Source organism: Marmota monax, unplaced genomic scaffold (assembly GCF_021218885.2).
Source record: "Marmota monax isolate L192 unplaced genomic scaffold, Marmota_monax_Labrador192_F-V1.1 WCK01_AAM20220418_F8-fsc00134, whole genome shotgun sequence".
In the NCBI taxonomy this organism is placed as follows: domain Eukaryota; kingdom Metazoa; phylum Chordata; class Mammalia; order Rodentia; family Sciuridae; genus Marmota; species Marmota monax.
The window spans coordinates 1,400,179-1,472,267 of NW_026692281.1; positions in this window are offsets into that span (position 1 = coordinate 1,400,179).

Here is a 72,089-nt window from a genome sequence, read left to right on the forward strand (position 1 = left end):
ACAATATTTTTCAAATGCTATTAAATTCAGTTTGTTAGTATTTTGCTTAGGAATTACAAATCAATATTCATAACAGATATTGGCTTATATTTAATTTTTCTTCTAGAATCTTTGTCTGATTTTGATATCAGAATAATGTTGTCCTTGAAAGAAAGTTTAGAAGAGTTCACTTCTGTTCAAATTTTTGGAATAATTTTAAAATAATTGTTTTTAATTATTCATTAAATACTTGGTAGAAGTCACCAGTGTAACCATCCGGTTTCATGTGTTTTTTGGGAGAAGGAGCAAAGATTTATTAGTGATTAACCTCCGAATAAATTATAAACCAGTTATGCTTATAGGTCACTTTCAATTTTCAACTTTGTCATGACTCATTATTGGTAGGTTGTGTACTTTTATGAATTTGACTATTTTCACCAGGTTGTCCATTTTGTGGATGTATAATCTTTCATAGCATTTTCTTATTATCCATTTTTGTTTGTGTAATATCGGTGGTAATGTCCCAGTTTCATTTCTAATTTTGGTAATATGAAGATTTTCTCTTTCCTTACCTAACTAAAGATTTGTCTATTTTGTTGAGATATTCAAACAAACAATATTTGGTCTCATTGATTTTTCTCTGTTGTTTTCTATTTTCAATTATCTCTGTTCCAATATTAATTTTTTTTTCTTTCCATCTACTAGCTTTGATTTAAATTTACTTGTCTTTCTTTAGTTCTTAAGGGTCTTAAATTAGATATTCAATTGAGTTATTACAACTTTTTAATTGTGTTTACAAATATGATTTCCCTCTTAGAACTGCTTTTGCTGCATCTTTTAATTTTTATGTTATTTTTTTTAATATTTAGTTTTTAGTTATAGGTGGACACAATATCTTTATTTTATTTTTATGTGGTGCTGAGAATCAAACTCAGTTCCCCACACATGGCAAGTGAGCACTCTACCCTCTGAGCCATAACCCCAGCCCTAGTGCATTATGATTTCATTTTTTTTCCTGAAGGCATTTTATTATTTATCTTATATTTTCTTTTTTAAATCTACTGATTATTTAAATATGCATTGTTTGCTTTCTATGTATTTATGTATTTTCTTATATTAATGTTTCATTGCTTTATTTCATTTTGATCAGGGAAGAATAGCTTGTATAATTTCACTATTTTTGAATTAAGACTTGCTTTTGGCCTACCTTGGAGAATGTTCCATGTGCACTTGAGAAAAATGTGTCTGCTATTGTTGAATGAAGTGTTGTGTATATCCACTAGGGCTTATTATTTTATGGTATAGTTCACATCCTCCATATTCCTATTGAACTTCTGTTTTTTTCTATCATTAAATATCATTTATTAAATTCTTCTATTATTGTTGCAGAACTGTTTCTCTATATCTTTTATTCTTTCAGATACCTTCATACATTTTGGAATACTCACTCTGATGCATATATGTTCTAATGGTCATATATTCTTAACAAATTAAACTTGATATTAATCCTTAGTATTTGTTTGTTATTGTGTTTTGTAACAGTTTTTACTTGAAGCCTATTTTATCTGGTATCAGAATAACCAATCCCTCTCTGTTTTGGATATTATGTACATTGAACATCTCTTTCCTTTTATTAGCAACCTATGCATTATTCCACCTAAAGTGAGACTCTTCTATGCAACATTTAGATCATATTTTAAATCCTTCCTGTCAATCTATGTCTTTTGATTGGAAATCTAATCTATATATATTTAAAACACTTACTGTTAAGAATTTTCTTCTCTCATTTTGATGTTTTATTTCTATAAATTTTATAGCTATTTTCTCCCTTATTTTCCCCATTACTCCATTCTTTTGGGTTTAATTTTTTATGGCAAAAAGTTTTATTTCTTTTCTAATATACTCTTGTATAATGTGTAGATTATTTTTGTGTCTATCACATTTTATCTACTTTATTTCTAAAGTTATATGTATGTAATTTGATTTGACACCAAGTTAACTACATTCATATACAAACTTTATTCCTATAAATGTGCACCCTTTTGTTATTGATGTCACAAGTTACATCTATATGCAATTTATGCCAAATTTTATAGATTTAGAATTATTTTGTGTATTTGCCTTTTAAATTCTTTAGAAAATAAAGAGCAGTTACAATATAATATTAGAATTATATTGGACTTTATATTTACTCTTGTATTTATCTTTAATGTGCACTTTATACATTCATGTGATTTCAAGCTACTACTCTCTATCGTCCTTTCATTTCAGCCTGAAACACTGCCTTTAGCATTTTTATGGGGAAAATTTAGTGGTCATGAGCTCCCTTAGTTTTGCCTATCTGGGAATGTCTTATTCTCTCTTTAAAATTGTGATAAAATATACACAACACAAATTTACCATTTTGCCATACATACATATGTATATATCTGTAACTATCTATCAGTCAAGTAATATATAGATATTTTCTTTCTGATTACCTTAGAGACTACATATTACATCGAAAAAGTGTATGAAATCGAAAGAAAATTTTGCCAGATACCCAAATCTCATTTAAATGTCTTTTTATTCATTTAAGCAGTTAAAATACATCATTCTTCTGACTCTGGTTTGCATGTTTTCTGATGAATAACATGCTGCCAACCTTATTGAGGATTCATTGTATGTAATGAGTCAATTATTTCTTGCTGCTTTAAAGATCCTTTCTTTGTCTCTGGATATCAACAGTTTTTTTTAATGATATATTTTTTTAATATGGACACAATACCTTTAATTAATTTATTTATTTTTACATGGTGTTGAGGATCAAACCCAGTGCCTCACATGTGCAAGGCAAACAGTCTGTGCTGAGCTATAACCCCAGCCCCAGTATTTTTTTTAATAAGGTTTTTGAGGTACTCTCTTTGAATTTATATTACTTGGCATTTGTTGAGTTTCATGGACATTCAGATTTGTATCTTTCCTAACATTTGGAAATTTTGCACCATTATTTCTTGAAATAATCTAACCATTTCTCTTCTCGGAATTCTCCTTATGGGAATGTTTTTTCATTTGATGGGGACCCTCAAGGCCTTCAAGTCCCTTAGACTCTGCTCATTTTTTTTTCATTAATTTTTCTCTGCTTCTCTAACTTCTCATTTCAATTGTCCTTTTTGTAAGTTCATTGATTTATTTGTCTATTTAAATTTTCTTTCTTTTTTCTTTTTGGTACTGGGGATAGATCTCAGGTGCACTTAACCACAGAGCCACATCCCTAGCCCTTTTTATATTCTATTTAGAGACAGGGTCTTGCTGAGTTGCTTAGGGCTTTGCTAAATTGCTGAGGCTGGCTTTGAACTTGTGATCCTCCTGCCTCAGCATCCGGAGCCTCTGGGATTACAGTCATTTGCCACCGCACCTGTTTTTTTCAATTTTTTTTAAAATTGAACTCCTCTAGTGAATTTTTCATTTCATTTGTGAAAATTTTCAGCATAAGAAATTCTGTTTGGTTCTTTCTAATATTTTCTCTTCATAGATATTCTCATTTTTTCAAATATTGTTTTATGAATTAATGTTAGTTATTTGTCTGTTTTCCTATAGGTTTTGAATACTTTTAAGATAATTTTTGGAATTCCTTTGTAGTCTAACATCAGGACTTCCTTGAGGGTTGTTTCTATTTGTTTTGTATGTATTATAATTTTGTTGAAAATTTACAATTGAAAATCAGATTCCTTTTCTATTCTTTGTTTTTTTCCCCTATTGGTAAAGGCCATGCTTGTGCCTTTCTTGAGAGCTTTTCAAACTATTTTTATAAAAACAATTATTTTTCAGGAGTGTACAGTGACTTTGTTTTTGGCATGTATTTAGATAGTATTTTGACTGAGATTTCCTTGAATACAAGAAGCTGAAAGAAAAAAAAAACACTCCATAATTTCAACCAATAAACAGAGAACATCCAAGTCTCCCCAGTCTTTACAGACTATCTCTGTTCTGAGGGAGTCAATCACCAATTAGATACACTTACTGTGAACAAATGGCTGAGCCTAAAGTAAAAGCTAAGGTCTTTTTTTATCTTTTCTGAACATGTGTCTTATCTGGGTATTCTTGTGGCATTATAAATTCCTATATGTACATGACTACTTGTGAATGTTTTAAATTATCAGAGTCTCATCTCACATCAGTTTTTTTCTACAGGATTTAGATTATCTATTGTATGTCTCCACCAGTACTTTCCCTGTAATTTTTTTGAAATTTTATTTTACTTATTTATTTATTTTTATGTGGTGCTGAGGCTCAAACCCAGCACCTTGCACATGCTAGATGAGCGCTCTACCGCTGAGCCACAACCCCAGCCCCAGGTATCTGTAATTTTATAGTCCTCTTATAGCTTTCACAACCAATGCCTGCCTGTGTTTACCACCTGTGTTATATGTTTTGTGAAATGAAGACTAACAATTTAGTACTTCATGTAGCCTCAGACAGGTTATAAAAGGTTTGCACAATCATTTCCAAATGAAGATTGCTTTGTCTCCCTGGTTTGAGGGGAAAAATATTAGGAACTGGTGTGTTGATGCTCAAGACCAAGAAAACTGCCATTTGGGGCAGGAATGAGACATATCTAATTAAAAAAGAAAAACAACAACAACTTTCTTCAGTGTTATTCATGATTTTTTTTGGTTTTCCCTATTTATTTATGTTTGTTTTTTTTTGGGGGGGGGCGGGATTACTTACTGTTTTGAAAATGGCCTTTTCTTCATTAGCCATTTGCTTTGTTGTGTTAAACCTTTTTATTGCTTTCCAGTTGGCTCAGATGCCTTCTGTTTTTTTTTTTTTTTTTTTTTTTTTTAATATCTCTCTCTTCACTGGGATGTTTCTGTGGAAATAGAACTCGGAGCTTCCTCATTCTACATTGTACTGATGTCACTCTCTGTGGCACTTTTTTGACCTCAAAATTTGCATCATAGGGCTGGGGTTGTGGCTCAGTGGCAGAGTGCTTGCCCAGCACATGTGAGACACTTGGTTCAATCCTCAGCATGACATAAATATATAATAAAGGCATTCTGTCCCTCTACAAGTACAAAAAATAAATTATAAAAATAATAAATTTTTTTCCATTGTAGTTGTGATAGACTACAATGGGTATGTCAAGCTCAGTTAAAAACAGCATATATCTTAAGAACAAATATGTAACTTGTGTTTAAATTGTGATTCAGATAACTATTGTATTATTTCCTACAATTTTCACCTCTCAACTGGATCAATCTTTTCAATGAGAATTTGCATACCATAGCAATTATTAGGGAGATGGGAGAAGTAAGCCAGTTGATCTGTGAAATATTTGCTCTCAACTCCAAGGTATTGATTTTTGGAGATCTCATTTGTTTTTATGGGTTCTCAGCATCTTCTGGAATACACCATTTTGGTACAAGTGATGATAAAGCTCCTGAAAGATCAGAATTTTTGTGGTTTGGCAGCAGCAGTGTCACTGAACACCTTGCTGAGTCATCCTCAGCATTTTATGTGATTTAGGTGTTCAGCAAATATTTGTAGAATTGATAAAAATTAATATCCAACTATGCATCTCCTATACAAATAACCAGAAGAAATGGTGCTTTCCAGAACTAATGTGAAACTTAAACTTAATCTCTTTCATAATGATTTGTTTATTCCCTAAATAAAACTTGATTTACCCCCTCTAAATTCTTTAAGAAATTTAAACTATTTAAATATTCAAATAACACCTAAAAGTATCTTACCAAGAAAAAAAATATATATATACACACACTTGAATATAGGTATAGATATATTTATAGGTAAATGTATCAAGTATAATGTAGACATTTAGAAAAATCATACTGATGTCTCTATGTATGGACCCAATAACAGTTTCTAGTCATTAGGTTCAGTAATCAGGGTAGCAGGGATTCAAGATGAAAAGATTACAGCATATGAGTAGCCAACACCATTAGAGGTTCTTGAGTCCAGTCTCCTCACTGAGGTATAAAGAAAGAAGTATACAAATAAATTGCCAAGATATCATGCCATCTTCTGGGCTTCTAACACAAACTTCATTTTCCTTTCCATTCCTTGCCTGCTACATTCTGCAGTATTTAAATAGATGAGAGAATAGCTTGGGATGGGGCAGAGGAAGTTTGATTGGGAAATATATTATGGCTCGACTGTGATTTGTCCCCCAAGGATTTGTGTGTTTGAGGCTTGGCCCTTGTGTAGCAATATGAGAAGTGGTGGGAACTCTAAGAACTTTAAATGGGAGATCTTTAAGTTTGTGGAAGAGCCTTAGTCTGAAGGGTTTAAGATACTTTCAGGACTACTGAGCTCTTGCAAGAGTGAGTTGTTATAAGAGCAAGCCCTAACCCTGAATTATTTTCTGGCTTCCTGTATGGAATAACATCTTTTTCTCCACCAGGCACTCCCGCAGTGAGACCCATGTACACATCTAGCCACTTACAAGATGCCAAATTGAGAGGGCAACCCAATCTTGGGTTTTCTACCACCCAAATTGTGAGCTTAGTAAAACTCTTTTCTTTATAAAGTTAACTTGTTTCAGATGTTTTGTTATAGTAATTAAAAACAGGCAGGTCTAAGGGAAGATTTTCTTGTTTGTGCACTCTAGAACTCCTCCTACTGTCACTAGCATGAAACAAACTGAGTTTTAAGTTTCCAGCAGTGGGGACAAACTGTAGTGACTTAATCTCACACTCCAATCAGTTCATTTTATGGCTAACTCTTCCATAGGCTGGCTTGACTGCCAGGCATGTTCAGTCATAAAATTGGGGTGGGGGAACTGATGAGTAAATGGGCTAATAAGTGAGAAAACTCACCATTGTGGCTTCATTGAAATCAATGCTTAAGCAATCAAAATATTTCCTCATCCATGACCCTTTCTTTTGTTTAAATCTATTGTCAGAACAAGTTGATGTCAGCAGTACTGGTTTCAATTTAGTTTCTTTTTTTACAAACAATATGGCCTCAGGCAAGCTACCTAATCTCTTCACATTGGGATCACAATGAATATATTAAAAGTTTTTTTTCTGAGAAGTAAATAATATAAGCAAATACTTGGTACATTACCAGATACTTTGTAAACATTCCCTAAATGAAGGTTATTAATAATCATAATATTACTATTAATATTTGGGGCTGAGCAACAAAGTTCAGCTTTAGAGTAAACTCTCATGTTTGGTTGTAATTCAGGAGATATCTCTTAACTTTTCATTAAAGTCAGGGTTAGGGCTTGCTCTTATAACAATTCACTCTTGTAAGAGCTCAGTCAAGTCCTGAAAGTACCTTAAACTCTTTAGAAGAAGGCTCTTCCATGAACTTAAAGATCTCCCATTTAAAGTTCTTAGAGTTCCCACCACTTCTCATATTGCCATACAAGGGCCAAGCCTCAAACACACAAATCCTTGGGGGACAAATCACACTAAAGGGCAATAAATAGGTGCAACTAGCTTTCCCCATCATAACAATCCCATTATATTGGAAGCTTGTTACAAAGTCTCTCATATTCTTTTCTTCCCTAATCTGAACCTTAAGCAATTCTAAGTCCCATTTTCTGTTTCACTAAACTTCCTTATAGGTGACAGATACCACAAAGGCATGTGGTACCTTTATTAGTAAGCCTTTTTGAATTATTAGGTATGTGTTTCTTTCTGTATCAACAGGCAGTCCTGTTGTGAACTGAATAGAGTCAGAGCAGTTTCAGATCTAAAGCCACCAGTTAGTTCTCCAAGAAATGCTGGATTTTTATTTTTAACATAGGGTTTTGTGCTTCACAAAGATGTACCTGTGTGAATTTGGGCCAAGTACTTCATCTCTTAAGCCTCAGAGTTTCAAAAAGATTTATAATATTGAGGGTGCACAAAACAGATGGTTCACTCAAACTGAGTTTTTGAGAAATTAATGAAAGGCCTATTTGCAAAGCTGTGGGCAAAAAAATAACCAACAAGGTATGGTCAAATTCTTTGGGCTAAAAACAACTAGACGTTTTTTACTAGCCCTTAACAGAAGAGGATAGAGCAGTTATAACAAAATGAGACAAACACACACATGTGTGCACAGGGAAGCAGGAGGGGGAGAGAGAGAAGCTGTAGGAGAGAACCTTCCTACCAGAGTCATGGACTTTTTAGAGAAATGTAGCATGGAATGTAGGTAAGTGGAGGAGTAAAGACCTTGATATCTTGCCAGGTGTGTTGGTGCATGCCTGAAATCCATTACTTGGGAACTTGGGAGACTGAGGCAGGAGGATAGTGAGTTCAAGGCCAGCAGCCTCAGCAATTTAGTGAGACCCTGTCTCAAAATAAAAAAAATAAAAAGGGCTAGGGATGTAGCTCAGTGGCAAAGTCCCCCTGGGTTCAATCTCCAATACTAAAAGAGGTGGCAGGGAAGCAAAGAAAAAAAAAGACCTTGGTCTTTCTCTTCCCAAATTTCTACTATTGCCTTACATGAATGAATCTCCCAAAAGTCAAAAGTCAAGACAGTTCAGTCGACCTAGTGTGCATGGGTGTTACACAGGGCAAGAGGTATATGGAGAAGAGTTGGTAGTCTTGAAAGGAAAACAGAATTAACAGCATGAGTCAGATACAGTGGCACATGCCTGTAATCCCTGCTGCTTGGGAGGCTGAGGCAGGAGGAGGATGAGATCAAAGGGAGTCTCAGCAATCAGCAAGACCCTAAGCAACTTAGCAAGATCCTGCCTCTAAATAAAATATTAAAAATGGCTGCGATGTGGCTCAGTGTTTAAGCAACCCTGGGTTCAATCCCTGGTAGGGGAAAAAAAAAGATACAGCATGAGAGCTAGAATTTCATGAGTGGCTATTTTGGGTCTAGAACTGCAGTAGGTCCTGTTATGTCCATCATCTCACTGGCTCCTTATAGCAGTGTTGGAATTTTGTGATTACTGTCCTTATTTCATACAGGAGAAAACTGAGTCTCAGAAATGTCCCACACTGAAAAATTGCATAGATTCAATGAGATAACCTATCAAAAGTATAAAAGACCTCTGGTGTTTAGATTCATATATGCATTCACTAATTCAACATTCTCGGAAATAAATAAGGTGTGGAGTAAGTATCTGCCCTCTGGAAACCCACAAAACCAGCCATTGAATAGAGGAAGTGTGGCATATAAAGATTACAATGAAGAATATTTTTCTAGGTAATATTTTGGGAAGGGTCCATTTAACTCATTTTCTAGTGTAATAAATTGACACCTGTACTATACATTACCTTGTGCACACACATTGTACCCTTGTACTTAACTTCACAACAACTTTGTAAAATATATATTATGATGCAGTCTCCATTTTGCTTGTGAGAAAACTGAGAGATCGTTTTGCTTTCAGTCTCAAAGCAACTAAGGGGCGGGGCCTGACCAGAAATCCAGGTTTCCCACCACAACTTGAACATCTCAGTTCTAACTTTACAGGTGCATGGTGCTAAATATATTGTCACAGTTTTAGTACTGCATCATACCTGAAATTTTAAACATATTTCTAAACATCTTCATTCCTGAGAGTTATGGATTGAATATGAGTTCTCCACAATTCCTGTAGTATTGAAGGAATGTATACAAGTGAAATGATTATACTGTGAGAGCTGTAACTTAATCTGTGGATTAATTAATTTGATAGTTTAATAATTATTAGTCATAATTGGGTGGTAACTGTGGGAAGGCGGGGGTGTGGCTGGAGGAGGTGGGTTATTGGGGTCATGCTCTTGGGGATTATATCTCTTCTCCCTCTTTACTTCTGCTCTCTCTGCTTCCTGACATCACTGGGTTAAGCAGCTTTACTTAGCCATGTCCTTCTGCTATGAGGCTCTTCCTGATCTAAGGCCAAGAGCAATGAAATCAGCCAACCATAGAATGAGACTTCTGGACTATGAGCCCAAATATACTTTTCTTCCTCTGAATTATTATTGTCAGGTATTTTGGTCATGGCACTGAAAAGCTGACTAATACACTAGGGTATAATCATTCTAGTTTCCAGACAAAGAGTTTCAAAGGTGTTATAGGCCAGATGATTTAACAACCCAGAAAATTTAAAAGTTGCTTCTATGAAACCTTGTAATATACAAATATACACTCAACAATCACAGACACACCTCATTGTCACATTCACCAAGACCTGGAATCAACTTCATTCTGGTTCAAATTGATTATCAGTGGTTAAAAGGGACTTAGCTGAAGGAATGAAGTAACAGAGTCCCATATAATAAAAATTCAGTGAAAAATGGGATGTTTGTTCTTCACAGAATGCCAAGGTTGGAAGGTAAAGATTCAGTTGAGGCCTGACGCTCTTCTACTGTTTCATCTCCAGGTGATTAACTATCCTGGTTCTCCTGTCACTTAGTCTTTTAATCTATTTATTTTAAATCGACAAACAGCAATTTTGTGTATTCATGGAGTACACTGTGATACTCTGACCTAAAAATATATTGAAGGAACATTCAAATATACATATCACTTCAGCAATTTATCCTTTTGTGGTGAAAACATTTGAAATATTTTATTTTAACAATTAAAAATACACAATACATTATTAACAACTGTGGTCACCATGAAGTACAATAAGAGATTATGCCAACTTATTGCTTCAGCCTAATTAAACTTTTTACTCTTTGATAAAATTCTTCCCTGCCCCCACTGTTCCCTAAATTCTCCAACCTCTGGAAAACACCTTTCTACTCTCTAGGTCTATGAGGTTGTCGTTTTAGACTCCACATATGACAATGTGGTATATTTCTTTCTGTGTATGACTTATTTCACTTAACCAATGTCCTCCATAGGACATGAGTTATTTCACTTAACCTATGTCCTACATGTTTTACAATTGGCAGAATTTCCTTCTTTTTGAGACTATATAGTATTCTATTTTATCACTTTTTCTTGAAGTGAATTTTGCATTATTAAAAGATATGAATTTTTAGAATGTCTCTCTGGTGTTGGCAAAATTTGTCTTCCTTTGGCTTTCCCCTGCTAATCCCAGCTCTACCTGCTAAGATGACATAGGTTTTGAATTCTTCCCTGCTTTGTGATGGTACTTCAGAGGTCTGAAGATATAGATTAAGTACTACTTTAGTCTTCTCCAGCTTGCAGTAATACCCTTATAAAAAATGGAAGACAGCAAAGAAAGGAGTTCACTCTATTTTTCCATCCAGATTTAGGCCCAAGTCCAGATCCCCATTTCACCTATGTAGTCTAAGCATTTTCATCAGATATTTCCTGGTGTCTCAACTATTCCATCAGAATCGTGATCCTCAGTTGTATGAAGTATTGGTCAAAGAAATTTCAGAGCTAGTCAGACTAGGGTTGGAATCCTAGCTTTATTACTTACTAGTCAGGAGACCTTAGACAAATTGTCTCAACACTCTGAGTTTCAGTTTGCATTGTCTTTAAAAACAAATAAATATTATTCACCTGTAGTAGAGACTGTTAATTGTACCCTTTTGTTTCTTTGACTACATGGTAGTAGAGGGTTTTTTATTTATTTTTTGTCAGTATTTGGCTACTCAGCTAAATTATAGATTTTCTATCCTCCCTTGGTGTAGCTATGTGTCCAGTGACTGGCAAGTAGATATGAACACAGATGATATAAGTATCTTCTATGTGATGCCTTATTTTGCTGGCTAGAATGCATATGTCATGGTGAGAATTAAGGAAGCTGCCTTGAATTGTGATGTAAATCTTCACCCCACTGAATACTTTCCTATTTTCTGCATAGGCAAATTGGAGAGAACAGTGTTGAGCTTTTCAAGATGTTGCGAGTGTTTAGTAAGGAATGGTTTCCAACATAATTTGAAAATGATCAAGTAATTATGATTTTGGGGGGTACGTAGTATAGCCCACAAACATACAAGGAAACTTTGAATTTGGGGGTCACCAGGTTCTAATCTCATCTCTATCACTTATTAATAGTATAATACTGTGAAGGATCTACAACATTTCTCAGTCTTACTTCCTTCAACTGCAAAATGGGAAAATCATATTCCATCTTAGGGACATTGAGAGGATTAATTGACATAGTATCTGTGAAAGGTTTTGGCACATAGTAGGTGATAAATAAATGTTTTTTTTTTCTTTAACCTCTTTCCTTCCAAAGACATCTAGTTTATTCAACCTTGTCTGGTTAAAGACAAATTGTGTGTATCATGAAGACAATTAGGTGCTGGTGGAGAAGAAAATTGATAATATTGGAAGATGAATCAAAAGCAGTTTTTACATTGACATATTCTGGTTTATTTTTTATCACTCCCATTTAGTGTTTATTTTCTTCTGCTTAGCATAGATTAGGCATTAAACTGGTAGGTAAGTGCTGTAGTTATTTTGTGCCATGAATACTTCTGGAAGTCTGAAGTTAAGATGATATTTTGAATAAGTAAAATATAGAGGATTATATTGGAAATGACTACATTGAAAGCACTTATCAACTTACAAAAAAACCCAATTTTGTGACATAGAAAAACATTAATGTATTTAATAATGTACATTATGCACTAAATAACATGATATAATTCCAGGTTTAATAACTATCATAATTTCAAAATAATAATGAGCATAAATGATGCTCTAGAATATGTACAACAACATTAATGTGATATGAACATTTTGTGATTTCTACTTTCTATAATACCCAGATGCTCTCAAAAATGTTGTGATTTGTTGCTTGCATTCATTATTTAAAGAAAAGCTAAATTTCAGTTACAACTTAATAAAAATAAAAGTATATTATTTTGTTCATTAATGTTGACAGATATATGCCTTAGACCCTGCATGAAACAGTCCAAATTTCAAAGATTTTGTCCTACAGAAGGATAGCAGAGACAGGTAAATTTTTTTAAATAATCAATTTGATACTGCATATGTTAAATTGATTTATTACAAGTAAATCTAACATTGCAAGAAAAAGTAGAAGTCATTCTATTAACCCCGTTTCACAGTTTGAGGATGCAGAGGTTAAATGACTTGTTCAAGTTCACACTACCTCATACTTGTGATGAAACAAGTACCCAGATATCTTAATTCCCGGATCAATTCTTTAATTCAAACCAAATAATGTTGAAATATATGTATGACAGTTTTACAAGTATATCAAGGTAAGTGACTGACAGTAAGAGCCAGGATGGATTCTCTGTGTATGTTACGCTGGATTTCACTCACTGATTTTGTTTATTATTAGGATTACTAAAAAGAAAGGTTATCATAATCCTTTAACAGAGGGTATCTCAATTTTGGCCTGATGTTTGATGAAACATCTAAAGATCTCTATGAATATGATTAAGAAATGTCTATGCAGTTGACAAGTGTAGTAAATATATGTGAAGTCTAGAGCCTCACAATCAAATAGAGTTTTACAGAGAGTGATGCAGATGTTGGCTTTTAGCCATGACACAACATTTTTATTAATGGGCCTGATGAGTACTTTAACAGTATGATACAATTGCAGATTGCAGAAATATGCGCTGGGGAGGGTAGAATAAATGGATTAGTAAATAAAGTCAAGATCCTAGAAGATGTCCATAGGCCACAAAAAAAAACAAACAAACAAACAAACAAAAAAAACTGTATGGAACCGGATGGAATTGAGAGATTTTTATGGAGCCCTTCACTTGGTCTTGAAAACAGAGACAATACAGAGTGGGAAGGGATCTAATACTGGCATATGGAGAAGAGTAAGGGAAAGAAGTATTCATACAAGTTTAGCAGTGGAAAGGTGGATTAAACAAGCCATTGTTTGTATACCAAACTAAGGTAACACCAATTGCTGTGAATGATAATCTTAAAAACTTCAGTCACTTAGTACAATGGAATTTTTCACTAATAGAAAGTATAATAAGTGGTGATAGAAAGAGGGACTGTTGAGGGACAAAGATTAATTAAGTTTCTGCTTTGCTCAAGGAAGCTTTTGACATCTTCCTGGGACTCGGGGTCCAGCTGGCAGATGAAGAAAATCATGGAGATAGGACTAGAAAATGTACTCATCCCTTCTACTTATATTCCATTTTTTTTCTAGAATTCTGTAACATGACCATATACAGCAGCAAGAGAAGGCAGGAAATCTACTCTAGATTTGTGTCAAGGAAGAAAGTAAAACATTAAATGTACTTACAGGAAGTTTTGTCCACAGAGCCTTAAGCCAAAATGATTGAAAGAGAGTGAGGTATGATAGTGTTGTACTTTTCTATCCTGGTTTTGCATTTTAAAGGAGCAAATGACTAACTGGAGGATAATGAGTAATTTGAGGAGTTTCCATGTTAACAAAAGAGTATTTGGAAGTTGCTGGGGATGATTGGCCTGGAGAAGGCTCAGGAACATGACATCTTTGTCTTATGATCCCTGAATAGCTGTTATAGTGAAGAGGGAGAAGATGGGGTCTACAGTGGTCTGCATGTGTAATTTAAAATTTATGTTGAAAATTAATGGCCAATGTAATAGGTAGTAAGAGGCGTGGCATTTATGAAGCTATTCTCTTCTGTTCTTCCACTGTGAAAGGACATATTTTTCAAATTTGTGTTTGCTCCTTTCAATTCCTTCCACTATATGAGGATGCATAATGAAGGCCTTTGCTAGACAATGAATGCTGGTACCTTAATCATGGAATTCCCAGCCCTCATAACTATAAGAAGTAAGTGAATTTCTGTTGTTTATCAATTACCTAGTCTGTAGTACATTGTTATAGCAGCACAAATGAATTAAGGCAGGGTCTCGGTGGCTCCAGGAGTTAAAGCCCCAGGAAGGCTAGTTTTAGCTCAAAAGATGGGAGAACTATCATTGGTAGCAATAAGCTTCTTTTGGAGATAGCTATTCATCACCAAAGGTGTGCAAGGCAGGATGAGCCAACTATTTCAGAAATAGTGTTGAAGCTATTTCTCTATTGTGTCGTAGATTGCACTACTTAATCCAAGACCCTTTCTAAGTCTGAGATGCTGCAGTTCTATATCCTTTAATGTGCTATCATCTCAGATTTTTTTCTGTGTTCCTGGTCTTTGAAGGGGAATACCAGCTGCATAAAAATGAATTGAAATGAAACTTTATGAAAAATAAAAATCAGGACAAAAGGCAACATTAACGTATTGCAATTGCACTTGTAGACAAACTGCATACTAACAATAGAAAATTTCACCTTTTAAGGTAGAATTTTATTGAAAGTTTTAAGAAAAAATTCCAAGTGACTAATTTTGAACAATTTGGCAATTTCAAGGCTATAGTCATTCCAAATGGCTACAAGAGGATGTAATTGATTCTCTGGATGTCAGATTTTAGTTATCTATTGGATTTAAGGTAATCGTTTCTGGTATATTTTATCCTGCAAAATACAGTGATAGCAGAAGCTCTACCCAAAGCAATAATTACAGAAAAATGGATCCCTAACACATTATGAAAAGAAATATTAAACTGGCTGCAGTGAAATGGTACTAGAGGAAGCCTCTGAAAATCCAATTTTAGCAAGGCAGGCCTGCATGGGAGACCAGATTTTATATGTGGAGTACAACCCTATGTTGTAAACAAAGACTCATATTTGCTTGGGGAAGAGGGGGATGACTTTTATAAGGAAAGTAAGAGACACCAAATAGAAGTTGTAGTATTTAGCTTAGAATGAAAAGATAGTGTGGTTTACTTAGGTAGTAATAAAAAGACACATTCATTCTCCTGTTCATTCATTCACTCAATAATTAAACAACAATTTTTGTGCCAGATATTATTAGGCTATAGGGACACAGCTTATCATTGTCCTTCTGAAGCTGGAGAGGTAGACAGGCAAAAAAATAAATAAATAAATTCCAATGATACTAAATGCTTTGAAGAAAATAAGGTAAGATAATGGAGGGCATACCAGGTAGGATTTTGTAGGTCATTGAAAGATATTAGTCATTGCTCTAATTGCAATGAGAAGCCATAGGGGGGTTTAAGAATATTACTCTTGCTGCTATCTGGGAATTATATTTAGGATGAGCAAACTGGTAGTAGAAGGACTAGTTAGGATTATGCAAGAGTAGAACAGAAAAGTGGCAGAAGAGAGAGGGAAAAGTATCTAGATTTAATATATGGTTTGGAGGTAGAGCTAGAATAGGCTGTTGCATAGAAATAGCAAACACCAATTATTTTAGCACCTACTATTTATTTGAATCTATAAATAACCTGTGAAGCAGGTGGTATTATCACCCTGGGGTACCTTAAAAAGGGAATGATAGGCTATAAGTTTAAAATTCCTTAATTTCCATAATATTCTACATATGTGATGATATCTACAGTAGGTGGGTTTGAGGATTGTTACCCTCATTTTACATGTAGGTGCTATGGTTTATATATGATTTGAATGTGTCACCCAAGAGTTTGTGTGTTGGAAATTTGCTCTTGAGTGTGTCTTTTAAAAAGTAGTGGGTTCCTTGGAGGTGGGCCTTAGGGGATATTATTAGACCCTTGGAAGGAGCTAGCATAGTTCTTGTGTAACCCCTGATTAGATCTTTTGAGAGGGATTTTATAAAAATACATACCTGGACCTTCCTTTCACTCTGACTTATTGTTTAGCTATGTAATATCTCCACTTTATATGCACTTCCAAAATAATACTATCCACTATGTGACTCATCCAGGATGTCTTTGCCAGAGACAGTGTCATGCCATTTGGATTTAAAGTTCCAAAAACTCTGAAGCAAATAAATATTTTTTTCTTTACAAGTTATACAACCTTGAATATTCCATTATAGTAACAGAAATTGGACTAATATAGTAGGAAATCTAACTTCAAAGCTCATATCCTGATTTGTAAAAGTAGTCATTAACTGAATACAAAAACACCTATTCATGGCATATGTTATTGGAACTGCCACTCAGCTGTAGCTACATTTGGTTTCCCGATTGTTGCAGTTATCCAGGATGTGTCATCTATGGAGACAGTGAGGGCACAGCCTCATAACCATAATCAAAGCGATCAAATCAGGAAATACTCTCAAATACCTGTGTTTGGATTCCTTCAAGGAATGCAGAACTTATCTTATGATCCCTGAATACCTGCTCAAGGTATCTGGGCTAGGATTTGGAAACATGTGAATGAGAAATGCAACCACTAAAGCTCTGCAAGTCTCCATGGGCTCCCACATTCATATTATGATTGCAATGTTTGTCCCCTCTAAAACTCATGTTGAAATTCAGTTCCCATTGTAACAATATTAAAAGGTGGGTCTATTGAGATGGGATTAGGCCATGAGCTTTCTTCCTTCATGGGTAGAATTGATAATGTCATAAAATGGTGAATTTGGCCTTCTTCTCCTGTTTCATGGTCTTTCGACCTTTTGCCATGTGAGGACACAGCAACACAAGGCACCATCTTAGAAGCAGACAGTATTCCTCACCAGACACTGAACCATCTGGTACCTTGATCTTTGACTTCTCAGCCTCAAGAACTGTGAGAAATAAATTTCTCTTGTTGCCTAGTCTTAGGTATTCTCTTATATCCATAAAATGAATTAAGGCAGATGTTAGGTATAGTTTTTGTGAATACATGTCAAGTATTCCATTGGTAGGAAAAGGTATAGTTCTTAAATTGAGTGCTGAGGCTATTCAAGTGGAAAAAGAGCCCTATGAAATGGACACAGAAAGAACATTTTACCATATTAAATGGCTTCTTTTGGTACTGAAGTTGGCGCCAGGTTGGCAACAATACCAGCACAGCATGCTATTGGACACCTAAATGCCCAGAGGCCATACAAGAACTTAAAGAAAGGAAGTGGCTTGTGGAACCAAGGAAAGAGAATTAGAGAACATATTTTTGAAAAGCTTAATTAAGAACTTATATTGTCTTGTATAAAATTAAGTAGAGACATAATAGAACTAGTTTCAGGATTGATTTTATCTAGACTTAGGCATTGACTTTAAGTATTTATTCAATTTCAACATTCATTACATCCTATTAACCATCTTTCCTCCAAATCTTATTTTGAGGGAATGGAAATTACAGAATAATTTCTTTGCAAATTTATGGACCTTTTCTCCAAAATTATCCCTCCCTCTTTGAATCTTTGATTTTACCAGTTCAATTCTGATTCTGGTTTTCTCCAAATTCTTGTTCAGAATTCAGGATTTTGCCTTATGTCTCTCAATGCCTAATTTCAACTCTCCTTTTATTTCTCATCTCACTAAATTAGGTAAACTGACATTTGTAATCTAATTCATTGTCCTCTGGTATCTCATTGGGCTCAATTTGTTTCCTATTTCTTCACCCTACTTTGTATCATAAGAAATGCAATTGATTTGAACTAGTTTGAGTGAAGGGCAGATCATTTGAATTCAGTTCAGTTCTAGCTTTGTAAATCATGAATAACAGCCACACCTGTATGAAATGCATGTTTAAATTTCAAAATACTTTTTATATTTCAAGTCTCACAGAATGATCCCAGTATACTACTGAGAACACAGATCTATAATCCCTGCCCTCAAAGGTTTCCCATTCTATTTTGGGGAAAGAAATACATAAATAGACAATGTCAATGCATTGGACTAAATCTTATCATTGTGGTAAGCTCCATAGGGTGCTGAAAAGCAGAGATGGATGGCACCAAGCCTAGTCTAGAATGGGGAGAGGAGAGTCAAGAAAATTACACAGTTTCCAATATCCCCATTTCCTAGTATTCAAACCCTTTCATATTGTATGTCCAGGTTGATCTGGATGAACAATAGCATAAGGCAGACACTAGGTTGGCTTCACTGACATGTGGCCAATACAATCGCACAAGTCTAGTTGTTAAAAAGCCTTACATTTGGGGTTTAATACTGTCTTTAAATTCTTCATAATTCAACTTTGAATTTCTAACTTGTAAATAAAGTTCAATGATTCAATGAAACATTAGCCAGAGGTGAAGTCCAGCTGGACTCTCAAGTTGCGATGTTTTGATATCTTATTGTAAATCCTTGGTAATTTGCATATCTATTACATTAAACTTGTATCACTACTTTATATGCTTTTTTTTTTTTTTGATTTGTACAAGGTAAAACAGAGTACCATGTACAATTAAAAAACTAATCAGTGTTTGGTGGTATTGTGTTTCGGACAATGAAGTCATCCATTTACCCATCCTTCCAAGCATTAATCGAATCCCTACTACATGCCAAACCATTAGACCTGGCACACTTACCACACATTTGACTTTAAGCTTTTATTCCCTTATTCTTATGAAAATAGTTTCTATCTTTTTGGTGATAAATGATTCAATGTTACCTCCCACCTTTTTGACTTCAACATGAAATTCTATCATAGACAGATAACTTTTACTAAACTTGTCTTTAAATTTTTATTTGGCTTCTCCTAGAAGGATTTGACTAAGGGTAGACCTGAGACACAACACAGTAAGTTTTTATTATTTTGGCTGTACTAACTTGAAAGTTTTTTTTTTTTCTGATACTAAAGAATACATGGTGATAGACTATGACTTATGTAGGCACCACAGATTTGTTACAGCCAGCAGTAATTTTGGATGACAGAACTAGGAGACTTTTCATAGATCTCAACAGATTGGAGACATGAAATAATTCTAACAAATAAAATTTATTTAAATATTACAATAACCTGTCAGATCATCCAGACAAAATGTGGAAGATGTGAATTAATAGCAGCACCCACTGTTAAAAGTCTGGGGGTTGTTTTAATCATGTTAGTTCATGTCAGAAGTGATACAGATGCAAAAAATCAAATTAACAGAAATATAATGCACATGCTCTGGCATCTATAAGAAGAATAAAGAGCCAACTGGAGAATGTCAAGAAGAAATTAGCAATTTGGGAATGACACTGGAGCCCAGGTACTGAAAGTATATATTGGTTGCTAGAGATAGAACTATTTTACAAGAATATTCAAAAAGACATGTTCTCTGTTTTATTTATTTATTTTTTTGATACATGATGGATTGTCATGCATGTGCAGGGACATGGAAACTTGAATTCATTGACTATATATGAGGAGGAATGACTAGTTCAACTTACTCAAGTTATATTGTACACAAAAGGGAATAGTTGGAAAAGAACTTTTTAGTGCCACATTATGGAACTCTCTAAAAGACAGATAAAATAACAGGTTTTCATCATAAATATGGCGAATTTTTTGGCAGTTATTATTTTTTGACAAAATGGCATGGATATGCTAAAAGTGTAAACTGCAAAAAGAAAAACTATGGTGTGTCTTTGATTTCCCAAGTTTGCCAGTTCCCTTTCACATGCTTATTCAATAGTATATGAATGTTGTTCCTTGTAGAAAACATAAATTGTTGCATATTTTACTCTCCACTAGACTTATTGTTATTATTATTTTACTTAACAAGTCTTAAAAATTGTTCTATATCAGTACATATTCTGCTTCTGTTTTTCATGGTCTCATGATAATATTTTATTGTTATGGATATAGTACCATTTATTTTACTAGTAGTAGGGAGCCTCTGAAAGGTTTAGAATATGGATATGACATGATCAGGCCTGTGTCTTCGGAAGTTTACTTTAGCTGGCAGGATTGGAGCATTGAGAGACTGTAACAGAGAAACCAATTAAGAGGATCAATGAGAGAATATATATGAAAGCACTATTCAGCTATAATGCACTAAATAAATCTGAGTTATTATGGTTATAACTCATGTCAGAGTTAATGAGGGGCTTGAGCTCAGGATTTCTGACTCCAAATCTAGGCCTTTCTTTCCACATCATGTTCTTTGGGCAACTCCGCCCAGATTTGCCATTTGTACTTGTAGTAATTCTGATGATTAAGACACTTATAGCGATTTACCATTTCTGAGGGCTTGTATTTAGGATTGTTAGCTTTCCCAGAAACCTAGATAGGTAGACTTCACCCATGATTTATAGCTGTTGATGTGACAGTTGAAGCTGGCATACAAAATAAAGCTCACTAAGGGCGGGGAAAAAAAAAAAACCTGAAATTTGGAAGACAGTATCATGGATTTAGCAGGAGGAAGTGAAAACCAATAAAGCTTGAAGAGCTAGAAAAAGAATGGTCCAAGAGGTAGGGGCAAAAGCAAAGAAGTTTTGTGTCAAAACATCATGACCATGTAGTTTATTCTTTTGTTTGGAGCACATCATATTTTACAAAGTGTTTTCCATTGGCACCTGAAATTCATCTTCAAAAACATAACTCCTTCTCCCCCACCAAAAAATAGAAAAATACTGAAATTCAGGGTGGTTAAATGACCTGCCTAGATCACACAGTTGATAAGTGGTAGAACTAGAAGTATGACTCTTGCTTTTCTGATTCTATACTGGTTAACCTCACACTGTTTCCACTCTACCTTAGTGTCCCTGTATGAAGCACTGAAAAGGGATATAGAAAATTAAAAAATGCAGGTTGCTTACACCACTCCAAACTAACTCAGTCTTAGAGAGAGAACATAAGATGCTAAACATACAGGATAAATGAGAAATTCAGATGGCTGACACAAATATAAGCTGATTTAGACTTTAGTCTTTGCTATTTTTGGAGGACTACAGCATGGCTAGAAGGTAGGTGTGGGTCCAATCACACCTTCTGAGAGAAGAAATTCCATAGGGATTCTACTAGACAACTTGAGGGTTGAGGCTGATTCTTTCTCAGAATTGTCTTCAAAGTCCATAATGAAAGGCCTGGAACATAATAAATGCTTAATAAGTTGTTTACAGATCTCTAATGTTTGGCTAAATCTAGAAGACAAATAAGCATTTGATTTTTGTTTTCTTCCTGGTATTCATCTTCCATTAATTTTATAGTGAGTCAATCTTTCTCAACATTGTCTCCAGTCACATAACCACTGAGATATTCCCACTTCCCTTTCTCTAACAAATTCAATGAAATTTCTAGGCCCCAAATGCTTTGCAACTTGTACTACATCATCTGTTGAGAAACTGTATAACTGTCTTTAGCACTCTAAATTCAGAAGCTAGAGGCACAGGAAATCCGTGCAGCTACAATGAAGCTTCCAAACTATAAGTGCATGCCTTGGAGATGCTCTACTCACAAACCTTGATCGAAACTCAGACTCCATCTATTTTCCCTAAAGGAAGGGAAGACAATTTATGGAGGAATGAGCCTGGTTTAGCCAAAGCCATGTAAATATTATAAGTAGGGTTAGTCATGAGGTGTCAGTTTCTCACCTCACAGGACCAGCCGAAATAAGAATGGAGCCTTGAGGAGTGTCTTAGTTGGAAGGTGGCGGAGATGCTGCTACTCTTCCTTACATCCTGCCTACCTATGAGCTAGGAACACAGTAGCCACCAGAAGGCTCTCCCAAGGCCATTTACTAAACATTTTGCTTCTCATTGTGGTGGGGAATTTGGTATGAAAAAGTGCTCACATCAGGAAATGTATAATTAAGAATATAATCATGGCTGAGTCAGAGAATAGCATGGTCAGGAAAGGCTTCAGTGCTTCCTGGAGGAAGTGATGCTTGAGCTTTGACTTGAAGGAGGAGTTAATGTTTAGGGATTTGGGAAAATAACTTAAGAATGGTGGGAGCAGAGGTGCTTAGGGAAGTGAGGGCTGGATTCATTACAAATGCTAGTGGCCAGGCCCAAGGGGCCTAGTGTGTGTGGAGAGTAGGAAAATAGTAATTTTCTGATGGCTGGCTGAGGTTAAATGTCTTGTTTGATCATATGGAACCTTGGTCATAAGGTAAGAGTCTAAGGGATGCCATGAGAAAGGAAACTCTATTTCCCAGACTAATTGAGCATAAACTCATCGATCATGTTAAGAACCCTGGAAAGGCAGAGACCATCTGATTCAGCTTTGTTTTTTTTTTTTTGGTGAGGTGAGAAAACCGAGGCTCAGAGAGGTAAATGCAGTTTACCAAGGTAACCCAGCAACTCGGAAGCCAAAACAACATTAGAGCCCAAGTCCTCAGAATGTTGGGACTTGAAGTTTCTATGAATAAACATTTGTGAGATAGCAACAAACTTCCAATTCACTGCTCTTGGACTTCTGCTCAGTGCAGTTTCTCTTGTACATGATGACAACTCATTGCCTTACTCCAACCTGACACCTCAAGGTGACACTTCAAGCTGACACTCTGAAACTGCCATCCATCCAAACCCTGGCCTAGAGTAAGTTCCATGTTCTGACAGCTCTACACCCTGAACAAATTCTTCAGCTGGTTTGTAATCTTATCTGACCAACTGCAGTATCTCTTGCATTTGTATCTGCTTTCCGCCTTTGCTCTCAGATCAGCCTCCTGAACCCCTGTGGCCACCTTGACCCTTTCTTAGCCTTTTTGTAACACACACACACACACACACACACACATCATTGTGTGAAGTATAATATATGATTTGAGTATCATAGATATTAGAAATTAAGATTGGAATGGAATAAAAGAACTTGTGATACCCCTCCAAACAACCATTTGTGAGAATCATAATATTATTAGAGAATGTATATGTCAATCATCTACCAGGTTGCTTAGCAAATGGTACTTATTAAGTAGACTGGTGGTATAGCATGGTGATTGAGAGTGTAGATCCCGAAGCCAATCTGCTTGGATTTGAATCCTTACTCAGTCACTTTCTGTGTTTGTTGTAACTCATATTTGAGTGTTTTCATGAGAAATACATTACTATTTGCAAAATTCTTACAGTTTTGCACGACACATAAAAAGATATATAAACATTAAATAAGTAAATACATTTCCATAAGTTCCTTCCATTTTGCCACTATTGTTACCACAATATATTCATGGAATATATTCAATGAATGAGTTTAAAATCAGAACAGTTCTATCTCATGTTTGCTTCTAAAGATTATGTTTTCATTGCCCTCTTTCCCCTAAATATACAGGACGTTGGAGCTATAAGAGCCTTTAACAATTCTTTCAGACTTTCCTCAGTCCAGTCAGGGAAAAGGAGATATAACATAGACTTAAGACAATGAACTTTGTATTAAAATGCCCCAGGTTTTTATTCTAGCTCTTCTGCATTCTGTGCCTTGATTTCCTGAGTTATTAAAACCTAGAAGAATAAAAATATCCCATATTTTACAAGGGTTTCTGAGGATAAAATGGTAGAATGTGCGTAATTAAACTTTTTTTTCCCAGTGTGACTATCTTTATTTATTTATCTTTTAGTGCATTATAGATATACATAGGGTTGATTTTTAACAGACTTAACAATAGTGGGGTTGATTTTAACAGATTCATAAATGCACATAACATAGTTTTCTCCATTTTATTCCCAGTACTACCCTCTTCTCTCCCCTCCTCTGTCCCTCTGATCCCCTTCCTCTCTTCTTCTAATCTTTAATTTATTTATTTTCAATTGATGCATTATAGTTTTATATAAAGTTGGTATGCATTGTGGTGTATTCATACGTGGAGCTACCATAATTTGTTCTTTCCCTTTCCCTTCCTTCTCTCTTCCCTTTGGGAAGAGATCTCCCTTCTATTTTTATGAGATTCCTCTTTAAAATTCTGTTTCTCTCTCTATCTTCCAATGAGAGAAAGCATTTGATCCTTGACTTCCTGAGTCTTGCTTATTTAAGTTAGCAAGATGTTCCCCACTTCCATCCACTTACCAGCAAATTAAAAGAAGATGTCATCCTTCTTTATGACTGAGTAGAACTCCCTTGTGTATATATGCCACATTTTCTTTGAATATTAGTTTATTGCTGAGCACCCAGACTGGTTCCATGACCATCCTCTCCAGCAACTGTTGTTATTTGTATTCTTGATGTTATTTGTATTCTATTCGGATGCAATATGAAATTTCAGTATAGTTTTCATTTGTGTCTCCCTGATTGTTAAGGATGTTGAACATTTTTTGATATATTTGTTGGCCATCGCTATTTCTTCTTTTGGGAAGAAATGTCTCTTTAGGTATTTTGCCCAATTATTGGGTGGGCTATTATTTTTTTTGGTGTGTGTGTGTGTGTTTTATTTCTTTATATACTTTAGTAATTATCCCTTGTCAGAATTGTAGCTTGCCATTTTTTCCCATTCATTTTTTTTTAAATTTTTATTGTTGGTTGTTCAAAACATTACATAGTTCTTGGTATATCATATTTCACACTTTGATTCAAGTGGGTTATGAACTCCCATTTTTACCACTGCTACATTGATGTTCATAGCAGCACAATTCACAATAGCTAGACTGTGGAACCAACCTAGATGCCCTTCAATAGATGAATGGATAAAAAATGTGGCATTTGTACACAACGGAGTATTACTCTGCATTAAAAAATGACAAAATCATAGAATCTGCAGGGAAATGGATGGCATTAGAACAGATTATGCTAAGTGAAGCTAGCCAATCCCTAAAAAACAAATGCCAAATGTTTTCTTTGATATAAGGAGAGTAACTAAGAACAGAGTTGGTAGGAAGAGCATGAGAAGAAGATTAACATTAAACAGGGATGAGAGGTGGGAGGGAAAGGGAGAGAGAAGGGAAATTGCATGGAAATGGAAGGAGACCCACAGGGTTTTACAAAATTACATACAAGAGGAAGTGAGGGGAAAGGGAAAAAATCATAATTAAACTCTTAAGTCATACCTGCCCTATAGAATTGTAGCTGTTCTTATTTTTTTAAAGTGATATTAAGCTCAATGTTATATAATAGTCTGACTCTTTGAACACATGCTTTTTAAATCCTAGTACTAAGATATTTATCCTGAGGAATAACCAGGGCACACATCCACAATTCCTCCCTAGTGACTCATTTCTTGGCTCATGGATGTGGGGAAGGCTCTTCTTAGTATCCAGTTAGATGATTATTATGATGGTCTGGCTCTGGCAAGATCCATGAAGTGGAGTTCCTGTTCCACCTATTAAGCCTCAATTCCTAATAACTCCCACTTCCAAAGTGTTACACTGTATGCAAAGAACCCTTGACTCCATCATCTGGTATGGGTTTGAAAAGTAGGCTACAAGATGGTCAGCAAAAGTGCCCTAATTTAACAAACCAGAAACTGAATCATAAAGATGTATGATAGTGTGCCCAAAATTACACCACGTACTAGTAGCAGAGGGTACTTTCAAACTCAAATGTTTTGATTCTAATGAAGTGTTCTCTCCTTTCTAGGACCCTCCATAAATCTCCCCAAATTAAATGAGGATTCAAATCTGCTTCCCCTTGCCGCCTTCAGGTTAAGTACATAATCTGAGTGTATATAGAAGAGTGTACTATGGTAGATAGCAAAATTGAGAATTTAATCTCAACTTGGGAGTGAGAAAGGTTTAAACTTTGCTATCTAGTTCAAAGGCAAACCAAAGTCAAGCTGCCTTTTATTTCAATTTTGTGAAGAGGAGAGAGAATTCGGTTCAAGCGAGCAATGTAGAATGTGTCTCTGCAGGACTGAAGACCCAGACTGTGTAATAGACTAAATATTGTAGCAGCTTTAATAGATCCCTAGTATTGAGAGAGGCCATAGATGGTCATTTGGAATCTTGGGTGTGGCACAATGAAAGCTCCAACTCCTCTCTCAGCTTTTGATTGCTCACAGCTGTAGAATCAGCTTTCTCATATTGTGTTCAGTTCTATACTGTTCCCCACAGTTTATTGCTTTGGTACTGGAGGCTCTGTGGTCCCCACTGGAAAAAAATGGTGGAGTTGGGCTTGTACCTCCACACAATTATGTTACTTCAGCAGATAAAAGAAAAAAGGAAGGCCCAGTGCATCTATTAGAGAAAATAAAGCCTTAATAAGTTATGCCTTCCTCCCCACACCCTTTGCTCGTCAACTGGGGTCCATCTCTAACGGATGAGGCCAAAAGAAGAATCAGCATACTGGAGGATGCTTCCTCTGGTGCAATCTGACTCTTACCACATGCTGGGCTTGTACTTCTCAGGAGGAGGCCTTTCGGTTGATCAGAGAGTTATGACTTGGCAGCTCACTTTGCTTCTGACCATGAATATGCTACTGAAGCCCCAAGAGCAGGAAGGAAAGAGCTGAGTGCTGGCTTTTGCCTGAAGCCAGGCACAGAAATCGGGCATCTCCCAGTGTCTTGTCATAGCCAGGCAGGGCAAAGTCAATGTTCCAGGACAAATTTGGTTGCTTCACATAAATTACTGTTGTATAATAAATACACAAGAACAGAGTTCAGCTGATCTTTTAACTATAGTATTAAAGTTTTCCTCATACCTTAGCCATCCTTCTGCTTAGACTAGAAATATGGCTTTTATGAGCTTACTAAAGGTTTGGTGGAATCAAGGAGAGTCAATCTTTCCAAAATCCTCCTTGCAGTGGTGAGTCAAGGGCAGGAGTTATCATTCCACTAAAGTCAATTAGGGAGATTTCACTTGTTTTAAATAATCTAAATTGCCTTGTTCTCTTGTGAAATGGTCATGACTCCTTTGAATAAACCAAATTGGCCAAAATTCCTCAAGAGAGTATCTGTATTATCAATTTCTTTAAAATAGTATGAGATGCATTGTTTCATCATTATTATGACCTTAAATCCCAGTATCAGCCAGGCCTGTTGCTTTGATTCCATTATTCATTTCAGAACACAAACTGTTTGGTCCACCTTGAGATGACTAAGTAAGAAAATGCTTAAATTTTCACAACTTCAATGCCCTAGTCACTCTCTTTATTAAAAAGTGCACCATGATTTGATAAGAATAATGATAAGAAAATAATTGGATGGAGGTTAGATGAGAACAAACAGAAGTCCTAGCTTTCCAAACACTGCTTTTTGGGGGAGTTGACACTTCCATTTAAATTATATATCCTAGATATTTTCACCCTAAACCTTGGAGATGTTCAGGCTTTCATTTTTTTTTTTTTTTGGTACCAGGGATTAAACACAGGGGTGCTTGACTGCTGAACCACACCCCCACTGAGTTACTTAGTTACTTAGTGCCTCACTTTTGCTGATGCTGGTCTTGAACTCGCAATCATCCTATCTCAGCCTCCTGAGCTACTGGGATTAAAGGCATGTGCCACTGTGCTCAGCTCAGGCATTCATCAATAGAAAGACAATTTTCTTAATATCAGGGGAAAGGGGAGGGAATTAATAATATAGAAACCTTTTAAGTGAGAAGAATGGATAATTTAAGATTTGGGGAAATTTTGGGGGGAATAGATTAAGTCATTTAACATTGCTGAGTTGTACTTAAGTTCTTAACATGGGACTGATGTATTTCTTTTTTAAAAATATTTTTTAGATGTAGGTGGACACAATACCTTTATTTTATGTATTTATTTTTATGTTGTACTGAGGATTGACCCCAGTGCCTCATATGTGCTAGAAAAGTGCTCTACCACTGAGCCACAACCCCAGCCCTGGGACTGAGATATTTATAATGTGATTCTCTTTGGGGTCTAGGCTCTGTCAGCCAATTTAGTGGCATAGAAGAAGTAATTAAAATCTGTCCTCCCTACTTACCTGTACCCCATTTGAAGGTCAAAGTCCTATCCAACTCCAGCATTATGGCCATCCTAACATTAGTTGAGTGACTCAGACAAGAACAGAAAGGTCACATGATTGCTTTGAATCATGTTTGCCTCATTATTCTCCATATTTAAAGTGCCTGCAATAGTCTCTGGAATATAGTAGGTGTTAATGAAATGTTTACTGAGTAAATAAATACTTAAATATTTCTCAGTCCTGCCAAGGACAAAGATTAATCTTTTCTCAGAGTACCTTTCCAAATCTAACCTCAAAATTTCATGTACCAAATTCTTTCAATTTATCTTAATGAATTGAAGTGGCTTATAGACAGAAATGGAAGAAGATCTGGGTGAGTCAAAATGAATACAAACTCAGAAATATTTCAGATAATCAATTTGATCATTCATAGAGTTTAAATTTTGCACTAGTGAGAAGAATGCTTACAATTTTTAATTTAATTTTTACTTACTTTGTTCTTTCCTAAATGATTAAAGGAAGAAATATGTCCTCAAAACCAAAATCATCTTGTCGTTTTGTTAAATATCCCACACTCCCCAGATTTCCTGCTCAAAGCTTAATAATTTAGTCTTGAAGTATACTCTACTCACTAGCCAAGTTTTGCAGGCAATAAAGAATTCTACAAATGATACCATAGAATGATAAAGTGTCAAATCTGGAAGGGACCTTAGAAATGGCAGAACCCAGCTGGACATGGTGTTGCATGCCCATAATCCTAGCAACTTGGGAGGCTGAGGCAGGAGGATTGCAAATTCAAAGGCAGCTTCAGCAAGTTGGAAAGGCTCTGAGCAACTTAAAGAGACCCTCTTATAAAATGAAATATAAAAAAGTGCTGGGGATATGGCTCAATGGTTAAGTGCTCTGGGTTCAATCCGTGTTACAAAACAAAACAAACAAACAAACAAACAAACAAAATCCAAAACCTTTTCTTTCTTTTCTAAGTAGTGATATTGGTGGTATTTGAAGATTTGAAGCTTGATCTCCTAACCTCCATGTTAGTGTTCTCAGCACACCACATGATTTTTCAGTGATGGCCAGTTTTACTCAGGACTCCTATTACTGCCCTTATAGGTTTACAGAATTAAGCTTCATGGATTGGAAACCCCATGTGAACAGGAAATTAAATGTCTTTGTTTCGTTTCAGAATTGCATTGACTATAATTATAAACTCATTTTGGCCCAGAATGTGCTGTTGCTGTGCTCCCATAGAGAAGAGCTTGAAGAAGCCTCAGGCTGTATCTCCTTTCCACACTAAATTGAGCCAGGTATGCTTAGACATGTTTGTACAGCACATCTCCTTTGCATGTTGTTAGAACAGAGGCCACAAGCCAAGAACATGTTCACATAGCTATGTGGAAAATCTATGGCTCACAGTTCCTGAACTGGGAACAAATGGGTCAGGCTGAAAAGAAACCAGGCTGGTGGGGAAGACCTGAAATTGACAGATGAGAAAAAAAGATTTAAAGCAATTAAGAAAATATTGGGCTTCCAGGACCCATATTTCTAAATTTGGCTGTTCCTAATTAAACTACTTAACCTCTCTGACCTTAGTTTCTTCATCTGTAAAATGGGAATAATTAGATCTGGTTCAACTATTTCAATGGAACTCTGGAGAGTTGCTTGAAGAGGACAGTATTAACATTTTCTTAAAAATGATAGTATTATCATAAAGATCATATGAATGTTTTGAATTTTTTCAAGTAAATCTAGTAGAAGGTATGACTACCTTTGTTTAAATAACTGTAGAAAAGTTATGTATGGAGTGATTAAAGAGTAATAATAAGCTTCTTTAATGCTTAACTAATCCAAAATGCTTGTTTACTGGGTCATATAGGTGAATAAGAATCACTAGAAATGTGTTTAAAAACATCTGGATGCTTTGACTCTTAAATTGAATGGGGATGGAAGCATGAATTAGGCAGTATATCAGTATTTTCATGAAATAATCTCTAGAGGATTGTCAATCAGCGAAGTTTGAAAACCACTGATCTAGTAGACTCATCAAGACAGTGAGGTACATTAGAAAGAGCCTAGACTATGTTTCCAGAGAATAAAACTTCAAGTCTTGACCTGGACCAAATCACTTTTTTTCTCAGAGCCTTCATTTCCCTTTCTATACAATAAAACTAACTTTTGAAGTTACTGTAAAGATTAAAGGAGATGATGTAGGAAATGAAACAAGCATAGTTAATCACATGTAGTAGGTACTCAAAAAGGTTATTTACTTCTCTAGCCTGGTTTGTTGTTAGCTCCTAGATGACATAGACCCTATTTGTTTAACTAGCTCTACAGGGTGCCCAAGGTTCTGGGGTGAGTAAAGAGAGGTATGTACAAGGAGCTGCTTAATGCTGATGTGTGAATTTTTACTCATAAGAAGCGAATTTAAGGTAAAGCAGAGTTTATCACAAGGCTACAGGAGGGCTGACACAGAAAAAAATGAACCTAAGAAACTACAGAGACCTCAATTGGAGTTCCTAAATGGCCCTTCATTATTATGATTCACTTACTCTCTACTTTCAGTTCCCTTATCAACTGGACCTCTCATAACTTCAGCTTCAACACAATAAAAGATCATTTCCTGCTCCAACCCAACATACTGACTTTTAGTTCCAGGATCCAATACCAGTTGGTATTTTTTTTTCCATGTGTCTTAGTTCAAATATGACAGCCAGAGAGAATATTTTTTTTTGTGTGTGTGTGTTCATCAGCTTTTCATTGCTGTGATCAAAATACCTGATAAGACAACTTAAAGGACAAAAGTTTATTTTGGGTTCATTGTTTCAGAGTCTTAGTCCATGCTCAGCAATCCCCATCATTCTAGGCCCAATGTGAGGTAGAGCATCAAGTCAGACGGGAAAGGGAGGAAAGCTGCTCAGGGCCTGTCATCTTGGGAAGGAGAGGAGAGGAGAGGAAAGGAGAGGAGTGGAATGGAATCAGGGGTATACCCAGTGACCTGCTTTCTTCAGTAACACTCCACCTGCCTACAATTACTACCTGGTTAGTACATTCAAATTATTAATCCATAAAATGGATTAATCTATTTGCTATATTACAGTTTTAATAATCTAATAGTTTTACCTCTGAACATTTCTGTGTTAATGCAGATGTTTTGTGTTACACCTCTTATTTAAACCATACAAATTTGTTTGGCCCAACTCATTCCTTTTTGAGAGGATATGTCATACATTCAAGGACAGCTTAAATATTGGTGGGTTTTGAGTCAAATCCAGTCAGGGTGATGTCATTCTGTGAAAAACATGACAGCCTAGGTTTTAGGAACAGCTTCTTTTGGAAGGAGATATAGTTAGACTAGGACCATAACATAAGAATCACACTCTGTAGTTGAACAAAGGAGCAGATATGGGCAGGAACTTGGCTGCGGATGTGCACTGATAAGGAAATGTCAAGACAGCTATCCTTCGGGAAGTAGTGTAGGTAACATCATCTGAGAAGTTGCAAGGCTGCATATTTCTTGAACAAAGTATATAATTAGTCATTCTCTGCCCTTTGGGTTTCAACCAGCAGCAGTAATAACAAGGACAATGTCTACATAACAGAATTTGACTTTCTGACTTCAGTGAATGATGCCTAACAAATCTTTAAGATTTTTCACTTCCATTATCTTCTTTGAGCTTCAAAACAGAATGTTCAGAGGGATGAATATTTCCCTCGACAGATGAAGAAACTAAAGTAAGAAAAGGGTTCCACAGCTAAGAGAATCAAAACTGGTCTGTCCTGCCTCTTGATTTATATACTTCTCCCCATTGTGCTCAAGGTTTGGTTTTTCTCATTATAAAACCGAGAATTATGCCACATCTCATGTTTTTTTTTAAATTTTTTTATTGTTGGTTGTTCAAAACATTACATAGTTCTTGATATATCACATTTCACACTTTGATTCAAGTGGGTTATGAACTCCCATTTTTACCCCATATACAGATTGCAGAATCACATCAGTTACACATCCATTGATTTACATATTGCCATACTAGTGTCTGTTGTGTTCTGCTGCCTTTCCTATCCTCTACTATCCCCCCACATCTCATGTTATAGGTGGAGAAACTTGGGCATAAGAAAACACCTGGACTGGGTCTGTATCGATGAAATGAAGCAGACAAGTACATTTGTTGGGGAAATCAGATCAAGTGCTTAATTTCATTAATTGCATCCTAAGATGCACCAAAATGTCCTGGAAATTTTGTTAAACACAGATAGCTGAGCCCTACTTCCATAGACTGTGATTCACTAGGTCTGGGATGGAGGCTGAGAATTTGAATTTTTAATAAATCCCTGGTGATGTATTACCAGGAAGATACAACTTGAGAACCATGTTATAAGTAAAGTGTTGGTTTAAATAAATGGCTTATGGCATCAAACTTTTAGGCACCAGCCACTACCATAAAGAAATTAAAGTAATATTTATATTTGAAGCTCCAGATAGTCTCTGTGAAACACTGGCCTATCTGCCGATGTGTACATACACCTTGGAATCAGGCAGATGAAATAAAACATTCTAGTCATGTGACCTCAAGAAAGTCATAACACATCTGCAACCTTAGTTTCCTCATTTTATTTATTTATTTAAATTTGTTCTAATTAGTTATACAGGACAGTTAGTATGTACTTTGATACATCATATATAGATGGAGTATAATTTCTCATTCTTCTGGTTGTACAATTTGTGGAATCCCACTTGTCTTATAGTTATATATGTACATAGGGTAATAATATCTGATTCATTCTAATATCTTTCCTATCCCTCCCTTCACTCCCCTCGACCTAATCTAAAGTAACTCTATTTTCCCTACCCCCCCACATTGTGAATTAGCTTAACATATCAGAGAAAACTTTTGGCCTTTGTTTTTTTGGGGGGTTGGCTTATTTCATATAGCATGACATTCCCCAGCTCCATCCATTTACTCATAAAATGCCATAATTTCATTCTTGTTTAAAGCTGAGTAATATTACATCATACACACACACATACACACACATACCACATTTTCTTTATCCATTCATCTGTTGAAGGGCACCTAAATTGGTTCTATAGTTTCCTCATTTCTAAATGTGAGTAATGGAGCAGCTTCACAGAGCTGGTGTGAAAATTATGTAAACCACTGCTTACAAAAGCCCTTTGAAGACTAGCCCATTTGTATCATTTGCAAAAGAGTTTCAAATAGAGTAGCAAAGTTCTGTGGAATTCCTATTCTTCTTGACATTTTAAGCCACCCCAGAGATCTAGTCCTTTATTGCAAAAATAGGCATAGGCAGACAGATCAGCAAATAGCTGTGGGGGAGTCAAGTGGATTCTGCAGGTGTTTATTCACCCCATTGGCATAGGCTAAAATTCAGTTCTGTATGTTCTTAGCTCTGGATACTTTTCAACCAATCTTCTCTAACATTCAGAGCCTGGGAAATGCAAATAGCTCTGTTGTTCTCACCAACTTTTCCTCATTTTTAGAAGATTGGGTCTTTGAGGAACCTGGAACTTACTTAAGAGGTAGAAAATGAGAATGATTTACAACTGTAGCAAATTGTTACATATTAGAGAAGAAAGGCTACTTCAGTGGGAATCAAGAAGATAAGTCCTATAATATATTCCCAAACTGACTTACTGTGTGGGCTGTATAAATCCGTCTTGCTTCTCATGCCTCCATATTTTGTTTATATGATCAGGTACTCAGATTCAGTGTTATTGAAAGACCCTTTGAAATCTGAATTCCAGGATCAGCAAGACAGCAGACTTGCTCCTATAGTTGGCTGTATGTCTGGAATTACTATGTACTACTGGGATATCCCATCTCCTCTCTAAGAATTAGTTTTCTTGTCTATAACTTTAGGAATATTTATAAGTGAGGCCTCAGATACCTTCCAAAGTTTGTGGTAAGGATCTCATATGGAATATTCAAAATTTGTTTAATTGGCAAGGAATTAATATCCAGAATATAAAAAGAACTCCTACAACACAACAAGAAACTAACTAAAAATAAAAGCAAAGAGCTTAAATAAATGATTCTCCAAAGAAACACCCAAATAGGAAATATTTTAATGAAATTATTTCAGCACTCCTAATCATTAGAAAAATGCATATCAACAACACAATGAGATACCACCTCTCCTTTAGATGGGCACTACTTAAATAAACAGAAAATAACAAGTGTTGGCAAGAATGGGGAGAAATTAGAACACTTGTGCACTCTTGGTAAGACTGTAAAATGGTGCAACTAGTATAGGAAATATTATGGCAGTTCCTAAAAAGTAAAATAAGAGGATTACTATGTTATCCAGAAATTCCACTTCTGGATATATATCCAAAGGATTTGAAAGCAGGCTTTCAGAAACATATGCCTATATTGATGATCGTAGTGGAATTATTCATAATGCTAGAAGGTGGATGCAACCCAGTGTTCACTGATAAGTTGGTAAACAAAATGTACTACATTCATACAATGCAATATTATTAAACCTCAAAAGGTAGAAAATTCTGACAAATTCTACAACATAGATATACCTTGACAGTATTGTGCTAAATGAAATAAGTCATTCACAAAAAGACAAATAAAGTGTGATTTCATTTATATGAGGTACAGAAAGTAGAAAATAGGCCTGTGAAGAAAGGGCATTTTTTTTTTATTTAATGGCTAGAGTTAGTTGCATTTTTGCAAGAAAATAGTATAGTGGGATGGATGGTTTTGCAAAATAATTGTGGTGATGGCTGGACAACACTATGAATGTATCTAATGTCACTTAAAAATGGTTGAGATGATAACTGAAAACTGTTCTATAAATTTTGGAATTGGCTTAGATTTCAAGTGTAACAGTTTTCTTTATATTTTCAGAAATACAGTTCCATATTAATTTATATTAATTTTTAACTGAGGTATGGTTGACATACAGAAACTGCATATATTTAATGTACAGTTTGATGAGTTTGAAGATACATATATACCCATGTAGCCATCACTGCACACTATACCATAAACGTATATAGCACTTCTGAAAATTTACTTCTTCCTTTTTTGTGACAAGAACATTTAACATAAAATCTAAATTCTTCATCAATTTTTAAATATACAATACAGTTCTCTTAACTGTATGGACTATCCTGGACAGTAGATCTCTAGGCCTTATTCATCTTGTGTAACTGAAACTATGTACCCGTTGACCAACATCTATTTCTCCCAACCCCCAAATTCTGGAACACAGCATTCTATTCCCCATTTGACTATTTTAGATTCCTGACATAAGGTGGTTATGTAGTGTTTGCTTTTCTGAATCTAGTTTAACTTAGCATAATATCTTTGAAGTTCACCCATATTGTTGCAAATGGAAGAATTCCCTTCCTTTCAAAGGCTGAATATATGTATATATACATATTGTTTATAAGTGTGTGTATACATATACATATATCTATACATATATCTATATCTATATATCACATTTTATATATAGATAATAGGCCTGTGAAGAAAGGGCATTCTTTTGTTTAATGGCTAGAGTTAGTTACATTTATCTGTCAGTGCACTTTTACATTGTTTCCTTGTCTTTCAAATTGACTGTAATGGGCAAGGGAATGCAGTTATGTCTTTGAAGTGCTACTTTTAATTATTCTGGTAAATAACCAGAAGCAGAGATATTGGTAGCTCTGTTTTTAATTTTTTGATCAAAGTCCATAACATTTTACATAATGGCTTTTTTCAAGTTACATTTCCACCAACAATATATAATGTTTTGCTTTCTTCCATGTCTTTGCCAACACTCATCTATTTCCTTCCTTCCTTCCTCCCTTCCTTCCTCCCTTCCTTCCTTCCTTCCTTCCTTCCTTCCTTCCTTCCTTCCTTCCTTCCAAGTGCTATGGATGGGACCCAGGGTCTTCCACCTTGAACATGCTAGGCAAGTAATCCACCACTGAGTTATACACCCAGTTCTGTTTTTATAAAATAATAATCACTATAACAAGTGAGGTGATTTTTTTTAATTTGAGATTCCCTGATGACTTAAGATACTGTGAACCTTTTCATATAACTGGTTATTAGAATGCCTTATTTGGAGAAGTGACTATGCAGGTAATTTGCCCATTTTTTAAATTGCTTATTTGTGCTCTTTTAGTATTGAGTATAGGATTTCTCTTTTTATGTTAACCCTTTGCCAACTACATGATTTCCAAATATTTTCTTATATTCCATAGGCTGATGTGTTTTCATTTCACAGATTGCTTCCTTTGCTATACTGAAGTCTTTGAGTTTGATGTACTCCCATTTGTCTACTTTTGCTTGTGTTGACTGTGCTTTTGGTATCATGTCCAAGAAATAATTGCCAAGGCAAATATTTTTGTTTGTTTTCTCTCTTAGGAATTTTCTAGTTTCAGATCTTTTTTTAAAATTATTTATTTATTTATTTTTATTGAATTTTTTAAAAAACGAATTACAGCAAAATGCATTACAATTCTTATTACACATATACAGTACAATTTTTCATATCTCTGGTTGTATATAAAGTATGTTGACACCAATTTGTGTCTTCATACATGTACTTTTGGATAATGATGGCTACCACATTCCACCATCCTTGCTAATTTCCTGCCCCTCTCTTCCCCACCCACCCTCTGCCCTGTCTACAATTAAGTGTTAAATTCATTTGTGTTGATTTTTGTGCATCATATATTATGTGGGTTCGATTTCATTCTTTTCCATGTTGGTATCCAGATTTTCCAGAACCATTTACTGAAGAAAATATCTGTATTTCCTCATTGTGTATTCTTGTCTCTGTTGGTTGAAGGATTCAGAAAGGAAGAAATAAAATGATCTGTTTTCAGGTGATATAATCTTATATGTAAAAAATTCTAAATTCTTAATAAAAAAACAGAAAGAACTAATAAATGAATTCGGTAAAGTTCCAGGATACAAAGTCAAGAAACAAAATTGGTAAAAATTATTTACACTACCATTGGGCAATCTGGAAAGAAAACTAAGGGAAGGATTTCATTTTCAGTAACAGTGAGAAGAGTAGAATATTTGTGAATGAATGTAACTAAGGAACTGAAAGTTTTGCACACTGGAAACCATAAAATATTGGTGAAAGATACTGGAAAAAATCACAAATAAATGGAGAGATATACTGTGTTCATGGGCTGCAAAATTAATATATCTAAAGTGGTCTAAAGTTTCAATGCAATGTGTATCAAAATTCTAATGAATTTTCCTATAAGAAATAGAAAAATCCTAAAATATATATGGATTCACAAAACCATGAATGGCCAAAGAAATCTTGTTTAAGCACAACAAAGCAGGGGGCAACACATTCCTGATTTTAAAATACAGAACAAAGCTGCAGTCATAAAAACAGTATATTATTGGCATAGAAACAGACATACCAACCTGTGTAGCAGAAGAGAACCCAGAAATAAATCCACACCTTTACAGTGAGATGATAACGCACTTTATAATAAAACCTATTGAAGGTGTAATAAAGGTCCAATGCATTTTCCTGCTTGGAACAATTCCTCTACTTCTGGAATATATGTTTTTAAAATCCCTTCAAATTATATAAAGTGATAGACATGTTGAACTGGAAACTAATCTGCCACATTGAGAACTATTGCCTAAATTTCCTTATCTTGAAAATGCCATTGTCATATTTAAAGACAAACTATAAAGAGAATTAATACTAACATTGTTGTAATAGGCAGTTTGGCTATAACTGGAAATGGGGATGAAAAGAGGCTGTTTTTCTTTGTCTTTGAATCTCTCTATCCCCACTGACCACACCAATGATTTCAGTCCTTACCTCTTGTCCCAAATTTGCCCAAATGGGCCTGCCAATATTTTTCATATTGAGGCTTTATCCAGAAGAACCTAGAACATGGACATGGTTTGGCTTTGTCTCAGTAATAATGTGCTTGTAATTGTTGCCAGGGTTCTCCAAGTTTAGTGGGCTTCAGAATCACGTGGAAGGCTTGATAAAGCATAGATGTTCAGGCCCTGCACCTAGAGTTTCTGAGTAAATGTAGGGTGAGACTAAGAATTTATATTTCTTGCAAATTTCCAGGTGAGGCTGACACTGCTCCTGGGATCACAATTTTAAAAAACATTTTATTAGCAACTGAGGTTTTTTGATACCAGCTGTAGATTCAGCCCGGGCCCAGTATCTAGGACAAATTGTGACCAAAACTTTGTAGCAACACCTTCTTGACCTTTCAGTGTGAGAGGATTTATTGGTTCTGACCTAGGCTCTGCTTTAGAACCCTGTATCCTTTTTTTGCATGGTTTAAAATCTGCTTAGATTTTCTTGACTTACTTTATTGTATGCTAGAGTGACCAAACACTGGCTGATGAGAACCAACTGTGCACTTCTCTTCAAACTACATATTCAGTCATGGAAGTGTTCACACAAGAAAAATTGGCAAATCCTACAAATCAGAGATGTTTCATCCCCTCAGAGCAGATTTGTAAATGGGGCACATCTCATTGGCACCACTGCCAACAGAGTTCCTGTATTGTAACTCACCTGTCTGCCAGACTGAACCTACTTTGGCCAACACTATAGTTGAAGAAATTATATGGGGTATTATTTCAGGTTCTACTCTTCTCAACCTTCATGATATAGCTTTAAGATACAAATATCAAGGGAGAACATCCAGGTCCCAAGTTACTCTGGGCTCATGGTATTATAGGTTTTTCCCAGGTTTTAGCATAGTGGTAGATACAACAGAGATAATCTATAAGAAGGTAATTAACATATCTTGTATAAAGTGGTAAGCAATTTCTCATCTATTGTTTCTTTATTTCATTGACTTATTGTTTAAATTCTTTCAGGTAAGTTTTACTGTACAGAAAAGGCAACTGTAGCTCAGAGAAGTTAAATAAATTGCATAAGGCCACACAACTATTAACTAGCAAATGTGGATTCACACCCAAATATGTGTGATTTCCAAAAAAGAACTCTTTCCCGTGAGCAAACATTTACTGAGCACTTAAGAAAGAATTTCCTACCTAAAATCATGGGACTGTGCCACAAACTCCTGAAATTCTAGAAGAATTGAAGTCACTCTTAAGTGAGGACCAGAACCTAAGCTGTTTCCAGTGATCTTGTTCTGTGGGCTCCTGTTGCAAACAAATAAATGGAGTGGAAATTACAGAGAAGTATGGAGGTGCCCTCATTTCTTGGAGATATTTAGGAATGGGCTAGATACATATTTTCTTCTTCTAGGTTTGTGCGACTCAGCCTGGGGTTAACCCTAGAAGTATTGTGGTGAAACAAAAGACTAAGTATCAACCAAAAGACTAATAATAAAGAGGTATGATGAAACTAGAAGAAGTATAAATTTTTGCCACTGAGCCCCAAACCAAATGCTTAAGGCTAAAGAGCTCAGCCAAGTTTGTTTGTTTTCCAATGTCCAGTTGTTCATCGCTGGTATATAAGACAGCAATTCACTTTGATATAGTAACCTCCTATCTTCAACTATGTATGCTTTAATAGTTTATTGATTACAGGATTATTTTCTGGTTGATTCTTCGAAATTTTCTATGTATACAACCATGCCATTGGACAACAAAAACAGTTTTATTTCTTCCTTCACAATCTGCATATATTTATTTCTTTTTCTTGTTTTATTGCAATAGTTAAAACTTCCAGAAAATGCTAAATATCATAGTGAAATGGGATATCCTTGATTTGTTCCTAGTCTTAGCACTAGTTTCCTATCATTTTCTATGCTATCAGTTGTGGAGGTTTTATTTTCTTTTTCTTCTTTTGTAGCTGTTCTTCATCAAAGAGTAGAAGTTATCCTACATCCCTAGTCTGTGCAAAGGTGTTATCATGAACAGGGGATGGATTTTGTCAAATGTTTTTCTGCATCAATTGGTATGGTCTTATGATTTTTCGTCTTTAGTCTGTTGATGTGGTGGATCACCTAAAATGATTTCAAATTTTGAAACTGTCTTGCATAACTGTGATAAATCTCACTTAGTCATGGTGTACAATTAATTATATGCATGGCTGGATTCAGTATTATACTGATCTTTGTGCCTATGGTAGGGGAAGTATTGGTCTTTAATTTTCTTTCTTGTAGTATCTTTGATTTTTCTATTAGGACAATGCTAGTCTCATAGAAAGTGTTAGGATGTACTTCCTCTGCTTCTGCATTCTGGAATGTATTCTGTAGAGAATTGCCATATTATTTTCTTAAATATTTGGAAGACTTCACCAGTGAGCTGTACAATAAATGTATTACATATAGACCTGTATATATAATCTATTTCTTCTTGAGTGTGTTTGGATAGATTGTATCTTTCAAGAAATTTGTCTATTTCACTTAGATTACTAAATTTGTGGACTTAAAATTTTTCCCAATATTTATTCATTTTGCTTTCAATGTCTATGGTATCAATAAGGAAGGTCTTTTTTTTCATTTTAACATTAATACACTTTATCTTTTCTCTTTTTTCTTAATCTGGCTGGAAATTCATAAGTTTTATTGATTTTTTCACATAACTAGCTTTTAATTTCCTTGATTTTTCTCTATCAATTTCATATTTTTGATTTCTTTAGTTTTGCTTTCTTTTTTATTATTCATTTTCTTCTACTTACTTTGAATTTAATTTGCTCTTCCTTTTCTAGTTTCCTGACAATGGAAGCTTACATTTTTTTTTATTTTACATATTTCTTCTTCTCCTTGTGTTCAAAATATTTTTAACTTTATCTTCAGACTTCTTATTTGATCCATGTTATTAAACAATATGCTCTCTAATGGTATGTTGGACTGTTCTAACTATCTTTCTATTACTGACTTCTGGATTAATTCCATTGTGGTCTGAGAAAACACTCTGTGAAAGGTTGAGTTTGTTGCTGGTACATAAGACAGCAGTTGCCTTTTGTACATTAAACTGGCATCTTGAAACTGGAAGGTGTGTTTTTTTAAATTATATTTTTAGTTGTAGATGGACACAATACCTTTATTTTATTTATTTATTTTTATGGGGTGCTGAGGATTGAACTCAGTTCCTTGCATGTGCTAGGTGAGTGCTTTACCCCTGATCCACACCCCAGCCCAGAAGGTTTTTTTTTTTTTAATTTATTTGTTCTAATTAGTTATACATGACAGTAGAATTAATTTTGACATGTCATACATAATTGGAGGATAACTTCTCATTTTTTCTGGTTGTGCATGATGAAGAGTTACACTGGTTGTGTAATCATATATGTACATAGAGTAATAATGTCTAATTTATTCTGGTATTCTTCCTACCCCTTTACTTCCTCCCCTCCCTCCACTCCCCTCTGCCTAAAGGATCATACCTCTATTTTCCCTAGTCCCCTCTTATTGTGAATTAGCATCTGCATATCAGAGAAAACATTTGGCTTTTAGTTTGGGTCAATTAGCTTATTTCACTTAGCATTATATTCTCCAGTTCCATCCATTTACCAGTAAATGTCATAATTTCATTCTATTGGGTATATATACCACATTTTTCTTTATTCATTCATCTGTTGAAGGGCATCTATTGTGAATTGAGCTGGTATAAACATTGAAGTGGCTGCATCACTATAGTACAATGATTTTAAGTCCTTGGGTATAAACCAAGGAGTGAGATAGCTGGGTAAGGTGGTAAGGTGTGTTTTTTGATAAAGAATGTAGTACATCCCAGTGAATGTTCCGTATTAGCTTGATAATAATGTATATTCTGCACATGTTGGATTAAATAGTCAATGAAATCCAGTTTATTATGGTGGTATGGATTTAATTTATGTCCCTGCTGATTTTATGCCTTCTGCATATGTTGACAGATTGGTGCTGATGCCACCAACTACAATAGTGGATTCAGATTTTGCCTCATATAATTTGGGGATTCTTTGTTTTTAAGCACATGCACATTAATAGCTGTTATGTTTTCTTGGAGAATTTGTCATTTTAATATGATATAATACTCCTCTTTATACTGGATAATTTTTCTTGATCTAAAATATACTTTTCTGAAAACTATACAGATATTCAGATTTCTTTTATTCAGTGTTATCATAGTATATCTTTCTGTATCCCTTTGAATCTGTGACTTCATATTTAAGTGGATTTTTAAAGGCAACATATATTTGAATCTTATATTTTTTTTTCTATTTTGAGTTGCTGTCACTTAATTTGTGTGTTTAGACTAATGGTTTTTAAGATGAGTATTGATTTTCTTGGTTTAGTATCTATTGTATTTATTGTTGTTTTATTAATTGTGACTAATCCAGTTCCTTCACTTTTTGTCATTCATTCTTTCTCTGCCTTCTGTTTTTAACTGAATATTTTCTATGATTCTATTCTCTCTCCTCTTTTATCAGAAAATTATATTTCTTTTTTTTTTACTTTTTAGTGATTGTTCTAAAATTTGCACCATCCATTTACAATTTAGTCTAATTAATTAACTTTCTAATAATATACTGTACTGCCTCACAGGTAGTGAAGTTTCCTTATAAAAAAGTATTTCCATCGTTTTCCCTCACAGCCCCTATAACTGTTGTCATTTATTTCACTTATCTAGAAGATATCATCAACAAATACACTGTAATTTTTTGTACAAATAATTATCTGTTAGATAAAATTAGAATAGAAAATGAAAATATTTTATTTTATTCTCATTTATTCCTTTTTGAGAGCTCTTTCTTTCTGTGGGTACTTCTATCATTTTCCTTGTCTCTTAAGACATATTCTTATCATTTCTTGCAATAAAAGTCTATTGAAAATAAATCCATTCAGACCTTATCTTAGAAAGTTTTTATTTCTTTCACCTTGAAGGATAATTTTGTTGGATACAGAATTAATGTTGGTGTTTTTTCTTTCTTTAATGACTTCAAACATTTTGTTCCAGTCTTTTTGATTATATGGTTTCTATGAGAAGTTTGATGCAATTCTTAATATTGCTTCTTCATAGGTAAGAGGCTTCTAGCCAATATTGATTCTTTGAGGACTTACTTTGTCTTTGATTTTCTGAAATTTGAATATGCTATGCCTTGACATAGGCCTTCTTGAATATTTATCATAGTTGGTACTCTCCATGCCTCCTGGATATTTAAACTTTGTGTCAGTCATTATTTATTGAAAATTCTCAGCCTGTATTGCTCCAAACATTTCCTCTGGTCCATTTTTTCTTTCTTCTTCTAGTATTCCCATTATATGTGTTCATAACTTCTGTAATTATCATGTAGGCCTTGGTTATTCTTTTATATAATTTTAATATTTTTATCTTTCCATTTCAGTTTTGGAAGTTTTTAATAACATATCTCAAGCTTACTCATTCTTTCCTTGTTTGTTTCTAATCTATTAATGAGCCCATTATAATCATCCTTTATTTCTCTTATACTGTTTTTGATTACTAGCATTTCTTTTTAACTCTTTCTTTCAAATTCTATCTCACTGCTTATGTAACCTGTCTGTTCTTACATGTTGCTTATTGTTTTTATTAGAGCCATTAGCATTAAAATTCCAAGTTTGATAATTATATCATCTATTTCATATCTGAGTCTTCTTCTCATGCATATACTTTCTCTTCAAAGTGTGCATTTAAAATTACTATTCCTTGTTATTTTTTGAAGGCAGTACATGACAGGTACTGAGTAAAATTGCTAAGTAGGCTATACATTATACTCCATGTATGTACAATTTGTCAAAATAAACTCTACCGTTATGTATATGTAAAAAGAACAAAAAGTGTAAGATTCTGTGTTTATCTAGATAAGAAGTTTGTCTGTGTTTACTGGTTGCTATAGGTGTCAGATTTGAAAATTTCTTTCGGTACTCTTCTTTCTTTGCTTTTGGTCTCCCTGTTGCTTTGTGTTTCTCTGGGGACTTCTTGTTATATAAGATAAGAGACATGTAGATCTCATTCTTTCTGTTTTAATCCCTGTTATTATACAGGAGTCCCATCAATGTGGCAGAAATGTGTGGGAGTAGAGAACAAATTCAATATTTGTATAAGAACATTTCAGACTTTCAGTGAACCTGTTCCCCTGGGATATGACTTTCATGAGCCTTCTCAGTCCCCCCTCCCCTTAGGAAAGACAAGGAAGCTGGATGGATCTAGATTTTGGTATTTCCTTTCCCTGATATGAAAGACTAGGAAGGGAAAGAGTATAACATTCCTCATTCATCCATATAGAAGGCTAGAGCATGCTGGACTTGGGTATTTTCCTTTACTTAATTTAGTTAGTCTCTGAAAAATCATTTCCCTTGACGGAGGGCAGGCCCAAATGAACAGAATGCTCTGGGCTTAATTTTTTTTTTTTTCAAAATGACTTTTTCCTTCTTTTTGCTAGAAGCATAAGGGTTTTTTTTTTTTTCACTGTGAGAATCTAGCAGGGTTACGGGTGGTAAAATTCCAGAAAATATGGGGGCCTATTAAGACTGCCCTCCTCCTGTAGTTTTGAACTTTCTAGTTCATCCTTATGAGGTTCCAAGTATTCATCAATTATAGATTAGGTGTTCCTAGTTAGGTGTTGGTCCTCATAGATATTTCTCCTCTTGAGCTTCTGCTCTGGTAAGCTGTGATCATATATTCCTCTCTGTGTCTCAAATTTTGGGTACAGGTCTCCTTCTGACTTCAATTTTGTAATGGATGAAATAAAGGGTTTTTTTTCATATTTGTAGAAACTTTTTGATGATGGGGTTATAACTGTCAAACTCCTAATATATCTAACTGGAAACCAGAAGTCAGCTAAATCCTTATGAAAAGTTCTAGGTGATCAGGTGCAGAAAGTCAGTTTTGGCACTCTCCAAAGCCAAAGTAACCTCAAACTGCATCTATAGACACAAGAATGATAGATAGAGAAGGTCTCTGCCCTAGTCAAACTTCCTTGGAGGTCTGTGCTCAGCTAATGCATGCCCTCAACTTTAAATATGACAACATAAAATGGGAGGGTACACAAAAGAAAGTGAACAGATGGGGAGAGATATGGGACCTATGTTCTATAAAATTGATTAAAACATAGAGCTTCTTAGATTGACTCAGATAAGACTCAAGGGCAATATGTTTGCTGTTCTCAGCCCTCAGAAGGGTTATCCTATTGCAAAGGGAATAAGTAGGTGGGGTCCCTGTGAGCCCTATAGATATAATGGATACCTTTTAGTGGAAGGCACACTAGTATTTTCAATAAACATGAGGGTAAATAATAAACTTTATAACTCCCACAGCCACAAATGGAAAGAATGAACTACCTTATATGGAATGATCTCCCATCACTGGATATATCCACAGAAAAGGAGAATTAGTTTTCATAGATATTTAAACTCCAAATTGACTTATAGAGGTTGGACTTGATTACCTAATCTTTTCCAGCTCTGAGTTCCTGTGATACTAGTGAAAAGAGAATTTGATGAGTGGGGGTAAGTAGCAAAAAGACTAAGCATGACTTTAGTTACAGCATTGCCGTTTCCTGGATGAATGACTTTTTCCTTGCTGGTCCATAGTCCACTGTTCATCCAATAAGATTATTAGACTAGATAATCTTAGAGAAGCCTTTCCAGATCTTTAGGCCTGAGAGTCATTGATTATATAAAGGAAATTTGGAAGTGGTCTAGAAACCACAGAAGTCAGCATATTGCCAGAGGATATTTAGAGGCCAGTTTCAGTTGCAGCTTTCTCAAGCTGGCTATGAACAACTGTGCCTTGAATGCCTGATTGAATGAGAATACCTAGTCAGTGTTTATGGGATAACCTCACAGCAACCAACTCTTCACCTAACATTCTCCCTAAATCCACAACCCCTCACCCTATAGCCTTATGCCCAGTACTTTTCTGGAGACCTTGCTGATTCTGACACAAATTTTCTGCTTTCTTGCCCCAACCTAATATGTCTCAATGGGTCAATGTGGATTAGGTTCTCAGAGGCCCCAGACTCCCTGTTTTCTCTAAATAGAGAATACTGGAAGTAAACTAGGAGAAATGAAATAAATCTTGAGGAAAGAAGAAGATGAAGTTTTTTCTTTTACTATAAAACTTTTTGAGATGCATTTCTAGATTCCATTTTGTCCATCTTAATGTGAAGAATTAGGACTTGATCATTAGTCTTTAAACTATTTTAGCTAGCCTATTATTTATGTTGCAAAGAAATCTTACATTGAATCTTATTATATGTGCATATAAGTGGAATATTATTTGTTTAAATGTATTTTATTAGCACATTGATCAATTTATTCAACAAATACATATTGAGCACCTGCTGTGCATGAGACAATGTTCTAAGTATTGTTGGTACAGTGATAAATACACAGACAGGAATTCTATGCCCTTTAGCTCAATTCAAAATAACTAAGCTGTAGAACTAACCTATATGGCCATGAACAGACGAATGGATAAAGGAAATGTGGTATATATACACAATGGAATATTACTCGGCAAAAAAAAATAAGAATGAGATTATGGCATTTTCCAGGAAATGAATGGAACTGCAGACTAGCATGCTAAGTGAAATAAGCCAATCCCCCAAACCAAAGGCCAGATGTTCTCTCTGATATGTGGATGCTAACTCACAATAAATATTCAGAGGGAAGAATAGAAGTTCACTGAATTAGACAAAGGGGAATGAAGGAAAGGGAGTGGGGTTTGGTATAGAAAAGCCAATAGAATGATCTGACATAACTTTCCTATATTAATCTATGAATCCATGAACAGTGTAACTCCACATCATATACAACCACAAAAATGGTAAGTTATACCCCATGTATGTATGATATGTCAAAATATATTCTACTGCCATATATGACTTAAAAAGCAAACAAAAAATTAAAATAGGAATAGAAAAACAATAAAAAAATTCTGTGCCCTTATGGAAAATGCACTGAAATAAGGAGAAATAGTAAAATAAATAATATTTCAAAAGAAGATAAATGTTATGGAAAAAATAAAAAATGAAGGAGAATGTAGTGTTCTGGGAGAATGGTACAATTTTTACAAAAGGTGATCATGGAATCCCTGAGAGGAGAATTTTTAGCAAAATATTGGAAAAGTTAAGAATTCATATGTCTGGAGGAAGATTATTCCAGAACGATAAACAATGTGTGCAAGAGGCCCTGAGGTCTTGCCTTTCAGGAACATCAAGGAAGCCACTGTGTTTGGGGTAAGAAGGAGAGTGATGTGAGAGGAGTTCAGAGAGGTCATGGATATAGGTATATTTGTAGGTCACGGTAAAGATTTTGCCTTTTACTCTGAGTAAGCTGGGAAGCTTTTTCAGGGTTTCAAATAGAGAACTGATATGATCTGACACATTTGAAAGGGATTACATTTCAAAGAATGTAATCTGCTTATTATAATGTCAAAGTGAACAATTAAGCCATTTTGACAAAACACAAACATTTTTTAAATAGGCTTAATGATAATATGTTCAGCATCCAATTTTTATTGCACAATTGTGTGAAAGATTTTATAAATACTGATGAGTAGTGAATAACTTGTTTATTAGACTTTGATATGAGCAGACACGTGCAGGCCTGGATTAAAAAAGAGCCAAGTATAGACTTCCAATCTTCTGAATCAATGACATATTTATAAGAATTTTCAAATATGTAAAGAATATTGGCATATTTTGAGGTCTCCATGGAGGTGAGTTTACCTACAGCACATGCTCCTATGTTAGTATCTCAAATGTATTAAATTTGGCCCAGCACACTTTGAGTTTCTTTTTTCCACCAAATATTTAAATTATATTTTAAAATTGTAATCAAACTTTAAAAATATAGGACTAGATCATTCTTACATGCTAAACAATCTCTGGAATCATGATTCTGAATCACATTATCAGTTTGAACCCCAGTTTTCTCATTCATTAAGTGGAATACATTTAGAGGTGATCGGTTTGTTTATTATCTTGATTGTAGTGGTGATCTCATAGGTGTATGCATATGTTCAAAATTATCAAATTATATACTTTAAATATAAGTAGTTTTCATATGTCAACTATTTCTAAATAAAATGGTTAAAACAAATAAATTATAAAACTATGGTAACATGTTATATTGCCTATCACATAGTTGTTGTTTAGGAAATATTAATACATTTTTTTCCTTTTTCTAATTATTTTTATCCTGGAAGGATTCAAGTTCTGTCTTTCCACTGCTTTTTAAAAACAATTATTTATTCTAGTTTGTTATATATGACAGCGGAATGCATTTAAATTCATAGTACACATACAGAGCACAATTTTTCATGTCTCTGATTGGACACAAAGTCACACCATTCATGTCTTCATACATGTACTTGGGATAATGATGTCCATCTCATTCTACCATCTTTCCTAGCCTCCCCTCTGCCTCCTCCATTCCCCTCCATCCCCTTTAGCCCTATCTAAAGTTCCTTCATTCCTCCCATGCTTCCCCCATCCCCATTATGAATCAGTATTTTCATATCAGAGAAAACATTCAGCATCTGTTTTTTTGGGGATTGGCTTACTTCACTTAGCATAATGTTTTCCAACTCTATTTACCTGCAAATGCCATCATTTTATTCTCCTTTAATGCTGAATAATAAAAGAAATCAGCACCAAAAGGCATGAGCCTTATATATTTTGACAAGAAAAGAATCCAACCTTCCTATCTGGAAAGAAGTTTCAAGTCCTGCAACACCTACAGTAAAGGCAGCTCTGCTTTATCCACAAGTGAAATATATAATTCAAAACTGGGAGTGTTAAACCCTTTGACTGGCTTAAACTTTGAAATTTTGGCCTTTGTCAACCACATTGTTAGGGAAAAATTTAAATATTCAACCTGCATAAATAGAATAGAACAAGCAGGATTGAAATTTGGACTGCTAAATCTGTTCATAATCCACATTCTTCACTTTGTGATGTTTTGTCTCCCTCCATAAGGAATTTTCTTACGTCATTCTAATAACTCAATAGCCTTTGAAGATAGCAAGGGATAATCTAGTAATGAACTCCTAAACAAGGGCTAGCAATCAACACCCTAGGTGATCATAATATATCTATATCTATCCATATCTACATCTATATCTATCAATAAAAATTGAGTTGGCAAGGCTTTTAAGATAATCATGTGATATATACAGAGACTGAGTGAAAGAGAAAAAAAAAACTTGCTACAAACTATATGCCAGTTAGTGGCAAGAACTAAAACCTGTTTCCTAATTTATTTTGTGTTCTCGTGTGTGTGCGTCTGTGTGTGTGTGTCTCCCAATTTCTTTGCCTTCCTTTTTCTAAAACAATTCACTCATCTACACATCCATTTATCCACCCACCCATCCATTCATCCATCCACTCAGCAAGCATTTATTTAGTGTTCACTCTACAGAAGACACAGAACAAGACAACCAAAATACTTTTGTTCAAGGGGCTTTAGGTCTAGTGGTTGGTTGAGTCAGTTTATGTGATACCCTAACAAAAGATCCAACAGGCTGATAACATTTGTCTCCATTTCCTGCTCTTCTTATTCCATGATGGTTCAGACTATTGTGAATGGCAAAAAGGAGTTAAAGAAATTTGGTTTTGTCATATTCAGGATCTAGTAGTGCTATAAGAGAGGCCTCAACCACTTTGTTGGCTGGTGGCCTACTTTAGCATTCATATAGTTCCCAGAATCCCTTATTATTTAAAGAGTACTTGGCATGTGGTTTCATAAACCAGCATTTGTGACTTCTGAAATATGTTATTCTTGTTGGGCTGTTTATTTCCTGGCCACTAAAGATCTCCTGCCCAGAATCATAACAATATTCAACTGGTAGTGGCTTGAGAGTTCCATCTGGTGACTTTTGATCTCCAGGCATTGGGAACCAGACCTCTAATCCCTAGAGTGAGGCAGGGTCAAAGAAAGGACATTCAAGGAGTCACTAATTCTCCTGGTTTTCTTTCACAGACTGTGTTCAAAATCTTAGAATATTTCTTCTCTTGATAACTGTTCTGTGGAAGACAGAGGCATGAGCCAAATATAAACTCTTTGCCCCATAAGTATCTTCATTGGAAATCTCAGGAGTTTTCTCAACAATTCTGGTCTTGCTCTTTGTGATAACTTTACTGCTAGTCTGCATGATGAAGGTGTGGATGAGGTTATATTTGGTTTTCGTTTCCTGTGTGCTCATCCAGAAACTGACAAACCTCCTCAGGGCAAATGAAGGAGCTGCCGGTGTTCACCAAGCTGTAAAAGTGCCTACTCCACTCCCTCCATGAAGGGGTCAAAGATAAATGCTTATTTACATGTTATATTATAAGCAATTTACTATCATTAAATTATTTAATCCCCCCCTGAAAAAAAACCTGCAAGGAAGATATTAGTTTGATCAGCATTGACTGGTGAAAATCAAATATAAAGTAAACTTCCCAAAGTCATACATGTAGAAAGTGGTAGAATCAGGATTTAAACCCAAATATGCCTGGCACCAGTATTCACCAAGTATCCCTAGGCCCTTTCTTATTTTGTATATCACATTGTCTAGGTAAATATAGATCTGTGACTCTGGGGATTATTGCCAAGTGAGGAAATGATGGGATGTGGATTGTAATCTTTGCCAGATGAAAACCAATGGCAGTGATCATGCATGTACTAATCTCCTTCTCCACTCTGTCCAGTCACCTTGTTCACACAATAACTTACTGAGTGCCATCTGAGGCTGCTGATATAACTGCTCAGCAAGGCCAGAAGATAACCAAATAATATAATTTTGTTATCTTAGAGCCTGAACAGATTGAGTTTAACTTCTCATATTACAGAAGAGGAAAATGCAGCACAGATAGAAAGGATTTTACCAATATAAATTTGGCTGGTTGCTAGAATTGAAGTTTTTCTGATTCTCATTTAATACCCTTTTTATTATATCAAGGCTAGTTCAGGACAAATTGGCACTAGATCCCAGGTCTCCTCATTGCTATATCATGCACTGCAATAGACCTTTTAGCTTCAGTGAATATACATTTTGTATTCAATGAATATCCATGAGTAGGATCAATTAATAATAAGATGGATTTAGGTATCTCTTCGTGAGCACCTTAAAAAGGTCATCTTGCCCCTTTGCTCCTGCCTTCCTCTAACTTAACATAGTTCTTGGATTTCCAACATCTGGACTTCATTTCTGAAAAAAAAGCTTTGAATATTATGATATCCCTTGTGAAAAGGCAAGACATGATCTGATTTTACTTTACCCATTAATAGCTAAGCAGATTATCTTGTAAGACATATGCATAGGGATGAAGAGAATAAGGATAGGAAGAGTAGGAGTAATTTACAAACTCATCTTCAAAAGAGCACACTAGGGTCTCATTTGGATTAAGACTTCCTGAATCTCCTTGGAAATAAACTATTGAGAAAGCCATGGAGGAATCCAGGAATGCTGCTGTTAAAATTTTGTGAAAAAGTCAGGGTTAGAGCTTACCACCAAGGTCTTCATCAAGTACAGTATTTTATTTTTATAGTATTTTAAATAAATTTGTTGCCTTTAATTTCATTTTTCTGCTGTTTGTTGTCATATATAGAAATAGAATTGATTATTGTACAAAGATCTTGTATCCTGAAATATTGCTTAATTCACTTAATAATTCTAGTATTAAGTGTTACATGTTATATTCCACACAATTTAGTCAGTTTTTTTGCTGCTATGACTTAAAGGACTCAATCAGCACAATTATAGAGGAGCATCAGTTTATTTTAGGGCTCACAGTTTCAGAGGTCTTGGTTCAGAGAAGGCTGGCTCAATTTCTCTGGGCTACAGATGCAGCTGAACATCATAGCAGAGTGTGAGGCAGAGGGAAGCATCTCACATCATGGTGATCAAGAAGCAGAAAGAGAAACTCCACTCTCCAGATACAAATATTTACAAGGAAGCTATGCCCTAATACCAACCTCCTCCAGCCACACCCTACCACCACTTCAGTTACCACTCAGTTAATCCCTATAAGGGGATTAATTCACTGATTGGGTTAAGATTCTCACAACCCAAACATTTTTCTTCTGAACCATCTTGCATTGTCTCACATATGAGCTTTTGGTGGATACCTCACATCCAAACAATAACAATTTTTAATAGTTTTTTTTTATTCCTTAGGGATCTCAGCATACAATGTCATTTAATTAGGGAAGAAAAATAGTTTTACATATTTCTTTCCAATTTTTATGCCTTTGAATTTTTTCCCTCCCTAAGAATCTCCACTGTAATGGTTAATAGAAATAGCATACGTTGTACTTACTTCCTTATATTTTTACTTATAATGGGGATTTCAGTCTTTCATTATTAAGTGTGCTGTTAACTGTGTTATTTTTTCATTAATACTATTAATCATTAATTTTCCTTCATGGTTTCACAACATGATATGAAACATGACTATATATACCTGTTTTTGGTAATTTATCAAGGTAAGTCTATAAGACCTCTTAGGGCCTAATTGGATATCTATTTTTAAGATGTTTAGTAGATATTACTAAACTCTGATTGGGATGGGGAATCCATTTCTCCTTTCTCCAGTAGTGGAACCTGCACTAGATATTGGGAATAAGTCCCATAAATGAGTAGACACATATGAAACACCAGGCCTAGCATGGGATCTACCATGCACATGCCCTTGAAGTAGTCATTTAAACAAGGGCACTTTAGAAATAGATTCTTCTAGCAATTCTCACTCTGAAGAATAACAGATGTGGATACTTAATTGGTAAAAGGAAAGCCCTTAAGGAAGTCTTCTTGCCTGATGGGTTTGTTGGGAGAATGAGTATACTCTCATGCATTTTTTATAGGCCCTTCAGCCAGGAAGACTTTGGCTTGATGTTGAGAATAATTAGTTTAATGTGGAGCTTCATAAAAAGAGAAGCTAAAAGTTCTTTTTCTTGGGGTTAGGAAATGCATTATCTCATTTTCCTTGCTATTTGACCTTGTGTAAATCATTTGATTTTCCTGAGTCTTAATTTATTAATCTGTCAAATTATGGTGGTGATCATGGTTGTGGCAATATTAGTAGGGTAATCATCACTACCTCCCAGGGTTTGAGGCTTAAGCAAGTGAATGAATGTTGAGATTTTTTTTTTGGAAATTATGAGTATAGTTACATATTTTGTCACTCTACAACAATACTCAAGCATGAAGTAGTTTGCTGTTACTATCTATCACTCCTGCTTTATTGCCAACATTTAACCAAGTTGTTAGTTATATCTCCAAAATATATTCTGCATATATCTACTTGCCTATTTCCCAACCCTGGTACCCTAATCCAGACCACCATTATCTCTTGCTTTGTTTTCCCTGCTAATAATTCTTTTTCTTTGTTCTCTGCCAGCCCAAAGTAAGTTTTTAAGTCAAGTTATAAAATGTCACTTTCCTGCATAAATTTTTCATCTGCTATCATTTCACTTTTAGAATACAGAATAAATTTCCTACCTTTGCCTATAGTCCTGTGCCTTCCATAATCATCTCGTATGTCTCCCTGGTTATTTGCTGCACACACTACACCTCCAAGTCCAATATAGTTTATCAGTTTCTCTAATGCACCATGCTCTTCAGTATAGGAATCTACTATGTGTGTTCTGTGTCTGGATTGGATTGTACTTTCTTTCCCTATTCACATTGTTAAGTATTTATGATTTATCTTGGTCATTACATATTCTCTTTCTTTATCACTCTCATGAAATTAAAAATCTCCATATTATATGTCCTTGTATCGTATGCTTTGTAGAGCTTGTATACTAAAAGTTGCTTCTGGTTCTATACTATATAAATTAAAATTATGAAACTAAAATATACAATAACCAAAATTTAAAACACGATAGGCTCAATACCAGAATGGAATGGTCAGAGGAAATATAAGTGAACTTGAATATAAAGTGAGAAATTACCCAATCTTTGAAATTGAGATAAAATAGACTTGAAAGATGAGTAGAACCTTAGAAACTTTGGGACCATATTGAAAGATATAACATTTGTGCCATCAGAGTCCCAAAATAAGAGGAAAAGGAAGATGAGGCCAAAAAGTATTTGAAGAAATCATGGCTCAAAAATTCCCCAGTTTTGCAAAAGTTATACACCTATAAATGCAAGAAGCCAACCAGAATTGAAATAGGATAAACTGCAAAAAATCTATAACAAGACACATTATTGACAAACTTCCAAAAAATTAAGGACAAGACAAATCTTGAGACTTTTGAAGGAGAAAGGACACTTTCCCTCTAAGGATAAAGCAATTTGAATGAGAGAAGATTCATCATTTGAAACCATGAACCCAGGAACTGGCACATTTTTCAAATGTTGGGGAAAAAAGTATTATTATCCAGAATTTTGCATATAGTGAAATATTCTTCAACAATAAATAAGAAAACATATTATCAGATGAAGAGAAACTAAGGGAATTTGTTGCCAGAAGACTTGATCTAAAATATGGGCTAAAGAAGGCTGGGATTGTAGCTCAGCAGTAGAATGCTTGCCTAGCATGTGCGAGGCCCTGGGTTCGATCCTCAGCACCACATAAAAGTAAATAAATAAAATAAAGATGTTGTGTCCTACTACAACTAAAAAAATGAATATTAAAAAATATTGGCTAAAGAAATTTCTCTAACCAGAAATGACAAAATAAGAAGTCTTGCAACATCAGAAGGGAAGAATGAACAACAGAGAGTTCAAAACATATGTGTATAAACAATAGATTTCCTTCTCATCTTGAGTTATCTAAATTATGTTTGGGATTAGAAGTACAAATCATTATACTATCTAATGTGATTCTTAATGTATGTAGAGGAAATATTTAACAAACCATATTATGAATGAGACTGGGTGAAATGTAAGGGAAGGGAAGGATTCTATATTTCACTCAAACTGATAAAATGTTGATACTTGTATCCTATACATGAAGCTTGCATGATGTAATATCTAGAGCAACAAAGCTAACTAGGATTCCAAAGAATGTTCAAGTAAACACCAGGGAGACTGAAAAAAGAAAACAGAGAAACAACAAACAATTACAACAACAAAAGCCAGAGGAAACAAACAGAAAACAAAACAAAAATGACAGTCTTAAGATATGTTACAAATTATATAAAATGTAAATGGTATACATGAACCAATAAATACAATGATTGGTAGAGGAATTAAAACTAATGATTTAACATTATATTGTCTACAAGGAACTTACTCTAAATGATTTGTGAATTTAGGCAATACATTAAACCTCTTAGTACCTCAGTTTTCTCATTGGTTAATAAGGTGGAGGTAAAGTACTTATCAATTGTGGATCATCACCTGCTGGGCTAGTCTTGGGTTAACCTCAGTATAAACCCAAAGGATCTAAAATAAGCATCCATATCAATGTTTATAGCAGCTCAAATCACAATATATAAGCTATGAAACCAACCTAGGTGTTCTTCAATACAGGAATGGGTAAAGAAAATATGGTATATATATATATACAATGGAATATTACTTGGCCATAAAGTAGAATGACTGTATGAGTTTTTCTGGTAGACTGATGAATCTGGAGACTATCATGCTATGTAAAATAAAGTCAATCCCCCAAAACCAAAGTCCAAATATTTCCTCTGATATATGGAAGCTAAAGAACAATAAAGTGGGGTGGTGAGGGGAAGAATAAATGTGCAATAGATTAGGTAATGGGGTATGGATGGTAGGGAGGGGGATAGGCAAAATAAAGACAGTGGAATGAATCTGGCATAATTTTCCCATGTACATACGTGAAAACATCTTAGTGAATACCACCACCATGCATATCTATAAGAATGAGATTCTAACTAGAATAAGATAGATTCCATTCTTACATAATTATATCAAAATGGATTCTACTGTCGTGAATAACTAAATAACCAATAAAAATTAGAAAGTTATGTAGATGGTTAATCAAATTTCCCCTCCATCCCAAGGGGATTGTTTGATCTCTGCTCTTACACATTAGGAAGGACATAGACAAAATTGAACAGTTGTTGACTGGCTAAGGACTGGAAACAAGATACAATGAAGAATGCTTGGAGGCATGGAAACTATCCTGGAGAAGACTCCGAGTAATATAGCCTCTCTCAGTGTATACTTCTAATTATCACAGCAAAAATGGAGGAGGCAGATCCAGAACCATGATTGGAATCTCCAGGGAAAAAGTTCAAATCCAAGTCTTCTATCCATAGAATAAAGTGTTCAACAGGAAGATGGGTAGAATTTGACCCTAGGCTAACTTTCCAGAGGCATGCTACCTGTTATTTCCTCTTCAGTCTTCCTCACCTCCCGATTCTTCTCATCACTGTTTTCTAGGATTTGAAACTTGCTCTTCCCTGGGCATGCCTCTACCTTTGCTGTTCCTTCATCTGGAATGCCTTCTACTGACCTGAATTCTATTTGGTGAACTCATACACCTCCTTCAAGATCCTGATTTATTTCGTTAAAGTGTTGCTAAAATACCTGTTCTCCTCTCAAGTTCACAAAGTATGTAATATTTCTTTTTCTGTGCCATTAGTACCAAATAATTATATTGTATCATCATATGCTATTTTTGCATTACTTCCTCTAGTCTTTTCCAACTATACACCTAGTGTCTCCAAAATAGCAGGCCTCACAAAAATTTATGGAAGTCAGGGATGATCCATGTAATATTCCAGAACTATGTGACCCTGGGTGAAGGGTCTTTCTTTTCTGAATGGCAGTTCCTTTATTGAATAACAAGAGGGTTGTGCTTGGAAACCATGACTTCTTTTTCTCCTTTTGGTATTGGCGATTGAACCCAAGAGTGCTTAACCACTGAGCAACATCCACAGCCTTTTTCAATATTTTTTATTTAGAAACAGGGTCTCACTGAGCTGCTTAGGTCCTAACTAAGTTGCTGAGGCTACCTATGAACTTGAGATCTTCCTGTCTCAGCCTCCTGAGCCACTGGGATTATAAGACGTGTGATACCATGCCCAGTGGAAACAACAGTTTCTAAACTGTTTTTCTTTCAGTGTCCTAGAACAGAGGGTGCTATAAGGGAAAGACTCCTCTTACCCAAATTTACCATAGTTTGAATTGTAACCCAAGTGTTTGTGCTTCACACAGTCTCTTAATCTTTGTCCTTAAAGACCAGAAAATTTTGTGGCTGTGCATGTTATTTAATGTGCAAGGAAATGGCCTGGAGAGTCTCCTATACTTCGATAGAGAAGTATTATATCCTATTATTTGGCTGAACCATACTTGTATAATAGGTCCTCAGTTGATAAAGTTTCTACATATAAGATGATGTCATCTGAAAACAAGGACAATCTTACTCTTTATTTTGTATGGATATCTTTTATTTATTTTTAAGGTTAATTGTTTTGACTAGCAATTCTTGTACTATGTTGAAGAGAAGTGGTGAAAAGAGGCATTTTTGTCTTGTTTCTGATCTTAGAGGCAAAGACTTCAACTTTTACTATTGAGGATGATGTTAACCGTGGGCTTACTATACAAGGCCTTTATTGTGATGAGATACAGTTATTCCATACTCAATGTAATGTGTTTTTATCATGAAAGGGTGTTAAAATTTGTCAAATGATTTTCTGCATTTTATTGATATTATCACATATTTTTCATCTTTTATTATGCTAATATGCTATGTAGCATATATGTTTATTTGTATATATTGGGTGATCCATGTGATCCCGGAATAGATCTCACTTGGTGGTGAATATGCTTTCTTATAATGTGCCATTGAATTTGGTTTGCTAGAATTTTGTTAAGGTTGTTTTCATGTATGTTTTTCATTGCAGATATTGTGTGGGAAGGACTGCTGTTGGACCATGACTGAGAGAGGCTGGATTCATGTTTAGGATTTGTACTCAGAGTAAGTTCAGTGGCCCTTCCTGTGAGGTTATTGGGAGGTACATCTCTCAGTGTGTCCCAAGGCAGACATCTGGGAAGTTCTGGAACCAGAATACAGAACTTTTTGGGGTTCTTCTATGTGACCCAGGTGAACAGACTTGCTTCCTGGAGCACAGATCAATGTCCCCTGGCAGTCCCTGGGCTGGCAGAAACACTCTAGAGTATGAACTGACATATCTTTCAACAGGTTTTTGTGCAGGATTGACTCCTCCTAGACAGTAATTGAGAGCAGATGGAGCCAGGTTATGGCAGCTTCAGGATTCTCAGCACAGTCTATGCCAATTATCCAAGGCACAGGTTGGAATAAACTACTCCCAGGTGTCTTGTTGGATTATGCAGGGTCCAGGACCAAAGCCAAACACAGATGTAGCCAAGTCTAGAAGGGGATGGAGCTATTTCCAGGTTTGTAGTCAGGAACTTTTTCAGTGAGATTGCCACCTTGATCTGAGCCTGCCTTCTCAAAATGACTCTTCTGGGTCTTGGGTTCTACTGGGGCTTTCCCCCATCCTATCCAGTTCCCAAAGCTTCCATAAAATCACTTTTGTCCATGGATGGCTGCCAAATTGTTGTTGATGTAAGAGGATACAAACAGATAATCTCTTATTTAGACATCTTGCTGATGTCACATTCCTATTTTTTTAAAATAATTGTCATGCACACTATGAGAATTTAAAGAAACACAAACAAAAATAATAGCACACATAGTAGTGCTCATTTGTGTTAGATATTTTCTAAGCACTTCACAAATATTTCATTTAAAACAGACATATGCAGGGTAAAATGTGAAAAATGTTCTTAAGCTCCTTCACAAACCAATTCTATTCCTCTTCTTCAAGGTAGCCACTATATTTTAATTGGTTTGTATCCTTCAAGGCTTGTTTCTGCACATTAAAAAGTATGTTTTTCATGTACAAAAATTCATACAGTTTTATATAAATCATTCTTCTCTACTCATTTTTGACACTGTTCCCTCAATGCATGTTGTGTAGCTTCACCCTCTTGTAGGGCAGCATTATATTCCTGTATTTTTTTTTTAATTTCTTTACCATACATATCTAACAGGTCCTCAATTGATGGATATTTAAGTTGCTTAAAATATTTTATAATTACATCATTTTAAACAATGCAAATATTTCTATAAGATGGATTTCCAGGAGCAAAATATTGAGATATTCTTTGTGAACGTTTCACATTTTCTCATTCTTCCAAAGAGATTCCCATCAACAAGTTTTCCTATACCCTCACCAATAATGGCTAATATTATTCTTTCAAATCCTTGACAATCTGGCACATTAAAAATAATAATTTATTATTGATTTAATTTGCATTTCCTTCCTTACTAGTGTACTAGAGCTGCTTCTCATATGCTAATGGACCACTTGTATTGCTATCCTGTGATTTGCTTTTTCTACTTCTTTGTTTTTCCTCTTTTTTTATTCCTAGGGTCTACAAGCCTATTATAGATATTAATCCTTACTCTGTTAATGGCATTAGCTATTCAGTCCTAGTCTGTTGCTTATTTTTAAATCCTGTTTTTAATTTTCATGTAGTAAAATCTGTCTTTTCACAAAATTTTGTTTCCTTTGTTTAGCTCTTACTTATAAATTCTTTCTCACACCAAGATGTTAATGTTTTTTTCCTAGGATTTCTTACTGTTTTTTTTTTTTTTTTTTCATTTTTGTTTGCAAATCCAATGATTTATTCTTGGGCATTTGGGGTTAGGGTTAAGGTTCACCTTTTTTTTTCCCCAAGGAAAGAGGTAAATATACATATGGTATTAGTCAGGGTTCTTTAGAGGAACAAAATCAAAAGGAAATATGATTATAAAAAGGGGGTTACTAGATTGGCTTACATGACCAGAAGCTGGATAGTCCACAATGGCCATCTGCAGGCTGAGAGCTGGAGGAATCAGTAGCTGCGCAGTCCAAGAGGCTGAAGCCTCAGAACAAGAGGGATCAACAGTGCTACTCCAGTCTGGGGCTGAAGGCTTCTGGAAACTCCCTGGAGAATCTCTGGCAGATTGCACTTTGGGATAGTGAAGAAGCCAGAGTATGATATCCTCAGGGGATTGCAGCAGCAATCAAGAACCTGTTCAAGAAGATTTGAGCTTGCAACTGCTGCTGCTTCCTTGTTCTTTCAACTTTTATTCCATCCAAGACACCATCCTATTGGATGGTGCTGCCCATGTTTAGTTAGGTAAGGTGTCCACTTCAGTTCTCCTCATGCCATTCACTCTTAGACACACCCTCATTGAAACACCCAGAAGCCCCTTTTTAATATATATTTTTAGGTGTTAACGAATTTTATTTTATTCATGAGGAGCTAAGAATAAAATGCAGTGCTAGGCAAGTGCTCTAACACTGAGCCACACCCCAGCCCCTCAGAAGTCTCTTAATCATTTGCATCTCTTAATCCAATCAAGTTGACAATTCATATTAACAATTACACATATTCAAATTATTACAAATAAAATGTAAGCACCAGTTATTGCATAACCTTTCTATCTGTCTTTATACTCATCAGGCATGTTACTTCATCACAAAGAAAATTGTTCCCTATTCATGCACTTGTTTCTGATTTCTGGTTTGTTTTATTTGGGTTTTTATATATCTTTCATGTCTTCAGTCTCTGCATAAGAAAACAGTTTATTCAAAAAAAGTTTTCCCTTCTAATTTCTTAAGGATAGTGAATATCTCAGGACTACTTCAATGGCTCCCAAACCAGAATGATCATACAAATCAACTGAATTTTTTTTAAATGGCTCTTGTTTTTATTTTTTTAATTTTTTAAAAAATTTCATGTATTTTTATTACAATCCTTATTACACTTATAGAGCATATATTTAAATTCACAAAGAAAACTTTTTTATTTCACAAAACAGAAATAAGGGCATAGAAAATAGGGATAAGATGAAAGCAAGACTGAAATACAGCTGGCAAAGAAGTCCTGAAACTGAATGTCCAGCATCTTGAGTACATGGCACAGTAATGTTCTCTCTAAAAAGTCTGTGGAGATTTGCTCCTATGGCTTTGCTGATTGCAGCCCATATGACCATTCTGTTGGCTTTTGACCAGTCAGTTCCTGAAACTTTCCTCAGAAGATGTCCCATGTTACTGGCATTTCTTTATCTCAGGGGTCTCCACCGCAGCTACCCCTTCCCCTCACATCTCCAAGCATTGCCCTCTTAAGAGCTTCCAGAAAAGACTGATTCTGGAGCACTTTGCCTGACCCTCCAGGCCTTCCTTTGAAATCTCAATGGAAGCCTCCATGACTCCCTAAAACTCAAACATCCTGTATTCCTACAGAACCAACACCATGTGGTTGCTGCCAATGTCTGCTACCATCTGGAGCAGTAATCAAGCCTCCAGGGACCATGGCTGAAGCATCCTCTGAGTGCCTTGGTAACTAAGCACGATGAAATAACTTCCTAGGACTCCCTATACAAGCAAGGTACCCCACTGGTCTTTTCTCAAAAGAATTTATACTGTTACAACCTGAGTCTGAGATGGATGTGATCTTGCAAATTCTGAAGATGCTCTCAATCCATCTTTTCTATTATTTGCAGGTAAAGTACTAAGTGGTATATCTTTAGTGGCTGTCATATCTTTAACACATTCCTTAGCTCCAGTTTTACTCATAGTTTTCGAGCCAATCTGCAGGTTTTTTGAATCTTTCTGCTTTGTTTTCTGCTCCTGATTATCACAATAAATTTGTCAGAAATACCCATGCCTGAATACTATCTTGCCTAGAATTTTTTTTTTCTGCCAGATTAAGAAGTCCATCACCTTTTAATTAAGGAACACGGAAATTCTCAGGGCATGAGCAAAATGTACTACATGACTTCTTATAGCCAGCACATAACATGAATGACCTCTAGTCAAATTTCAAGAGTTCTGTTTTTCCCTTAACACCCCGTGAGCCCAATTTTTACTCTCTGCAGTCACAGTCCTGTCAGGATTCTGGTCTTCTAAACTATCACTAGAATCACCCACTAAGGTTATAGTAATGTAAAGCTTATCAGTTTGCATCTCTAAATATCACAAAATTCCTCCCACAAATTCCAAAAAAACTTTAAGTGCTTCTAAAACACATGGTCAAGTTAGTCACAGTAACACCCTACTGTTTGGTATCAATTTTTTATTTAGTCAGCTTTTATTGCTGCTGCAGCCAAAAGAAATGACAAGAAGAATTAGAGGAGGAAAAGCTTATTTGGGGGGCAAATGGTTTCAGAGGTCTCAGTCCATAGACTGCTGGCTTCATTCCTCCAAGCCTGAACTGAGGTAGAGTATCATGGTGGAAATATGTGGTGGAGGAAATCTGCTCACTCAGGATATGGTGATCAAGAAGGAGAGAGAGAGAGAGAGAGAGAGAGAGAGAGAGAGAGAGAGAGAGAGAGAGAGAGAGAGAGAGAGAGATAACTGTCCTCCTGGATAACATATAAACTCCCAGGGCACATCCCCATTAACCCACCTCTTCTAGCCACACCCTACCTGCTGATAGTTATCACTCAGTTAAACCCCATCAGGGGATTAATTCACATATTGAGTTAAAGCTTACATAACCCAATCATTTCACCTCTAAATCTTCTAGCATTGTTTTACACATGAGCTTTTGGGGGACAACTCACATCCAAACCATAACACCAGCAAACCTGCTACTAACTATATCCCAAAAGGAAATGAAATAAGCATGTCAAAGAAATACCTGCAATGCCATTTTTAGTGCAGCAACATTCACAATAGCCAGGATATGGAATCAATCAATTACAGATAGGTAGAAGGAATCTGTTGTTCTATAATATTGTAGGATGAACACAGTTAATAATAATGCATTATGAATCTCAAAATAGAAGACAGGAGTTTTCATGTACTCACCATAAAGGAATGATAAAATTTAAAATGATCGGTATACAAACTACCTTGATTTGATATTCAATGTATAAATGAAGCAAATCATCACATTATACCCTATAAATAAGTACAAACACTATGTCTATCAAAGAAAAATTACAGTGAAAAAAGCTCTAGTTTAGCAGGTATGCAGGTATGTATGTATAAATGCTATTCTATTTTTTTTTTTTTTTTTGGTACCAGGGATTGAACTCAGGGCCACTCAGCCACTGAGCTACATCCTCAGGCTCTTTTGTATTTTATTAGAGACAGGGTCTCACTGAGTTGCTTAGTGCCTTGCTTTTGCTGAGGCTGGCTTTGAACTCACGATCCTCCTGCCTCAGCCTCCTGAGCTGCTAGGATTACAGGCATGTGACATGGCACCCGGCCTCAAGTGCAATTCTTCACCAAGTTTTTTTTACTAGTAAATAATACACCAGTGAGAATGTAAACACTATCAAATGTCCTCCAATGTTATAATCCCCACATGTCATGGACTTGAATGAACACCATTATTCTGGTACTGACATATTTGGGAACCCTTGACCTACATGATTTTTAATAATAATTTAGATCCCCTGAGTCTATGATTTTCATATTTTTAGCTGTCACTTGTTCATTAGGTTTCCTTTTTAGAAGTACAGTGAAGTCAGATAACAGTAGGCTGTGATCTTTTTCTTGCCCTTTTAATCTCAGCCTCAGGCCATGCAATCTAAACTGTTTGTGAATTTCCAACTAATACACAACCAAATAATAAGTCTTCATTCTCTGCTAGTCACTTTCCTTTGATAAATTGGGAAAAAAAGTCATTTTTTATTTCTTTTGACATGTGCTACAAGGAGGTTTGTAATCCTCATGTGATAATGCAGCCCAGTGCCAGGTTGCAATTCTCCTCCAGGCCCACACTTCTCAGCCTTCATCAGACCTACTTAGAAGTATCTAGTCCAGCGTAGATATTCAGGACATGGTAACTATTTTTTATTCAAGATTACCATAGCTTGGATTGTAACCCAGGTTTTTGTACCCTGCATAGTGTCTTCATCTTTGTCCTGAAAGACCAGATAAAGCTGAAGCTGGGCAGGCCCTTTAACTTGGAGAGAGATGGCCTGGAGAGACTCTACTCATAGCAAGTGAACTCTATCCCCTGACTTAGTACCTCAGCATTATCAGTAAGATGAATGTTGAAAAATCTTACTTATCAGCTAAAAGCTAGGCCCAACTGCTTCTAGAAATAATAGTGGCCTCACTGATCTGCAACTTATCCTTAAGTCTCATCTGTCCTCTTCTAAATATTTTCAATTAACAATATCTAACACACACCGAATACTTATGGTTTGCAAAATTCTGCACTGGAGTTATTTATCCTGTACTTTCCCCTGTGACCTCAGAGTACACTGACATATAAGTAAACATTATTATTTTCATTTACCTGAGGATTACAGTGAGCTGAGGCCTAGAGAGATCCAGAGACCCAGCGAGTGTCCTGAAGACAAACAGCTAGTGATTGGCAGATCTGGAATCTGAAGGTTTATTGTTGTCTCTCATAGTAGACTTTATGGCCATCTTAGTCACCTCAGCCCTTTCCCCACCCCATTAAGAACATCCTTATATACCTCTTCTCAACATGCACAAACATACAAATACAGAGTTCAAGAAACCTCCATTTAGGTGGTTAAATGATCTATTACCTCTAATCCTCTGATTGCCAAGAATTCTGCTTGGAGTTGTCTACTAATGTATGGTTTGAGGAGTACAATGCCTCCATTGTACAGTACCTGGGAATGTTTAAGTGCAGACAGACCTGAGTTTGAATTCTAGTTAGAAAAGTTATTTAATGTGTGACTTTGTACAAGTGAAATTCAGAAAGCAACATTGTACTGTTTAAAACCTTAAAGCATCTTCTTCCTGTTGCTTTTGTAAGAAAATCATCGGTGTTTACACCAGTCCACAAGGCCCTGCATGTCCCTAGGGCTTTTTTACTTCATTTTCTACCATCCTCCCTTTTGCTCTTAGATCCCCATGCACACTTATGTTATTTCTCCTTTTTAAATGTGACAAGCTTATTTGCTCTCCAGGATCTTTCCATTTAAAACTCCCCCCTTTCTGGAACCGTAATCATGATTGACTTTGCCTTCTATGTAAAGGTCTGAGTTTAACATTTTCCCCTTATACATATTTCCCTCAACCATAACATCCAGTCTACCCCTGGATTCTATCATATTACTTCACATTCATTATTGCATTATTTCTGCCTTAACATTTTTTGCTATTGGACACTTTGATATTTGCTCATGTGTTTAGTTATGTATTTTATGATTTTTGTTTGTTTGTGACAGTTGGACTTTTTATGAGTCATATTTTCAGCAATCCAAACAGTGCCTGGCCCAAAGCAAATGCTGAATAAATAGCAATTGAATAGATGAATGAATGAATTTTTCTAAAATCTGGTTTATGAACTGGGATAGTCATAATGGGGATTCTATGAAGCATTTAGTATAGAGTGAAGACCAAATATTTAGTAGCCTTCATTCCTGTTTACTCTGAGTTTCCTGTTGTGCACACTCAGCCTCCCTGGGCTGATTATTTCTTAGCAGCATAATTCCTTCAGGTTTTCTGTTAGGCCCACATCCTTGAATTCTGATGGCCTGGAAGCTGAAGAAAGTGCCCAGAGATGGACCTCCTATCCTCTTTTTTATTTTCCCTATGGGTAGCACTCTCTGGCATGCAGCTGACTGACTCATTGATGCTAAAGGGTCTGGGCTTGACTGACGATTGCCAAACTGGACCCATCCCTTAAGAAATACTATTATGAGACAGCACAGTGACATTTACCTTACCCTTCCACATATGCAGCTGTCACAGTTGGGATCTCCCCATGACAAAAAAGTAGAAAGGCCTTCACCAGATGGCAGTGCTATATGAGCATAAGACATCATGAAATAGATTCCCATCCACATTTATGGATAGGAAAACTGAGGCCCAAGGAGAGGTTATGATTTGGATATGAGATGTTCCTGTAATGCTCATATATGAGAGAGTGTAAGAATGTTCAGAGGCGAAATGATTGGTTTATGAGAGCTATAACCTAATTAATGGATTTCCCTTCTTGGTGGATTAATTTGAATGGATTAATGATTAATGGGTGGTAATTTTAGGCAGGCAGGGAAAGTGTTACTGGAGGAAGAAGGTTCCTGGGGACATGATTTTTGGCAATAGTACATCCCTAGCTCCTCACACTCAAGCTTCCTGACTGTCATGAACTGAGCAGATTTTCTCCACCATATCCTTCTTCTATGATGTTTTGCCTTACCTTGGGCCCAGAGCTATGGAATTAAACAACTATGAGCTGAACTTCTGAAACCATGAGTAAAAATATACTATTCCTCTCCTAAGTTGTTCTTTTCATTACAGTGATGAAAAGTTGACTAAAACAGAAGGGAAAGAATTTTCCCCAGGAGAATCAGAATTAGAATAGAAATTCCACCTACCTGTTCCAGTGTCAGGAGATAATTTCTATTTTCTCCAAGTAAGATCTCAAGACTTCTTTAAAAAGTTTATGCAGAGAGCATCCCCCTCATGGTGGGGGATGGAAAAGAGGTTATGTAGTTGGAAGAAACATATTTGGAAGACTTACCAATAGGAAATTTGAGCAAAAATACCTGGAGGTAGAGATTATCTAGAAGCTAGAGTGGGGGGACATTATAGAGTCAATGGGTTAAAAAATTGAAATACATGCTTATTCAACTCTTCTCTATACTTCTAATAGTTATATTCAAAGGAATAATTTTCATTTTTATAGTGATGAGTTTATAGAGGACTTTCACATTCAGTGAAAATACCACATACTGCTATTTCTGCAACCCCTTCCTTCAAAGTAATCATCAGACTTTTTTCCTTTTTTTATTATTATTAGTTGTTCAAAACATTACAAAGCTCTTGACATATCATGTTTCATACATTTGATTCAAGCGGATAATGAACTCCCATTTGTACCCCATATACAGTTTGCAGAATCACATCAGTTACACATCCATGTTTTTACATATTGCCACACTAGTGTCTGTTGTATTCTGTTGCCTTTCCTATCCTCTACTATCCCCCCTCCCCTCCCCTCCCCTCCCATCTTCTCTCTCTACCCCATCTACTCTAATTCATTTCTCTCCCTTTTTTTCTCTTTCCTCTCACTTCCTCTTATATGTAATTTTGTATGACGATGAGGGTCTCCTTTCATTTCCATGCAATTTCCCTTCTCTCTCCCTTTCCCTCCCACCTCTCCTCCCTGTTTAATGTTAATCTTCTTCTCATGCTCTTCCTCCCTACTCTGTCTTAGTTGCTCTCATTATATCAAAGAAGACATTTGGCATTTGTTTTTTAGGGATTGGCTAGCTTCACTTAGCATAATCTGCTCTAATGCCATCCATTTCCCTGCAAATGCTGTCATTTTGTCATTTTTTAGTGCTGAGTAATACTCCATTGTGTATAAATGCCACATTTTTTTATCCATTCGTCTATTGAAGGGCATCTAGGTTGGTTCCCTAGTGTAGCTATTGTGAATTGTGCTGCTATGAACATTGATGTAGCTGTATCCCTATAATACGCTCTTTTAATGTGTTTGGGGAATAGTCTGAGAAGAGGAATAGCTGGGTCAAATGGTGATTCCATTCCCAGCTTTCCAAGGAATCTCCATACTGCTTTCCAAATTGGCCGCACCAATTTGCAGTCCCACCAGCAAGGTACAAGTGTACCCTTTTCCCCACATCCTCGCCAGCACTTGTTGTTGTTTGACTTCATAATGGCTGCCAATCTTACTGGAGTGAGATGGTATCTTAGGGTGGTTTTCATTTGCATTTCTCTGACTGCTAGGAATGGTGAGCATTTTTTTCTTGTACTTGTTGATTGATTCTATGTCCTCCTCTGAGAAGTGTCTGTTCAGGTCCTTGGCCCATTTGTTGATTGGGTTATTTGTTATCTTGTTGTTTAATTTTTTGAGTTCTTTGTATACTCTGGATATTAGGGCTCTATCTGAAGTGTGAGGAGTAAAAATTTGTTCCCAGGATGTGGGCTCCCTATTTACCTCTCTTATTGTTTCTCTTGCTGAGAAAAAACTTTTTAGTTTGAGTAAGTCCCATTTGTTGATTCTTGTTTTTAACTCTTGTGCTATGGGTGTCCTATTAAGGAATTTGGAGCCCGACAATATGTAGATCGGAGCCAACTTTTTCTTCTATCAGACGCAGAGTCTCTGTTTTGATATCAAGCTCCTTGGTCCATTTTGAGTTAACTTTTGTGCATGGCGAGAGAAAGGGATTCAGATTCATTTTGTTGCATATGGATTTCCAGTTTTCCCAGCACCATTTGTTGAAGATGCCATCCTTTCTCCATTGCATGCTTTTAGCACCTTTATCGAATATAAGATCGTTGTAGTTTTGTGGATTGGTTTCTGTGTCCTCTATTCTGTACCATTGGTCCACCTGCCTGTTTTGGTACCAGTACCATGCTGTTTTTGTTACTATTGGTCTGTAGTATAGTTTGAAGTCTGGTATCGCTATACCACCTGTTTCACTCTTCCTGCTTAGAATTGTTTTCGCTATTCTGGGTCTTTTATTTTTCCACATGAATTTCATGATAGCTTTCACTATTTCTACAAGAAATGCTGTTGGGATTTTGATTGGCATTGTATTAAACCTATAGAGAACTTTTGGTAATATCACCATTTTGATGATGTTAGTTCTGCCTATCCATGAATAGGGTATATTTTTCCATCTTCTAAGATCTTCTATTTCTCTCTTTAGGGTTCTGTAGTTTTCATTGTATAAATATTTCACCTCTTTTGTTAGGTTGATTCCCAAGTATTTTATTTTTTTTTGAGGATATTGTGAATGGGGTGATTGTCCTCCTTTCCATTTCAGAAGGTTTGTGGCTGATATACAGGAATGCCTTTGATTTATGCATGTTGATTTTATAGCCTGCCACTTTGCTGAATTCATTTATTAGCTCTAGTAGTTTCTTTGTAGACCCTTTTGGGTCTGCTAGGTATAAGATCATGTCAGCCGCAAATAGTTATAATTTAAGTTTTTCTTTTCCTATCTTTATGCCTTTAATTTCTTTCATCTGTCTAATTGCTCTGGCCAGTATTTCGAGAACTAATCAGACTTTATTACAGTAACTTGTCTCTCTTTACCACTACCAATCTTTACTACTTATTTCTCTCTCTCCCTATCACATAGCACAGTGCCTGATACATAATTATATTTGTTGAAAGAATGAATGAATTTCGGTCTTACAGATGTGGAAACTGAGTACCAGAGAGAAGGAATATCTTTGTCAATGTCAAATGGCATGAAAGTGGCAGAACCAAGACTCTGACCCAGGTCTCCCAATTTCAAGATAGATCAGTATTCTTTCTGCAGGTGACTATAGGTTAATGGTAGAAACAATAGAAACAACTGCTATGACTTGCTGTTGGCATGGCAGGAACAATATATTATAAGCTCAGACTAAATAGTATTTTTAGAACTTTGTAGCTTATTCCCCTGTCTGGATCCCTTCCTGTTATATGTCTTTCATCCCTTCTACTCATTCTTAAGAGAATCTTATATACCTTCCTTCAGGAAACATTACCTAATGCTGTCTGTGTAGAGTTAGATCACTTTGACTTTTTACACAATCCTCTGCCTTAACACTCATTCCATATTACTCTCATTATATGTCCCATTCACATAGACCCTGAACCCCTTGAGAGAAGAGACTATGTCTTCTTCATCTAACACGACCTTGCTCATGTGATCAGTAAACATTTCATATATCAATCAGTGGTTGAATGTCAATTTGATTTTCATAGATGCTCTTGGAAAAAGTAGCACAAATTATTTTCCTAAGGCTATGCATCTCTTGCTTTAATATTCCTTAGAGTAATTGGCATAAAGAGACTCCCAGTCTTTCTCCCCTCATGAACAGCCTCAAGGAGATTTCAATTCAATAGGTCTGAAATGTGAACAGGTGTTTTTATATTTAGCATTCTAGGAGATTCCAATGCAAGTGGTTCTTGGAAAATCCTTTGGGAACCCCACGACTACTTGTGTTGAGTTATGCTACTTATCAAAATGGTTCTGACAGCCACTTAGACCTGCATAGATAAGGGAGGGTACTGTGACAACCATATTCAGTGGTGCAATTTGCTGCTGTGAATTTCAGAGGCTGTTTAGAAAACTAGCTTCTTCAAACACCCCTGAAAGAGGCTCCCAGATCAATATTATTCTCTCAATGAGACATTCAGATGTGGTAATGAATAAATTGCCCTGTAAATAAGGTCATTTGGGTGATGACTGGATAAGGTATGTCTCACTAGCTATTAAACTCAGTTGTTATATATGAGATGGGAATCTTTTGATCTTTCTATACAGTACCTATTTCACAGGGATGAGTTAAAATTAAAGGAAATAAAACAGACCAAGAAGCTAACACAGAGCCTGACACAGAATGAAAGGTCAGTATGTGAAAGTGGAATGCATAAAACTCTATCTACCCAGATCTTTTGGTTAATTATTAAGCCTCTTCTGTGGGTCCTGGTTTCTCTGTATGTAAATCTATGTAAGAAGGCATTATTAGGGTGATTTCCAAGGTGTGTTTCAGTGTAATGTTGTGGTTCTAATCTCAATTCTGTGTTGTGGGCTGTGGTACAAGGTTCAATGTCAGGCTTGACGAAGAGTTTTTTGAAGTAAATCATCTTGTTGCTGGGTTGTGTTGCCAACCTGTCCTGGTTTGATGTGTTGCCCTCCCCTTTTTTTCTATCTACTTGATCTTTGACCTTGCTCTCCATTCTGCCTGAGAATGACACACTTTTTGATAGCAAGCAGAAAGAGGGAGTTTTGCAAGGCAGGAGAAAGAGCAATGGGATCAGCAGCATGTGGAATAGTTTCTTTAGTGTGGTTTTGATTATGTTCTGAATAATTTCTTGTAAAAGATGAACCTCCTAGGAGGTTTGCTTTTGTAGCTATGTTCAGTACTAACATTGATATTCATTCAAGGAAGGGAGGTCAGTAAAAAGTTAGTGCTTTGGTTGTCAAGTTGTTTGCTTTATAACTGCAAATAGGCAGCAACTTAGAAAGCCACTGCAGAATTGGTTGTCCTGAACTTTGTGGAGCAAAGCTTATTAAAAGAGCTTTGAAGGGGTTAGACAAGCAGAAGCTGTCCTAGAAATGATTATGTTGCTACATAATACTAATAATTACCAACATTTATATAGTGTGTACTCTGTGACTGTCATGTCAAAATGTATTTTCATGTCTTAATTCTTTTAAACCTCATAGCATCCTACAAGGTAGGTACTAGTATTATCATCTACACTTTCAGTTGAAGAAACATAGATGTATTGATTTACCCACAGTCACACATAAGATTTATGACAGAGTCTAGATTTGAACCCAGGATATGTAGTTCCAGAATGTGTACTGTTGCCACTGTGCTGTCCTGGCTCCCAGGCTTGAATAAATCGCATCATAAGGCAGGAATATGGTGTATTTCAGTTTCAAGTTACTTTTTAATTCCTGCTAAGGTCCAGGCCTTTCCCATTGCATTTTGAGTGAAATAGATAAATCAAGAATTTCAGATGCTTATTGACTAGTTTTACTGATTATTCTGAATTTCCTGTCTTATAACCTGACCTAAACCAATAAATCCTTTTATAATATTTATGTTTAGTTGCAGTTGGACAAAATACCTTTATTTTATTCATTCACTTTTTTTATGTGGTGTTGAGGATCGAACCCAGGGTCTCGCACATGCGAGGCAAGAGCTCTATCACTGAGCCACAACCCCAGCCCAAAACCAATAATTCTTACGTCTATAATATTTTGGGAGAAATTTCCTTGATGTAGGCTCTCAAAATGCAACAAGAAATACCTTTAATAGGCGCATGGCACTTCCATATACATTCTCTTATATATTTAATAATTTCATAGGGGAGGCTTGGCAGGGATTATTGTCATTATTTTGCATGTAGGACAATTGAGTACCAAACAAGGTAAGTGATTTGCCTATGGTCAAACAATAAGTTGACAGCAGGATAGATCAGTAAGTCA